The 72089-nt window shown below is 39.4% G+C and overlaps 2 protein-coding genes across 2 annotated transcripts; both read left to right on the forward strand.

The window, feature by feature from the left end:
- The first annotated feature begins 17750 nt into the window (after nucleotides 1-17750).
- Fabp7 (fatty acid binding protein 7) lies at nucleotides 17751-21478 on the forward strand. Its single transcript, XM_032888925.1, has 4 exons — nucleotides 17751-17925; nucleotides 18360-18532; nucleotides 19192-19293; nucleotides 21141-21478. Exons 1-4 carry the CDS (start codon nucleotides 17853-17855, stop codon nucleotides 21189-21191), a joined length of 399 nt encoding a protein of 132 aa, XP_032744816.1. The 5' UTR covers nucleotides 17751-17852; the 3' UTR covers nucleotides 21192-21478.
- A 5554-nt stretch (nucleotides 21479-27032) lies between these two features.
- On the forward strand, nucleotides 27033-44788 carry Smpdl3a (sphingomyelin phosphodiesterase acid like 3A). Its single transcript, XM_032888794.1, has 8 exons — nucleotides 27033-27334; nucleotides 34580-34793; nucleotides 36185-36329; nucleotides 36995-37091; nucleotides 41006-41175; nucleotides 41541-41721; nucleotides 43541-43665; nucleotides 44155-44788. Exons 1-8 carry the CDS (start codon nucleotides 27232-27234, stop codon nucleotides 44455-44457), a joined length of 1338 nt encoding a protein of 445 aa, XP_032744685.1. The 5' UTR covers nucleotides 27033-27231; the 3' UTR covers nucleotides 44458-44788.
- Nucleotides 44789-72089: the final 27301 nt, after the last annotated feature.

Here is a 72089-nt window from a genome sequence, read left to right on the forward strand (position 1 = left end):
CTGGGCTGTATAACAGAAAGCTGAACGTAAGCCTAGAAACAAGCCTTTAATCAATGTTCCTCTGTGGTGGTTTCTGGTCCAGTTCCTTCTTCAAGCTTATTCATTTGCGAATTTCTCATCATGATGAATTATTACTTGAGAGTCTAAGATGAAATAAACTTTTCCTCTCCAAGTTTCTTTTTCTTTTTTCTTTTTTATTAACTTGAGTACTTCTTATATACATTTCGAGTGTTATTCCCTTTCCCGGTTTCCGGGCAAACATCCCCTTCCCTCCCCCCCTTCCTTATGGGCCTCTCCAAGTTTCTTTTGGTTATCATGTTTATCACAGCAACAGAAACCCAAGTAGAACATCCTAGATTGGTTTCACCAGAAAACCAAACAAAAATAAAAATCATGAAAGTCATATGTGAAGGTTGACTGTAGAAATGGGCCAGCTCTTCAATATTACCTTAAAATAAATGCAGTCACTGCTATTTCAGGCCATAAATTCACCCCCTTTTTTAACCCAGATTGCATGAATCCAACTTGCTGCCTGGATACATGCATCTCTTCACAAATGCCCCCAAAAATCTGTACAATCCTCTTGTACAGATTTATAACCTCTGTAAATGTCCCCAAGTTACTAGGTCATAGTTAGCTTCAGTTGTTAACCTGGCATAGCTGGAAAAAAGGAAACTCTTGTACTCTGTGCAATCCTAGACCTATCTGCTTTTATGTTGGTCATCCCAGGGCAGGTAGGGGACGGGACATTCTCATACAATGAGACTGGACTGTTCTGTAACACATATAATAATGTAGCTATTTAGAGAATACTCCTAATAGTACAATGTTTTGACGAACAAGGACCAGACATTCACCAAAGTGATCAAGATGAAGAATACTCCAAAACTTTCCCTCATGCCCTTTCAGAAAGAACAGAGAATAAGGCTTTAGCTTTTTTGTGCCCTGTCATGGTCCCAAAGCCAATCTTGTCTCCTAACAATCTAACCATTGGATCTCTTTTATGATTCTCCTTTGCATGATATTATTTTTACTCTTTACTTGTAAGATGTGTGACATCATATTTAAAGAAAGTTTCTGATGGGCATCATGGGAATGTAACTTAAGGCTCTGTACATTCTACACAAATTCTTTACCACTGAGTAATATCTTAGTCTTCCTTGATTTGAGACTGGATTTCACTGTGGAGTTCAGGTTGACATCAAAGTCCTGCTGCATGGTTCTCAAAGACTGAGATTATAGGCATGTGTCATGCCCAGCTGGCAATAAGTTTCTTTGTTTTTTACTTGCCCCATCCATCTGTTCTTTGTTCCCTTTGTTCCTTTGTTTCTGCTTGTTGTTGCTTTGGTTTGTTTGTTTTTCGAGACAGAGTTTCTCTGTGCAGTCCTGGATGTCCTGGGATTAGCTCTGTAGACCTGTCTGCCCTCAAACTCAGTGATCTGCCTAACTCTGTCGCTGCTTCGAGTGTGCTGATATCAAAGGCATGACCCACCACTGCCCTGGCTCCTGCATCTCCTTTTCTTTAATTAGTTCATTTTCTTGGCTGTTTTGTTTTCTAGTTATTCTTGACTCCTTTAGCTGTATTTTCTTTCATTTTGACTCTGAAAAATAAGATTGAAGACTTTTATATTCATTATCCAATTGACAACTTGCATGTCATATTTTTAATAAGTGTTCTTTTAGCAAAGAGCAAATGTCATATTTTTTCTTACAAAATGTAGACCCTTTTCCATTTACAGGGTTTCTAGGCTAAAGTCAATTTCATTTACCAGAAAATCTCAAACGCTGATCTCAGCTCTCCCAATTCTGCCTTTGAAAACATGAAAGATATTTGTATCCCCACGGGTTATTTGAGTAGAACTGTTTTTTATTTGCCTTGAATCAGAATCGTGAAAACATCTAGTGATTGCCTCATGAGGGTTAGGTAATGTTTTCCTGCAAGCAAACTGTTAACATACACAAAGATCAAAGATCTCTCATCTTGTCAATTAGGATTTCCATGAAATTAAATAGGAAAAATGGCAAAGTAGTGTAGGCATACCAAAGAATTATAGGACACTAAAGAAGAATCAAAAAGATGGGTTGGGTGATATTGTCCTTTCCAAGCGATGAATGACCAATGAGCCTGGTTAAATAATTTGTCTACAGATATACTCTATTCTTTTAACCTGCTCAGTAAATTTTCAAAGTCAAGAAGAAAATCTTTTCATAAGAGGATTCTAATATAGGACATTCAGAGATTAGTATATTAATCTAAGCACTGGATTGAACAGATCTAAGATTAACAAAACAAATCTCTGGGGTGTGGAGCTTTGTTCTATGTTGTGTTTACCATGCTCATTTTTCCAATCCTTGAAGAGAGCAACAGGGCTGAGAACACAAACCTATGAAGAAATGCATAGATTACTGAAAGAAATATCAACTTTTTGAATAAGTGGACTAAAATGTCTTTGGGGCTAAACTGGAAGACTACATGTAATAATGATATGATATTTTAAGAAAGTGTATAAATTTTAATTCAGTTGTGATTTGTTAAACTTTTCGACAAGAAGCTACTCAAAGAAAATCTTGAAGTGAGTCCAGTTGTTTAAAAATCTGTTCCTTTGAAAAAATATGCATGTTTGGCTTTGATGTTGGAAATTCCAACAGTGACAAGCAACACCAAACATAATCTCTTTCCAGCTGAACTGGGTCCTCCCTGGACCCAGGATCCTTCAGTTTGGGAAGGTATTCATAAAGTTATATTTTTCTTTTGTGGTAAAAATCATTACCTTAATACTGCATTGTTCAAATCTGTCATTGTCTAGAGTGATACCTGAGGGGTTTGAAGCATGATTTTATGACAACCCTGGACTTATTTCAGAGAGCAATGGCCTATCTTGCAATAAGACTTTACTAAACTTACAAGAGATCCAATTGCACAGGAAAATGGGCAGTCAAGTTCAATGCCCAGTGAAGTGAATTCCTACAGATAAGTCACATATGTTAAATATTATAAGGAAATAGTCAATAAAATGGGTTTTCAAAAAAAGTTCTGCATTGTACTCTGAGAAAGAAATGTCAGAATATTTACGGTATTGCTCTGTCTCAAACTTACTAGGAAAAACAATGGCAAATTAGTAGTTATTTTTAAAATTTAAGCACTGTTTTCTCAGGATTAATACTTCTCTTATTTTTATATTTATTTAATTTGAATTATATTTGATTCAAAACATTGCTAGGGCTGGAAAATTTGGGACCTCTTTTTTTTTTTTATCCGATATCTCAAGTGGCGGGGCATATTAGTAATATTTATCATAAGGTACAGAAAAGTTCCTTGGAATTTACTCTATATCCTTATTTCAATTGTTTTGATATATTTGATGGTAACCTTAGTATCAAGGTTGCACTTGTCGGGTGTGTGTGTGTGTGTGTGTGTGTGTGTGTGTGTGTGTGTGTGTTTTCTGGAGGACTCTCTATAGTCCTTGTTGTTGTGTAATTCATTCTATAGACCAGTCTGGCCTTGAACTCAGAGATCTGCCTGCCTCTGCCTCCCAAATGCTGGGATTAAAGACGTGTGCCACCACTGCCCATTGTACTTCTCTTATTTTTAATGTTCCTGTTTGTGCCATGCATAGTGCCTCTGCATTTCAGAAAGTCTTCACAGGTAAAACTCTGGTGATTATTGTCTCTCTATTGATCTATTTTCATCTATTTAATTATTATTTCTAAATCTTTTGATTAGCTTACCTTTAAACTTAGTCCTTCCCTGCTGCTCATCTGACTCATCTTCTTACCTCAGTCTGATCTCTCCTGGAAGAGTCTTGCTTCTGTTTTACAGGAATCCTGTACCTGTATAATACACTAATGACATTTGGGTTTTGTTTGTTTGGGGGAAGTTTTTTTGTTGTTGTTTTGTTTTTGTTTTTGTTTTTGTTTTTGCTTTTGCTTTAAGAAGCCATTTACTGGAACATATTTGTATCCTATGTCTTTTATACCATGTTAGATGATAAAAACAAAAACCACAACAAAGCACATGGAATTTGTAAGCATATCATAAGACTGACAAAAAAAATAGCAGTTTATGGTCAATATTTTATATAAAAATATCACCTGTGAGACAGCTAAAAGCAATATAATAAATAGGTTAGTAAGTAATATTTGACTTTGAATTGGAACATTTAGAGCGTGCAATGACATAAGATTTAAATTGAAAAGAAAAACTTAAAGTGCAATTAGGTATATATGCTATGTCTATTTACATTGAAAATTGTCTAATGAATTATTAAGAATTGAAGATATGGGACAGTGAGATGGCTTAGTAGAAAAATGAACCTGCCACCATCTTTATTGATCTGAGTTGGATTTGCCAAAGGGACCATAGCATAGACAAAGAGGACTGACACCTGCAAGTTGTCCTCTAACACATAGAATAACAGAATAATAAATTATTATAAATATAGAATTATTTTATAGCTATATTAAATAATAATGTAGTAATTTTTAAATAATAGGTTGTAGAAGGCTTCAGTTTGTAATAATCTACATATAGAAAGATTGACCTGAAAAAATACCACTGAAGAAATTTTTTGTTACAAAATAACTATTTAAGGAAGTATTGTCCTAGACTCAGCTGCCAAAGCACATAAAAGCCACTACAGCTGTGGCAAAAGGGGACAGACAACATCTCAAACTAGAGACAGATACTGTAAGACTCACACACATGGTTTTGGCTTGGGGGCATTTAACATTCACTGAGGTTGCAGAAAGCTGCCAAGCACTGAATTTCCTATAAGAACTCCCTGAGAGACAAACCCTATATTGTACTGAAGACCACAAGATACTGGAGACGTTGAGACCATACAATATCTTCAAAGGGAAACTTCATGGAGTAGAGCTAGACTGAGCCAGGCTACTGTATCACTGTGACACTGCAAGCAGAACTGGAGAACTGGACCTGCCCAGATCTGTTGGAGCCTAGGCAGTACCACCAAGAGCCTCACGTAGGAGACACGGACCTGCAGGATTTGATGTTAGCTTATTGGATTCCATCTAACTTTGCTCCAATCTTTCCAGTTCCTTCAACAGGAAGATAAGCAACTCAGAAGAGTTTCAGGAAAACCCTGAAACTGAACAGAATCACTAGGCCCTTCCCATCCAGAGTAAGTAAAGAGACTCCCAGACAAGCCACGCTGCAAAAAAGACACTGACTGTTAAAAAGGCCCTGAAACTAGATCAGCTTTCTGGAAGAAGCAGAAAGCAGATGAGCTACCTGTAAGAAGTTTAGACCACATGAGGCACCTCAAAGAGACACTTTCCAACCTGCTCAGCTGCCTGCAGTATCTGTGCAGTGTACTCCAGGTCCCCAGCTTTGTGAGCTTCCCCCAGTGTGGTGTAAGCTTTGGTGATGAAGCTGTCTTTGAATACTTTTGATTCTGTAAGTAGCCTCTCTCATTCATTACTGTGAGTGACCACAAAAAAGCTGTCACCAAGTTAGACTTTGGTGGTATCTGTACTTTGATTTATCATGGATCCCCTATATGTTGCATCTTCATATATGTTGCATCTCCCCAGGAAACATTTTTATCACTAACATTAGGTTTCTTCATAAAAATGAAGGAAAGAAATACATTTTACATCTGTCTGACATGATATAAAACAACTCAAGGGAGCCATAACTTGATTCTGTCCCCAGGCAACAGCAGCAAGAATATGGAAGCTGTACTTGAAACCTTACCTTGTAATTTAATGACATCAAGGTGTTGGCAAGGGCTCCCATTGCAGGTGGAAAGGTTTCACAAACAATGCCACCTAATCATCTCCAATTTCCTCTTATGTGTTATGTATTATACTGTCATAAAACCAACATACACTCACTAAGAGACCATCAGACTAAAATGTCTGACAATTTAAATCTGTAGATTACATATATTGATAAGTTATAGTTTATGGAGTCATGGTTCACTGTAGGTTCATTTCTAGGAATATATAATCATACAAAATTCATTGTCATGTGTGCTTTGCTTAGATGCAATTCCCTTTGATGGTTAGTACCTTCTTGTAGGTACCAGTTGTAGAAGTAAACTTATTCAGCAAATATTTGAGTTCTAGGAATGCCTTTAGTCACTGAGATTTCTCCATAGAATGCCTTATACTAATCTTCAGACAAACCATATTATCAAGATACTAAAATTCCTTAAAATATTTTCAAAACATTAGTCTTTTCCAAATCAATTAAATATTAGTAGCCAGGCAGTGGTAGTGCACAGCTTTGATCCTAGCACTCGGGGGTGGTGTGGGGTAGAGTGGGAGTAGGGCGAAGAATAGGCTACCCTGTTCTACGAATCAGTTCTAGAGAAGCCACAAACAATCAAACAAACAAAAACAAACCCCAGAAAACAGGAATTTTGCAATTTCCTAAATTATACAGTTTAATTATTTGTAAATGAATTCCTGTATGGTTACAAACACCACCAAAACCAAGGTAACTGCAATGTTTCCATTTATCTTGTATAGCAGTGAATTAGGTGATCTACCTTAGGCTCCCCATGAGGCATGCACATGTCCTCTGCACACACTCAACATCTCTGGATTTGAGAATGAAACACACACACACACACACACATACACACACTCACACACACACACACTCACACACACACACACTCACACACACACACACACTCACACACACACACACTCACACACACACACACACTTACACACACACTCACACACACACACTCACACACACTCACACACACTCACACACTCATTCACATACTCACACTCGCACACACTCACACTCACACACTCACACACTCACACACTCACACAATCACACACTCACACCCTCACACAACCAAGCACACACACACACACACACTCACGCACACACACACACTCACACATACACACAAACACACACACACACTCACACACACACACCTGCATTCACAAACAAACCAGTTAATTGTGGTAAGCCTTGACTAGCTCAATATTTGGGCACTTCTAAACGCCCTCACAGCTAGCATAGTATTCCTGAGTCGATATCTTTTTTTTTTTTTTTAATTAACTTGAGTATTTCTTATATACATTTCGAGTGTTATTCCCTTTCCCGGTTTCCGGGCAAACATCCCCCCCCCCCCTCCCCCTCCCTTTGGCGGTTCCCCTCCCAACCCTCCCCCCATTGCCCCCCCCCCAACAATCTAGTTCACTGGGGTTCAGTCTTAGCAGGATCCAGGGCTTCTCCTTCCACTGGTGCTCTTACTAGGATATTCATTGCTACCTATGAGGTCAGAGTCCAGGGTCAGTCCATGTATAGTCTTTAGGTAGTGGCTTAGTCCCTGGAAGCTCTGGTTGCTTGGCATTGTTGTACATATGGGGTCTCAAGCCCCTTCAAGCTCTTCCAGTTCTTTCTCTGATTCCTTCAACGGGGGTCCCGTTCTCAGTTCAGTGGTTTGCTGCTGGCATTCGCCTCTGTATTTGCTGTATTCTGGCTGTGTCTCTCAGGAGCGATCTACATCCGGCTCCTGTCGGTCTGCACTTCTTTGCTTCATCCATCTTGTCTAATTGGGTGGCTGTATATGTATGGGCCACATGTGGGGCAGGCTCTGAATGGATGTTCCTTCAGTCTCTGTTTTAATCTTTGCCTCTCTCTTCCCTACCAAGGGTATTCTTGTTCCCCTTTTAAAGAAGGGTAAAGCATTCACATTTTGATCATCCGTCTTGAGTTTCATTTGTTCTAGGCATCTAGGGTAATTCAAGCATTTGGGCTAATAGCCACTTATCAATGAGTGCATACCATGTATGTCTTTCTGTGATTGGGTTAGCTCACTCAGGATGATATTTTCCAGTTCCAACCATTTGCCTCACAATTTCATAAAGTCATTGTTTTTGATAGCTCAGTAATATTCCATTGTGTAGATGTACCACATTTTCTGTATCCATTCCTCTGTTGAAGGGCATCTGGGTTCTTTCCAGCTTCTGGCTATTATAAATATGGCTCGATGAACATAGTGGGAGCACGTGTCTTTTTTTATATGTTGGGGCATCTTTTGGGTATATGCCCAAGAGAGGTATAGCTGGATCCTCAGGCAGTTCAATGTCCAATTTTCTGAGGAACCTCCAGACTGATTTCCAGAATGGTTGTACCAGTCTGCAATCCCACCAACAATGGAGGAGTGTTCCTCTTTCTCCGCATCCTCGCCAGCATCTGCTGTCACCTGAGTTTTTGATCTTAGCCATTCTCACTGGTGTGAGGTGAAATCTCAGGTTTGTTTTGATTTGCATTTCCCTTATGACTAAAGATGTTGAACATTTCTTTAGGTGTTTCTCAGCCATTCGGCATTCCTCAGCTGTGAATTCTTTGTTTAGCTCTGAACCCCATTTTTTAATAGGGTTATTTGTCTCACTGCGGTCTAACTTCTTGAGTTCTTTGTATATTTTGGATATAAGGCCTCTATCTGTTGTAGGATTGGTAAAGATCTTTTCCCAATCTGTTGGTTGCCATTTTGTCCTAACCACAGTGTCCTTTGCCTTACAGAAGCTTTGCAGTTTTATGAGATCCCATTTGTCGATTCTTGATCTTAGAGCATAAGCCATTGGTGTTTTGTTCAGGAAATTTTTTCCAGTGCCCATGTGTTCCAGATGCTTCCCTAGTTTTTCTTCTATTAGTTTGAGTGTGTCTGGTTTGATGTGGAGGTCCTTGATCCACTTGGACTTAAGCTTTGTACAGGGTGATAAGCATGGATCGATCTGCATTCTTCTACATGTTGACCTCCAGTTGAACCAGCACCATTTGCTGAAAATGCTATCTTTTTCCATTGGATGGTTTTGGCTCCTTTGTCAAAAATCAAGTGACCATAGGTGTGTGGGTTCATTTCTGAGTCTTCAATTCTATTCCATTGGTCTATCTGTCTGTCTCTGTACCAATACCATGCAGTTTTTATCACTATTGCTCTGTAATACTGCTTGAGTTCAGGGATAGTGATTCCCCCTGAAGTCCTTTTATTGTTGAGGACAGTTTTAGCTATCCTGGGTTTTTTGTTATTCCAGATGAATTTGCAAATTGTTCTGTCTAACTCTTTGAAGAATTGGATTGGTATTTTGATGGGGATTGCATTGAATCTGTAGATCGCTTTTGGTAGAATGGCCATTTTACTATATTAATCCTGCCAATCCATGAGCATGGGAGATCTTTCCATCTTCTGAGGTCTTCTTCAATTTCTTTCTTCAGAGTCTTGAAGTTCTTATTGTACAGATCTTTTACTTGCTTGGTTAAAGTCACACCGAGGTACTTTATATTATTTGGGACTATAATAGAGAGTGTCGTTTCCCTAATTTCTTTCTCGGCTTGTTTCTCTTTTGTGTAGAGGAAGGCTACTGATTTATTTGAGTTAATTTTATACCCAGCCACTTTGCTGAAGTTGTTTATCAGCTTTAGTAGTTCTCTGGTGGAACTTTTGGGATCACTTAAATATACTATCATATCATCTGCAAATAGTGATATTTTTGACTTCTTCTTTTCTGATCTGTATACCCTTGACCTCCTTTTGTTGTCTGATTGCTCTGGCTAGAACTTCAAGAACTATATTGAATAAGTAGGGAGAGAGTGGGCAGCCTTGTCTAGTCCCTGATTTTAGTGGGATTGCTTCAAGTTTCTCTCCATTTAGTTTAATGTTAGCAACTGGTTTGCTGTATATGGCTTTTACTATGTTTAGGTATGGGCCTTGAATTCCTATTCTTTCCAGGACTTTTATCATGAAGGGGTGTTGAATTTTGTCAAATGCTTTCTCAGCATCTAATGAAATGATCATGTGGTTTTGTTCTTTCAGTTTGTTTATATAATGGATCACGTTGATGGTTTTCCGTATATTAAACCATCCCTGCATGCCTGGGATGAAGCCTACTTGATCATGGTGGATGATTGTTTTGATGTACTCTTGGATTCAGTTTGCCAGAATTTTATTGAGTATTTTTGCGTCGATATTCATAAGGGAAATTGGTCTGAAGTTCTCTTTCTTTGTTGGGTCTTTGTGTGGTTTAGGTATAAGAGTAATTGTGGCTTCATAGAAGGAATTCGGTAGTGCTCCATCTGTTTCAATTTTGTGGAATAGTTTGGATAATATTGGTATGAGGTCTTCTATGAAGGTCTGATAGAATTCTGCACTAAACCCGTCTGGACCTGGGCTCTTTTTGGTTGGGAGACCTTTAATGACTGCTTCTATTTCCTTAGGAGTTATGGGGTTGTTTAACTGGTTTATCTGTTCCTGATTTAACTTTGGTACCTGGTATCTGTCTAGGAAATTATCCATTTCCTGCAGATTTTCAAGTTTTGTTGAATATAGGCTTTTATAGTAAGATCTGATGATTTTTTGAATTTCCTCTGAATCTGTAGTTATGTCTCCTTTTCATTTCTGATTTTGTTAATTTGGACACACTCTCTGTGTCCTCTCGTTAGTCTGGCTAAGGGTTTATCTATCTTGTTGATTTTCTCAAAGAACCAACTTTTGGTTCTGTTGATTCTTTCTATGGTCCTTTTTTTGTTTCTACTTGGTTGATTTCAGCTCTGAAATCTTATTTGGTTCTAATCCATCCACTTATTCATTTTCTGGTCTTGGGGGTAAGAACCTGAACGCTGGGTACTATATACTGTTGACAGTACAATGCAGGCTAAAAGGCTTCCTTCACAGCTTGCAGTAGGAACTGCAGGCTGACAGGAACCGGATGTTGATCTCTCCTGAGAGACACAGCCAGAATACGGCAAATACATAGGTGAATGCCAGCAGCAAACCACTGAACTGAGAACGGGACCCCCGTTGAAGGAATCAGAGAAAGAACTGGAAGAGCTTGAAGGGGCTCGAGACCCCATATGTACAACAATGCCAAGCAACCAGAGCTTCCAGGGACTAAGCCACTACCTAAAGACTATACATGGAGTGACCCTGGACTCTGACCTTATGGGTAGCAATGAATATCCTAGTAAGAGCACCAGTGGAAGGAGAAGCCCTGGATCCTGCTAAGACTGAACCCCGAGTGAACTAGATTGTTGGGGGGGGCAATGGGGGAGGGTTGGGAGGGAACACCCATAAGGAAGGGGAGGGGAGGGAATGTTTGCCTGAAACCGGGAAAGGGAATAACACTCAAATGTATATAAGAAATACTCAAGTTAATAAAAAAAATTAATAGAGATAATTAATCCTTGTGAAATGTTGGAAATTTGTTTTATGATTAAGGCAAACTTACATTAAAATATAGTTTCACATGATAACCTTAGCTTAACACTTTTTAATCTTTGGGATACTGATAGACTGTGTGGTTTCTACATTGCTAAATATTATGTGGTGCTTTTTCCCAATAAAGAGTCAACTGTGGTATAAGTAATACAACATTTCAGCAGTCCTTGGTAGGCAAGAATGTCGTAGTGTCATTTGTGTTGTAGGCTTACTTTGTACTTATGGAAATAAGAAATCAGTTTTACTGAGATGATACGGACAATGTGCAATGGAATGGCCCATCAAGTATTACTTGACTTATGCATAATTTCACCCTAAGCTTTTGTTTTTCAATAACCTCAGGTCACCTCTATCAAAATCTTTGTGGGAAGCCTTGGGATTGACAGGAGCACATGTGTCCTAAGGCATTTCTACTAATGAGCCAACTTTAAAAATCTACTACTCTCTAACAGTATAGCCAAACACACAAGATCTTTTTCTTTCTTCCTTCCTTTCTTCTTTTTCCTTCCTTCCTTCCTCTCTCTCTCTCTCTCTCTCTCTCTCTCTCTCTCTCTCTCTCTCTCCCTCTCCCTCCCACCCCCCTCTCCTCTCTCTCTCTCTCTCTCTCTCTCTCTCTCTCTCTCTCTCTCTCTCTCTTTTCTAGTTTTTTTTTTAATTTTTATAATTTTTAATTTTTGGACTCTGTCTTGCTGTTTGTGTGAGAGCAGAAGTGTAGTTGATTGACTTGTCTGACATGTGATTTTTCAGGTCCAAAGGAAACTTCATTTCCTTAAATTCTGGCAGTTAGACAAGAACCAGCATTACATAGGAATTTCTGAAGCTGGTTGCTCTCTACCAAAAGGAGCCATTGGCAGAAGAACAAATGACTGTCTGTTGTGCCCATTAGCATGCCAAACCACAGGCTGGCCTTCAGCCTCCCTAAGTATCACGGGTACTTATTACACATTCAAAGTCTTTGCTATCTGGCTCTTATAAGTTCTTCTCCCTCTCTTACCTGCTAAATTTCCTCTAGCTCAAGAGCTTCTCTCCTTGCTGCTTCTCCTTTTCCTTCTAACCCTGCTATTTTGGTTATGTGCTCTCTTGGTCTTTTCTTTTGCCCACTCCATTTTTCTTCATCTCTTCACCTCTTCCTCTCTCCCTTTCCCCCCTCCTTCTCTCTGTTCTGCTTCTGTTTCTCTCATGGCTAGTTCCAGTCTGCTGATTATATTCACTCTACTATGTTCTCTCTTTGCTCCCACCTCTTCCAGATGGCTCTAAGTGTTTTTTCTCTTTCATATCTACAAAAAAAAAAAAAAAAAAAAAAGCCTCCTTAACCATACTGTGGAGTAGTCATGTCGTGAATTTATACATGATCCTACTGCCCTCTGTGGTCCTTCATCTCTTAGAGAAACTATAGGATCTAATGATACCTCAAAGATGCCACCCACATCTTCACTTGAAGTAGGTTCTCTTATGTCCTATGTTCAAAGAGAAAGTACAAAGGAAATTTGGTGCTGAGATTGGGTCCGTATGATGTGGTTTTGAAATCGATATTTGTGAGTTAAAAGTTCTTATTCCTGCATAACAATTAAAGTAGACTAATCACCGAAGTCAGCACTAGGAGACAGAACTTCCTGAATCTACAGAACGCTTTTCCTGAAAGTAGCTGATTTCTTTGGTAGTAAACCAAGAGTGTTCCCACAGTGTAGCTAGCCTGAAATCTCATCCCTCATCTCTTCAGAGAGGTCTTTTAGCATCTAATTCTCTATATTCATCCTGATCTATTAAAAACAAATCTAGTGTTTTCTTCAGTCTTTACTGTATCCTAAATTAATATTCCTTTAACAAGCTACCTGCTTCCTAGCCATTGCTTAATGCTTATTTTGATATTTTATGTAGAAAGAAAACAGAAATCTTCAAAGCCTGTAAGAACAGCAAAAATAAACAAAAGTCCTATCTTTATACAAATGAAAATAACTCATAATACATAGACCTGAGGATACATCAAAAGAGCATTTTCTATGTGTATCTGGTAACATCAGTCTTTCCCACTAGACAAGAAACAAGATTATTTCACACTTGTATTAAAGTATACATCATGCATTTGAGTGCTCTCTTAGACCATTGTGCATGAGTTTTTTTCAAATATTAAAGAAAAACCTAAAACCTTAGTCTTAATGACCAGTTTGTTAGAACATAGTCCATGAATAAAGCTTTGTGAGGAATGTTTTGGGAGCTTGTGAGAAAACTCCAAGCAAACAAGATAAAAGTCTTCTGATTTTCGATTCTCCATAACATGGTTTGTTCTTGGAATGTGCTTACAGCCCATCCCAGATGTAGTAAACAAAAGTGGGTTTACTTCAGACCACTCATCATCTTTTATTATTATTATTATTCAGATGACATTTCCAAGGTTGCCTTTGCTTGGAAAGACAGCCTTGCTAGGAATTCTAAACTCATATGAACTTTGCTCATTAGGCCTTGCTAAATGCCTCAGAATGTCCTCAGAATGAATATATATATATAGTCTGATGCTCTGAATAAAACTGACTATTGCACAAGATCTTCGTTTGTTGCATTTTTAGGTGCCACTCACCTAGGCTCACACTGCCAAGTAGAGTGGTTACACACCTAAATGTTAATGTGATAGGGATAAAGAGGAAGCTTGGTAATCTTGCCTTGGATAACACAGTTTTCAAGGAGAAAACAGTTTGGATAAAGACTCGGCAGTGACCATATGGAGTCCTTTGTTTCTCTGCTCTCACTCTTTGGTGCTTGTGCTCACACTGTGGATGTCATATTAGGACAAACAATGAGCATTAACTATGTCACAGAGTAAAACAGGTGCGTCAAGACCTTGTGCTCCTATGAGGATGAAAGACATTAAACAGTGAATTAGACACAAAATGACAAGATGGCATAACTGTGAATTTCTGGATTGGTCGTCTGTGAGGAAATAATATTTGAGCTAAATGCTGAAATTAATAAGGAATTGACAAATGAGCTGCTTTTTTTTGGGGGGGGGGCTCGCACAGCTATTGCTATTGCTATTGTTCAGGTCCTGAACCTGAAAGTTTTATAATGGTCTTGGCATAAGAGAAACTATCTTCTGAGTCACGTCGTCTCTGGAAGAAATCTAGAGACTTACTTTATATTGTGTTTAAAAAAATAGGGGAAAGAGGCTACTTAGACAAAGTAAGGTAGACAGCACAAAACAGCAGGAAGTAGAGAAGAGAGGAAATGTTGCTTGGTCCAAGCTAGGTATTTTCTGCATGTACCAAATCATAAACGTCTCATCACTATGGGCCCTTGTTCCCCGCTTCACTTCCTCCGTACCTTCTTCGTCAAATGCTGCAAGCAGAACTCAATCAACCTGGGCATGCAGGCTCTGATCTTCCCTCCTCTAAACAACTCAGGCACTGAGCAGTTTTAGCTTCTCGGTTGTGGAGATGGTGCAAGAAAGTGTAGATAAGATAGACAAGTGAGCTCCTAGAAAAGGGGGTGAGGAGGGGGTGTCTAGTCCCCTCTCTCTTGGTGATTACAGGAGCACTGTGCGGCAACAGTAAATTAGCACGGGCCATCCATATTTCATTTCTATCATGCAGAGGTTCCCTTATAATTTTGTATAATTAGGCGACGAAAAGAAATTCAAGCAAATATCTTAAATGTTGATTGTCTCTCTTAGCATCTACCCCTGGGAAAGGGTGTATTGGTCAGGATCTTGGTTGGCCTTTTTTTTTTTTTTTTTTTTTTAAGTGGTGAAAGTGTGTGGCTACTCTCTGTTTTTCTGAAAGGGAGCACTGTTAGAAAGCAAGCTCCCAGAGACTCGGCCGTCTGTGGAGATTTGCCAGGATCTCTCAAAGCCCTTCTCTTCCCTTGTCTTTGATTACTTAAATAAGTAGACCTTTCTAATGGATTTCATTATTTCCCCTTGGCTTGCTGACAAAGGAGCCTTGCCCATACTCTACCACTGAGCCTTGTTACCAGCACTACCGGTCCTGGAAATGTTTAGGGGTCTCATTGTCACCAGCTAACACGTACAGAAATTAACCCTAGGGGAAGGGTCCATCAGTCAGTCTGTCACCTTTCCTTCTTGATTTTATGATGCATATAAATTACACTCTCAGCAGATTGTACATTATCCCAAGGTTTAGGTAATTGGGGAAAAATATTGGCTGAATCTGCCTTAGCGCAGTGAATACAGTTTCTGCTCAAGAACTGTCTCAATAGAGAGTCAAATATTCCTGGTTTAAAGCAGTAAGTATTCTGTGCATGTTTTACTCAGTATGTATTATTTAGTTAAGTTATTTAAATTTGCTCAGATGTGTTGGTTTAAGTAGTCACAAAATAGATTGGATTTTCCAAAAATTCTACTGTACATATCTACATAACAAAATTCTCCTCTGTAAATCAGTATGAAATTTACAAAATGCTTTCTATGAAAGGAATTATAAAACTTATAGAGTTATAATTCTATATAAAAAAGAATTATATGCACCTGCACTTTTAGGTAGAATAAACCCTTTGTGTAGTACTCTTTGTCTGAAAAAGAGAGAGGATAAATGCATAAAGACAAATATTTCAGCAAGCTAAGCTGAGTTATTTAACACATGCTCTGCCTCCTTCAAATATAAGGGACAGGTCTGGCTTAGATGATGCTTTAAGTTTCTGTCTTTAACCCAAGAGCAAAAGGGTCTAAATAAGGGGTTGAATAAGAGGACAAGATCAGATTTAGAAATTTAAAACAACTATACTGTGGTACCACTAACATAAATCCAATTTATACATGCTTAAGATGTATACATAATGAAGTTTGACATATTAGTGAGATTTTTATTTTAACCAAGAAAACAAAGAAAAATAAAAAAGGACTTTTGCAAAAACACACATCCACCATTTGTATTTTGTATATAAATAGCTTATATACAAAAATGGCTACAGCACAGTAGAAAGGGAAAAAAAAAGCCCAACTTTAAAGTAGGAAAATATTTAAATAGTCACTGCATGAACGATATACAAATACAGGAAAGCACATAAAAGTGTTCAGTGTTGTTAGTAGTGAGGGGAATGCAAATTTGTATTTGGAAGGTTGCTTGGTTCCAGGAGATACTTTGAGAACAGTGTGGTAGCAATTGCTAAAGAATCAGGCAGGGTTGGGGATTTAGCTCAGTGGTAGAGAGCTTGCCTAGCAAGCGCAAGGCCCTGGGTTCGGTCCCCAGCCCCAAAAAAAAAAAAAAAAAAAAAAAAAAAAAAAGAATCAGGCAAAGCCAGAAGTTTACATCTACGTGGAGTGCAGACTTGAAGGAAACATGTATGGAAACAGTTCAAGTGTTTATGATAAACAGGAGTACTGCCACCCAGCTAGCAGCAATAGGCTAAAGCTTTCTGAGCCCTTGTCTTCCACATGTGCTGCAGAATGGAGCACATGTATTGTGAGCTGGGCTGACAGGAGAGCAGACTCTCTCTGAGCTTGGGAAAATGCCTTTCTATTGGATCCATACATCTCTAAAGCAGGGAGAATCTCAAGGTGAAGAGGAAATTCACAGACCACTCTAACTCCTCTACCGGAACCTTTCAGCTATTCTGGAAAACTTGTAAACTGAACTGGCACAAACAAGCTCTACAGGGGTGTTTATAGGGATATTTACACCACTCCTCCAGTTCCTGTCTCCCGTGTATGCATGCCTCAGATTCAGGTAGATGTGGCCTTAGGAAACCAAGATGTCCTTTAAGATCTTACTAACTGGTTGTCTCTCCAGCTTTTCCGTATCAATTCTGTAGCCCACTTGAGGAGGTGGAGGAAAAGACTCCCCTCTTCGCTTCGCTAACTCATTAACGAATTCTAACCACACTTTTTAATGTTCCTTTTCCACTCTGGTCTGGTTCTTACATTCTGCGAAAGAACGAAGAGCAAGCCCACTGTGTTTGTGTTGCCTCCTTAGCTAGACTGTCTGTTTCGTTGACAATCTAAGTAGGTTTCAAATAGAGTTCATCTAGGGAATATGTTTTAACTCATGCGCTGTATCTTTCCCATTCGGCATATTCGAGTCTGCATTTTGCTCTCCGTTTAAATATAAGAGCAAACTAAAATAAATCCTTCCAACTCCTTTGTCTGAAAAATCTGGCATTTCGGTGGGTTTTTTCTTTAAGGAGGCCTTCATTTGTAACCAGCAGCGTGCTCTCGTAAAGGAAGTCAATCTGAATGCCCTATTATCCTTCTCTCTTCTTTCCTCCCATTTTGAGAATGCAGTTGCCAATTTTTCCCCCCTGCTGAACCTGAAAAACCCTCTCTCATCTCTGTCTTCGGTTCCCAGGCCCCGCTGACTTCCTATGGAGCATTCTTGGGCACCAGTATTGTGGTGTGTCAACTGGGAGGATCTTGACCTACTCTGCTAACCCAGTGGCCAGAGCAAATCACAAGGAGGATTGGAGTCATTGGCCCAGCCCCTCCCCGTCCCCCCGCCCCCACTCCCCGCAGCAGCCTACTGGAAAGAGACAAGTTAGCCATTCAATTAATTGGCTTTTTGCCCACTTCTTTTCCAAATAAAAAGGCAGGGGCTGCTGCTGAAGTGCAAAGGAGTTTTGTGAATTAGGGTAGTGGGTAAGATCCGAGTTCCTCCAGCTCCTACCTACTTTCAGCTGACTAGGAGGGCAAGGATGGTAGATGCTTTCTGTGCCACCTGGAAGCTGACAGACAGCCAGAATTTTGATGAGTACATGAAGGCTCTGGGTAGGTAAAAATAAGACGCACTGTTCTCATTTTAACTCTGTATTTTGGTTCTTAGAAACCCCCATTTTTTTACTCCCCAGGTTTCTGAGAGACTGGCTGAGCATATTGCATTAATTATACCAGACACTTAAATAAATTCTTACTGTGGCATTTTTTCTGCCTTCTTGCCCAGGATCACATAACGGGACGGTTTGATAGTCTGTGGAAAATGTGAAGCTTCTGTAGCTTTGGGAGAGGGAGGTGAGGGGGTCGTTCAACATTTCTTTATTTGTGCTCAGCTCGTCCAGGGCTCATGGATTAACCATTAATCAGGTTTGAACGAAATCTACAGTTTAGAATCCAATTCTGGATTCTCAGAGTGGCAAGTTGATTTCTGCTATATGAACTGTTTTGGAAGTCACTGTTAACTGTACCGGCTCCTTTTGCTGTTTCAGGCGTGGGCTTTGCCACTAGGCAAGTGGGAAATGTGACCAAACCAACGGTGATTATCAGTCAGGAAGGCGGCAAAGTGGTGATCCGGACACAATGCACATTCAAGAACACAGAGATCAGTTTCCAGCTGGGAGAAGAGTTTGAGGAAACCAGCATAGATGACAGGAACTGTAAGGTAAGAGGCAGCTTTAGCCCGTGGGGATAGGGAGGAGGGATGAAGATTCCCAATCTCTCTGCATCGCAGACACAGAGCAGGGGAATAAGCTTTCAGAATTCCCCTTCAGGGAGAAGGAGCCAGAATTAACACTCTGGGGGTACACTAGTTGTATCCTAGACCCTGAGTAATTTCCATAGCCAGACTTGCAGGCTATTCTTTTGTCTGACATTTTTCACATTCTATAGCAACTTTTACCCAGAGAGTATCGAACAGTGTTTACTTGAAAGAAAAACCCATGCCTTATTTTTTTTTCTGTCTGGTCATGACAGCTTGACCAACTAGTCAGCCTCACAGCAAAGCTTTGCTTAAACAAGAAGAGCGACTAGTTGCGTGTTTTTTATTTCTGATCTATGCCATTTTTGCCCTTTCTGCTGTGCTATAGCCATGATTTGTATATTTTAGATAAGTTATTTGGTGGGTATGTGTTTTTGTGTCGAATTATAAATGGCCACATTTTGGAAAAACTGGGACTCTTGAAAGTAATAGAGGATGAAATGCTACTAGAATATTACAGGCGACGTCCTCAGTTATGGCCGTCTCCAATAGTGCTGCCATTTGACTTCTGTGGGAAGGGGGCTTCTGCCTGTTAGTCACCTGCATTTTGTTCTTGCTCTCAGTCTGTGATTCGGTTGGATGGAGACAAGCTCATTCATGTGCAGAAGTGGGATGGCAAAGAAACAAATTGTGTCAGAGAAATTAAGGATGGCAAAATGGTTGTGGTAAGTCCTAAGGAGTCTGCATTCTCTGTCCCTGCTTCCCTTCTAGCTGCCTCTCTCTCCTTTCTCACTCTCCTCTGGACTCCTCTTCCTTAATTTCTCACTTTCCCTCTCTGTCACCCCCTTATTTACTTCTTAACGACACGTAAAAGACTCAGAACTAGTTGTTGCCTCAAGTTGGCACGAGAAGAGTTTTAAAATCATACATAAATTTATCCCAAAAGTGTGTGCTAAGAATTGTGGTCAATGGGATGGTTGTGAATATACGGCCTTCAACTGGAACTTAAACGTAAGCTATTTATTAGGAAAATATATGTAGGTAACTGATAGGAATACATAAAATAACTGAATATCAGTGAAGTTATTTATTAGCGAATGTAATTGAGGCATTTTAAACATTTTATGTATTTTAGTTTATAAGAGCTCAGTGCAAACAATTTTAAGAAAAGGTGAAACTTTAATTTTTACTAGAACTGCTTGATGTTACTTCCTTATAGTTGTTTTTAATTTTTAATGACTCAGCTGAGTTTTCAACATATGTCCAGTGACAGCTAGGAATATACATATCATAAAATATAAAAATAGTTTGATAAATAATTTCCCTTGTGATAGAAGAAGTTAGGCCTTGATCTAGGCCTGCAGAGACTGCTTTAAAAACAGAAATGTTGGGCTGGAGAGATGACTTAGAAGTTAAAGGCTAGGCTCACAAAAAAAAAACAAACAAAAAACAAAAAACAAAAAACAAAAACCAAAAACCAAAACCAAAACCAAAAAATATTATTTAGATGATAATGATATGGGTAAGTTTACTTATTGCTCTTAGGGATGTTTGGGTTCCTTTACAAACTCCTGCTAAGATTAGAAAGTGACTTTCTTGCTTCTGCTAGTATAGAATAGAGTGCCCACTCCTTTAATATTGTAGTCAGAACTATTCTGAACTGAAATACTTTTCATGTGTAGAACGTTGGAGAGCAGGGAGCAGAGATTTTTTCTTGAATCATCAACAAAGCAAAGAGTTCATTTCTAACAATTATTCTGAAGTTATTTTTTATGGTGTAGGCTTGATTGCTTTCTTGTTTATACGAAGCTAGAGCAAGTTCATCTTTAGAAATCCTGACAGTGGACAGGCAAGACTGAGTTCTGAAATCAAGACTACTGCAAAGACATACCGAATTATGAGGATGACATCAATGCTTGAAACATGACGTATGTTTGGTATCCAATGCTTGGGTACACATCTTAGTACTTTAAGGTGATTTTGTAGTAATTCTTCACCTTCGGATAAGAGAGTCAAAATTCAATGCCACTGCCACCTAATCACCTATATTATGTTCCCATGGGCTAAACACAACAGTCAAAGTAGAGAGAACCTGTACTGACATATCCTTGCTGATCTTAGAATAGGCCATTCTTGATATCATAAGCTCAAAGCTTTGTATTTTATAAAAAAGTCCATCAAAATTATGGATTGAAAACTGTTATGAAAACCTATGAAAAACCTAAGTCCCTTCAAAGGAGATAGTTGAGGCCACAGTGACATCGTGTACCTTTTTTGGGTCCAATTTGTACCAGTTTCCTTAATCGTTTACCGGAAAGGGGATTTTTAAAACTTTAAGTTTCCAACTCAGTTTGTACCTCTTTTTCATTTTCACAAATTTCAATGATGTAAGCATGCTTTTCACTCATTAAACAGGAGCATTCTTTTCTTTGGTTAGGAGAAAAAGAATACACACAATGTTTAATGCTTGTCAATGTCCTCGTCCTTTGCCTTAATGTTTAAGTCACATACGTGACTAAAAACCATGAATGGTCCTAGGTAAAAAGATTCAATTATCTTTGGACTATTTCAGACTCTCACCTTTGGGGATGTCGTTGCTGTTCGCTGTTATGAAAAGGCATAGAAGAAATGCCGGGTCTTTTGAAAACTTGGTTTCCTGAAGTTCCAGAGTTAGCCAGCTACTGAAGCACTGGTCACTAATTATAAGTTTGTCTTTGGTGTGGAGGCAGAAAATTATAATTTAAGATGTGTTAGTCCAACTCGTGGGATTTTGATATGCAAATTTACTGTTTTCAGTTTTTTTTTATAACTTTACAATACTTTTTTTTTTATATAAAGATGGGGATCTACCTTATGATTTCCTTTGGCGTGCAAACCAAATTGGAATAAAGAATATACACTCTGATAAAAGCTGGTTGTCATTTTTAATGCCGTCCATCTATCTTGAAACCATCTACGAGAGTTTTCCGTACAGTAGTCTTTCTTATAGCATAAAGTAAGGCTGGAAAAAGTCTTATATGTGGAGTAAGACACTCATTCATAAAATAACTGGGTGACCCAGAAAAATATGGAAATGCCATATTTCCGAGGTTACAAAGAAGAACCTGAAACTAATAAGTTCATCTGGTCAGGACCTGAGGAAGTTGGTTCTAGAGAGTAGCACTATGAAAATGATCTTTGCTATTAAAAACTGTCTAAAGGGGGTTGGGGATTTAGCTCAGTGGTAGAGCGCTTGCCCAGCAAGCTCAAAGCCCTGGGTTCGGTCCCCAGCTCCAAAGAAAAGAAAAAAAAACTGTATAAAGAAAGGAGGGCTTCAACATGTGACAAAAGGTACATATAATCTAGTGTTATGCAATCACAGTGCCACTTATCAAAGCTTTATAGCAAAGACAGTTAGAGAAAAGAAGTTGATTTTATCCTCCACTCTTGGCAAGCACCTCGATACACAGAATTTTTATGAAGTCAAGAATGGTAAAATGAGGTATAGCGAATCCACAAGGTACCCCAATTCTACTTTTTGGGGGATTGGGTAGGTAGAACAGGTAATTAGGAAAGAGTTGACAAAATGAAAACAAATATCTTTTTTGTAGCTGGTTTGCGTTTGCAATGTACACACACACACAAATGTGATTGCATTTTATTACTTGTAAAATGCTCTTGAGTCATTTTCTCTGCCTGTGATCTAAAGTGAGGCAGGGAATGCTATTATTTATCTACTGACGGAGGAAGCCAAGGATCAAAGTTGTATGGCTATGTTCTCATGACAGGAACTAATGCTGAGAATGGCACCCTTCAGTGTTTCTCTTAATGTACTCTTGGAAATCAGCACTTCACCTCAGTTGTCTTCTAGAAGAAAACTGCAAGATTTTAGTACCCTGATTATTCCTCTGGGAACCTTTTCTCTATTAGTTTCAGCAGTTAACTGTCTGTGAGGGAAGTGTAAAATATCTCTCTCAGGAAAATGTGTAGTGCTCATTTTTATGCAACCTTGGAATATCATTAAGTTTTTATAAGTGAATTCAAGGTCAAAATAAAAAATGTGAGGGCGCATCCTTTAATTATGTGGTTCACTTTAATCATGCCATTACCTGCTTGCTATAGGAGAGGTTCAATATTCCTTACCCAAAGTATTTGGGATGAAAAGTGTACTGGATTTTAGGATATAACTGTGCAACACAAGTTTTCTTAGAAATATGATCTAAACTCAAAACTGATTTGTGTTTTACAAGTTCCTTTCTCACATACTTGAAGGCAACTTTGTGAAATAATTAATTCAATGCACTTGCACTAGAATCTGTCATGTTAAGGTCAGGGATGACATTTCTCCTTGGTGGTGTCGTGACAGCTTAGAATTCTGGAGCATTTTGAATTTCTGATTTCTATACTGGAGATAGATACTCATTGTGCACTTTAAAATGTTTTATAACTGTGTATGGGTGCAGGTTGTCATGTAGCTGCATGTGAACGTCTGCAGAGGTCAGAAGAAGGCCTCGGATCATCTGCAGCTGCAGTTGTAGGTGGGTGTGAGGAACCAGACTTGGTGGTGTGGGAACCATACTCTGGTCCTCCAGAGGAAAGTGAGTGCTTTTCTGCACTGAGCTATCTCTCCAGCCATTCAACATGCACTTTCCTATATAACCAAGAAATGCAAAAATTAGACATTTGGATCTACAATTATTAGTGTCAAAGTAAGGTTATGGAGCAAAGGTTTCTGGTCCTAGAGGGTCTACTCTCTTTAAAGATACAAAGCAGAACTTCGGCAATGTGTTCATTCCATGTCTCTAACAGCCAACATCTCTCCTGTTGGCAAGAGTTCCTGACTCTGGCTTTGAAAGCGTTGACTCTGGCCTGCTGTGTTAAGGGTGCACTGTGAGTAGGTGAAAACACAGCCTGTTGGTACTAATTTCCAAAACATTGAAGAATGGAAAGGTGTGTGGGTGGCTTGAGTAGGAAATAACATCACAGTGGTGTGAAAGATCAGGGGCTGCACTGACAGATCTCATGTATATTTATAGAAATATTAATAGGTATTTCCACTTCTTAAATTTTTAAAAGTAATTGGATCTCATTTTTCTTCAACCTGTCTTAGGCTTTTACATGGTGAAGGGACACCATGACGAAGGAAACTTTTTTTTTTCTCTTTTTTTTTTTTCTTTTTTTCAGATCTGGGGACCAAAACCCAGGGCCTGCGCTTGCTGGGCAAGCACTCTACCACTGAGCTAAATCCCCAACCCCAATGAAGGAGACTCTTATAAGGACAACATTTAATTGGGGCTGGCTCACAGGTTCAGAAGTTCAATCTATTATCACCAAGGTGGGAACATGGCAGTATCCAAGCAGGCCTGGTGCAGGAGGAGCTGAGAGTTCTACATCTTCATCTGAAGGCTGCTAGCAGAACACTGGTTTCCAGGCAGCTAAGAGGAGGGTCTTAAGCTCACACCCACAGTGACACACCCACTCCAACAAGGCCACACCTTCTAATAGTGCTACTTCCTGGGCCATGCATACACAAACCATTACAAAACAAAGGTAATGGCCTGTAGATATAACTCTTCAGCTCACTCCCCTGTCACATTGGTAAAGAAAAGGAGATATTTACCAAGACCAAGGGACAATTGACTAAGACATTGAGATTAGACCACACTGTATTGGTTAGCCTTAACTGTCAATTTGGCATAGCTAAGGTTCACCTGAGAAGACGATTCTAACTGAGAGATTGCCCAAATCAGATTAGCCAATGGACGTGTATGTGCGGGCTCTTGGTTATTAATTGACAGAGGCAGGTGCAGCCAATATGGGTGACCTCATTCCCTGGGTCTGTGAACCTGAGTGCTATAAGAAAGCTAGCTAAGCATGAGTGTGTGCAAAAGCCAGCATCACTCTTTCCGTTTCTGCCTCAAGCTCTATCTTGAGTTCCTGACCTGACTTCTTTTTTTTTTTTTTTTTCTGACTTCTTTTAATGGTGGACAGTAATCTAGAAAAGAAACCTTTACCTTCTGTAGTGCTCTTAATAATACTAGCCCCCATAAGTTCATTACGGAGTGGCACTATTTGAAAGGATTAGGAGGTGTGATCTTGTTGGATGAAGTGTGTCATTAAGGGTGGGCTTTGAGGTTCCAGAAATGCAAGCCGCTCTCTCCGCTCATGTTGCCTGCAGATTCAGATGTAGAATTCCCAGCTACGTCTTTGGTAGCATGTCTGCGTGTATGCTTGATGAGACTAAAAGCAAGCACCAATGAAATGCTTTCTTTTATAAGTGTTGCTGTGGCCTTGATGTCTATTCCCAACAATCAAACACAGAGTAAGACACTTTCCCTGAACATGTTTGGTTTCATTACAACAGAGATGAAACTATATAACAAACCACTGACAGCCATCAGGATTTATTTTATTGTTTCTGCTTTTATCCCTAGTACGTAAGTGCATGGGACCTGGAGACCTACAAGTGTAGGCTTACACTGCAGGTAATCAGTGGGTGGGCCACTGAAGCCTTGAGCTTCTTAGTGAGGCTGTCATTCTCTTAAAACATGAGCAGTTTAGGCTCTCAAGCATTTCAAAGGTTTCACAATGTGTGGGCTGCATTTTGTGTCTCAACCCAAGTTGTTTCACAACCAATTCACTTCCTTTAATATGTCTTAGAAGTTGAAAAATAATGTTTGACAGGGAAAGGAACTGCAGGGGATCCTCCATCTTGTATTCCTGCTGAGGTGACTTCAGGTTTAATGAGAATTTGACTTCTTTAATGGAGAACCCAGCCAGAATACACCCAACTCTATTGTAGGATCCAAGGCTAAGATCTCCCAGCTAACTTATTGTAGCTTCTGTTTAATAACTTGCGGGTGCAAATCTATTTCGGTCGATACCAAGGGAGATACCAGAATGTGGTTTTTCTCTTTAAAATACTTGCTCTCAATAAGCTTAAGTAAGTCCTGAACACTTGAAGATAGTTCCAGCCAGCTAGAATAAAGACTTTCAGTCAGCTCTTAGCTGTGTCTGAATGGTCTCTGGTTGGCTCGACATAATGACGAGCGAAAATTGCTAGCCGGATCGTTAGTTGACTTCCTTCTAAAATGTTCAAACTCATGCTCTCTGGCTGGTCAGTTGCTCTCCATTTCAAGCTCACCCCCATTTTCCAGCTTCACTTTGCCTGTACTCTTTAGATGGTAGACTGAGAAATTACAGAAGTAGCCTTGGCTGCTGCTGGGAAGCACGTGTTTGTTTGTTTGTTTTTCCCCCCCTCGTGGTTCTTGAACTGCTTTGAATCACACCAACGATGTAGCAATACTTGGAGGAGTTCTAGCAGGATCTGAAAGGAAACTTAATGTTCATTAAACAAAAACCTTTTCATAAGATATAATAGTTAAATTATGCAGGTATAACACACATTTTCCCTCTGATGGGGAAATAAATATGTTTGTAAAATATATTGGTAGACTTACCTGAAGAAAATACAAAAATAATGTGTCCTAAACCAAAATATGTGTGATTCTAGGCTGGAAACACAGATTCCAGTTTCTCTAAATGATTATTTTGTCATGGAATGGGTTATAGGAACTTACAGTTTCAGAACAAAGAAAGTAATAATACGTTTGCCAACTATATTCCTGTTAGAAAGAATATAAATCTAAGAAGGTAAAACCATAAGGTTTTAATGTGTAGTATTCTTAACTTTAGGCTTGGAGGAATAGAAAAACAAATAAATCTTACTGCTAGAGATACTTTAATAATCATGAGGATGGTATTCTAGATACACAAATTAAGGCGATTGAGTATTAAAGAGGCCATGGTATCCCAAGACAATGTGGGTCTCCACCTAAAGCATAGTATCTTTGCAGGATCTTTTAACACAGCACAGCTTCTTCAAGACAGTACAGTTCCCACCATTAATGAGGTCAGCATCTTTCAAAGAAACCCCACGTTTTATAAATCAAAATGATTGGCTTTATTTTAAAGAGAGCACATTCTCATAGATGCCAAGAGAAAGAACAAAGAAAGAAAGAATACATATTAAACACAATCTGTGGACTCTGGCTTCTTTTTGCCAATACAGTTTACAAAACTTCCTTTGGAGTACAAAATCAACAGTCTGTATTTACCAGGTATGTTGCATGAGGACGTGCCTTAACTCAGTCATGGAAAGGAAAAAGTTCAGCTTGGGGAATCTGGGACATAGTTTGCCAACTCCACCTATCCATCACCTCTGAGTACTGTGAAGCCACACACTGCCAGCCCAGCTAATCCTTACGTTGATCAGCCCTGGCCTGAGGCTTGGAAGTTTACATTTCTGTCATGAATCCCCTGGTAGTGCAGATAATGGAGGAAATCCAAACTCATTCTGGTACTCAAATGTCTTGACCACACTTCAGGGTTCCCCTGCCCATTCAAGTACCTCTGCTAAATGGCTCTGTCAGGTTGGCGCTCCTGACAGGTATGGGGTTGGAGCAAGAACATTCTTTCCTACTGACCTAAGAAATAAGGAAGCATATTAAAATAAAGTAGAGCCTAGAAGGTCAGGCGAACTCTTGCTCAGGGGAATCTGATATTACACGTGATCTGCTGGGCGGCAACACCAGGAAAGGATCTGGCCTCCTCTCCACCCCCAGGGCCTGCGGGGGCCCAGCAGCACCCTAGCTCGAGCCTAGCCTCCGAGGGCAGTGTCCTCCATGGCGTTGCCGGGCAACTTCCTCTGCTGCCTGCTGGTTGCCTGGCTCTGCGACCGGGGGCTCGGGGTGCCCCTGGCGCCCGCGTATGGCGCCCCAGCTGTGGGTGAGTGGATCGATCGCGACTGCACCGGACGGTGGAGGGGGTCGGCGAAGTCGTGAGGGTGCGTGGGCGGCTGGGCACAGGACGCGGCCACGCTGGTCTCTGTGGCCCAAGGCCAGACAGCAAGGTCACTGGGACTAAGCCACGGTGGGGGTGCACCCTGGGCGCCAGTATCCAGCCGCCTGCTGGGCGTTTGTTTACATCCCGGGTCTGAGTTGCTCAGTTCCCTGGTGGAGGAAAGTCTGAAGTTGTTGTCTGGTGGGAAAGAAAGCTCGGAATTGTCTATGCGCACTTCCCTGGGTCACCTAGTGTGCCCAGAGCAGAGGAGGACCTACGGGTCACCACACCTGAGTGTAGTTTCAGTCCTATTCCGAGCGTCCTGTTCGGTTCTGCTCAGTGACGTCAGAGCCTTTTTCTGCCTCTTCAGGTCTCCGGAGATCTTGTCTCTTCCATACTTCCATACAGCCCGTGAGCCCTTCTCTACCCCTTGGAACACTTGGGTCCTTGCCGTGTGAACAGTTCTGTTGAACACTAAGCCGGCTGCCTATTACTCTGTTTTTGTAATCATGGCCTGCCCCACCCCCACCTCCACTCCACCCCCCGTCCTCTCTTGGTTCCCTCAGTCCCCTTCTTCCCCCAAAACCCCCAGGCAGTAGCAGCTTCCGAACTTGGTTAAAAGACAAAAAAAAAAAAAAAAAAAAAAAAAAAAGGGGGTTGGGGTGGGGGATCCAGACCAGTGGGAATGGGTCCCTGGGGACAGTTTAACACTCTTAATTTCTCTCAAGTTAGAAAACCCCTTTCCAGACTGAATGTTTAGTAAGACTGTACAGTTGTCTTGTGGGTTTTAAAATTTAAAGTGACGCTCCCTCTCCCCCATCTCCCTATATAAAAATAATTGCTCTAGTTGGGGGTTCTGTTTTGATTTGGGGAGATAGTTGTTTTTGAGACTTTAAGCTGAGCTCAGAACTGAAACCCTTCTGCCATCTGTCTCCTTTCGACACCTGCCTCTGATCTGCACAGAACTTCCCTGGATGGGGGTCCAGGGAATCCCTTTTCTTTGCTTATGAGCGAAGTGCACCCGACTTAGCTGTCAAGCTTTTGCAAGCCACAACTGTATGTCTGGTTTGTCAATTCTGGCAAATAACACTTGTACCAGAAATTGCCCCTAGAATGTGTATTTACACTGCTCCCTTGTGTTTTTACATTGCTGGGATTGTGCTCCTTAAATTTGTGACTGCTAGGATTCTGACCTGGAAATGTCTCAGGCTGCATCCCAGGCAAATTCGCCTTTGGTTTTAATGACTTAATTTGTTGATAGAGTTCATGAAACTTTGCCGGGGATCATGTGAATCTCCTGGTATCTTCCTGTTTTGGTAGGGGAAGAGAGAGAGTAATCAGATGTGTGGACTCTGGTTTCACATTGCGTGGACTGTTTTACATGGTTTCCATCTGATGACCTCTCACCCTCTGGCCCCCTTTGCACTTCCCTCCACAACTTCCACCAGGCCTGGCCTATCTGTGTTTAAATTCCCAGTCCTTGTTTTCCCCCAAGCCAAGTAAGTCCTTGTGGCTAGAGGACAACAACCCTGGTGTCCTTCACCTGGGTATGTTTGGCTTCATTTTAAAATGATTTAGTAGGCTGTCACCTGCTGGTGTATTTAGCACATAGCAACCGACAATTATAAACCAATACCTACTTAAACAATTGCATATAAGTGTGGTTCATTGAGTTTGCTGGGACAAATTATTAAACATTCTTTGAAGTTTTTTCCTTAAAATTTTGAGTTTGTCTTTTTATTGGATATTTTTTTATTTACATTTCAAATGTTATCCCCTTTCTTGAGTATCTCTTTAAATAAATTTGAGTACTTCTGTAGACATGTTGGGACACACCTATCTTGAGAAATCTTTGGAAAGTTTATCTGGAGAATAGGAAAGCAATTTTGGTAAAGAACTCTGGGCTTTGAACCAGAAAATTTGGATTTCAGTGTGCTATTGACTGTGTCACAGACCTGATTGGTGACCTTACAACCCACATGTAAACAGACACACACAGACACACACAGACGCACACACACAAACACACTCAAACACACACACACACACACACTCAAACACACACACACTCAAACACACTCAAACACACACACACACTCAAACACACACAATTTTATTAGGATGTACAACCTCCAGAAGTTCTGACTCATTTAGAGTCAGCCTTTAGTGAATCTAATTACCCCCTTATTTGTCTATCCAGCAATGTGGTGTGGTAGAAATAACACTTTGGCATCTGGAAAAACAGGTTCTAGCTCAGCTTTCATTGCTTCGTTGAATGATCTAGAGGGAATCCTGAAACTTGCCTTTGCCTAATTGCCATTAATTATAAAATTCAAGAATCTTTGTTAAGGACCCACTCCGTCAGACATATTCCTGCTCTTGGAGCTCTGTGAACCAGGTACTGAATTATCAGAGGGATGTGCTCTAAATCCATTTCAAGTTTTGGATTATGAAAATTTAATCCATTCATAATCTCATTTACCCTAATCCTCAACGTGTTATTATCTACTTTGGTACAAGGCATTGTACAGTGATTAAAGGCAACAATGGGTTCTGAAGTGTGATCCCTGAACCGGTGTCAGCCCTTTCTTTAAGACACATGACTTGGGTTTAACCTCTGTGTGCTCCATTTTCCTGTTTGTTTTGTTGGACAACAATGAGGAAAAGGTTATGAAATAGTTCTAAATATGTCATAAATACTAGATGAAATAGAACGGTTACATGCAAATGGGAAAGTTCTATGTCAAGTTGCAGGTTTTATAAAATAATGATAGTAAAACTAACATGTAACTTATTCAGTGCCATGTGCTTTCTGAGGGCTTAAAACAATCTTTTAATGGCATCTTAAATGTTGCCACGACTATTCCCATCTGACAGATGAAACAGGCCAAGACATACAGACAAATTAATTACTGGGTACTAGTCATTTATGTTGGAAGTCAGGCTGTCTGATTCTAACACCAATCTGTTGTCTGTATAGTTACTGTATGTTTACAGTCTACAAATAATACAAGCGTAGGTTGACACAAAACCGAAATGTAGTCTATATAACCCGTGGAATAGCAACCTGCATGATAATTCCGATCTAACTGCTTTCTCTGCTTTGGGTGGTAGGTAGAGTGGATCTGAACTCAAGATAAAGTTTAGGGCATTTTCTGCTTTGTAAAATGAAAGAGATTATTCTTGGCTGATATTTTCAAATAGTGATTAAGTACTGATAGTTGACCACATATACAAGTTTACATCAATTTTCATCCGGATTTCATGTCTTCTACATTTTACATGTAAATCTTTGTTATAAAATTATGGTGGTGTTGGAAAGAAATGACCACCAAAATGATAACACATCTTTGCTACTTAGCAAGTTCACTTTAGTTTTAATTTTATTTCTGAGGCTATAATCAAATGTTTATCTCAAACATTTATATATGTTATATCAAATGTTTATTATTGCTGGTGAGAGACCAAATCTTTTGGATTCAGACTCCATCTTAGAGAACTGGATCTAAGATTAAAAACTCAACTAACAGACTAGTACCTAACACTGGTTTCCAGGCTATCCCCCAACAAGACCTGTGTCTAGCACCAGTTTCCAGGTTATTCCCCAACAATTCTATACCTCCAGGTTACAAGTCTGCCCCTGAAACAACCACCAATCAGGAAAGAAGCAAAAGTTAACTTTACGGTTTGGCTCCCAACACCAGCCAATTATTTTAAAGGCCACAATGACTCCTCAATCAGATGTGTACCAGGCTCCTTTCTTGCCTTCAGAAATACTTGCCTAAAACTAGGCTCAGGCTCTAACATCCTGCTGTGTCAGGGTTGTTTGGGAGCCCAGGCTTTTAAGCTTGAATAAAGAGACCCTAAAGTGATTGCATCAGAATTGGCTCCTTGGTGATCTTTTAGGGTTCAGGAACATTTCCTGGCACAAGAGCTGGAAAGTCTGAGCAGGAACGTAAAACAGCTAGTCAGCACCCACAATCTAGAGCACAGAGAGAATAAAGAATGCATGCTTGCTTGCGTTCAGTCCTCTCTAACTGTACACAATCCAGGATCACCTGTCTGGGTGCTCTCCACTGTGGGATGAGTCTTTTGTGAATAGAACAACAATGACTTATGCTTTAAGATCAAGAATTGACAAATGGGACATCATAAAATTGCAAAGCTTCTGTAAGGCTTTGTCATTAGGACAAAATGGCAACCAAAAGATTGGGAAAAGATCTTTACAAATCCTACATAGACTGTGGGCTAATATCTAAAATATACAAAGAACTCAAGAAGTTAGACTCCAGAGAATCAAATAACCCTATTAAAATTGGAGTACAAAGCTAAACAAAGAATTTGCAGCTGAGGACTATTGAATGGATGAGAAGTACCTAAAGAAATGTTCAACATCTTTAATCACCAGGGAAATGCAAATCAAAACAACCCTGAAATTCCACCTCACACCAGTAAGAATGTCTAAGATCAAAAATTCAGGTGACAACCAATGCTGGCGAGGATGTGGATAAAGAGGAACACTCCTCCATTGTTGGTGGGATTGTAAGCTGGTACAACCACTCTGAAAATCAGTCTGTAGATTCCACTCCTAGGCATATACCCAAATGATGCTCCAACATATAACAAGGACACGTGCTCCACTATGTTCATAGCAGCCTTATTTATAATAGCCAGAAGCTGGAAAGAACCCATATGTCCTTCAACAGAAGAATGGATACAGAAAATGTGGTACATTTACACAATGGAGTACTACTTAGCTATCAAAAGCAATGACTTCATGAAATTCATTGACAAATGGATGGAAGTAGAAAATATCATCCTGAGTGAGGCAACCCAGTCACAAAAACAAACAAACAATCAACGACAACAAGAGCAAAAATAACCACACATGGCATGCATTCACTCATAAATGGATATTAGCTCAAAAGCTTGAATTACCCAAGATACAATCCACAGACCACCTGAAACTCAAGAAGAAGGACAACCAAAGTGCAGGTGCTTCAGTCCTTAAAAGGGGGAATAAAAATATTCATAGGAGGAAATATGAAGACAAAGTTTGGAGCAGAGACTGAAGCAATGACCATTCAGAGCCTGGCCCACCTGTGGATCTATCTAGTCCATATATATACAGCTACCAAACCTAGAAAATATTGATAAAATCAAAGAGTGCATGTTGACAGGAGACTGATGAAGCTGTCTGAGCCTGATGTAGCCTCAACCACAGAATGACAAATACAGAGGTGAATGCTACCAGCCAACTGAGAACGGGGTTCCCATTGGAGAAGTTAGAGAAAGGTTTGAAGGAGCGGAAGGGGCTTGCAATCGCATAAGAACAAAAAATACTAACCAACTAAAGCTCCCAGGGATTAAACCACTACTTAGAGTACACATGGAGAGCCCCATGGCTCCAGCATATGTATCAGAGGATGGCCTTGTTGGTCACCAATGGGAGAAGAAGCCCTTGGTCATGCCAAGGCTGGACAACCACCCCCCCCCGCCCCCGCAGTGTAGGGGAATGTCAGGGAGGGAAGGGTGTGTGTGGTTGGGGAGGGGAAACACCTGCATAGAAAAAGGGGGAGGGAGGATGGGATAGGGGGCTTATGTATGGGAAACTGGGAAAGGGAATAATATTTGAAATGTAAATAAAAACGTATCCAATAAAAAATAGAAATATAGCTATAAAAAAGGAAAACTGCATATTCATTTTCTTTATATGCAAATTATGTATGGAAACGAGAGTTCTTCAACACATGGGTTCCCTTATATATAAGATCATATCAGGTGCAAATCTCACCAACTTCCTTACTTGACCCAGTGTATTAGGTGCTGTGACAAAATACCATGACCAAGCTGCCTTCTTGAAGGAAGCGTTTATTTATTTATTTTTATTTGGCCTTATATTTCTGGGAGACGTGGGTGCGGCACAGGGGGCTGCAACAGGAAGCTCAGTGACCACGTTTTCAACCACAAATGCAAGTCAGTGAGAGGATGGGGCTAAGCACTGTCAAAACACTTTATACTGTGACACAGTTCTTGCACCAAGCTCCACCTCCTGAAGGTTTCTTGATTTCCCCACCAACTGGGGAGTAAATATTCAAATACCTGAGCTATGAGGGACATTTTTTCATTCAAATCATATCCAGCATTAGTTTCTCTACTCTAAACTCAAAACAACTATATTATACATAGTGTAAAGAATAATTAATATAATTAAATTACCTATTATATATTAATTTATATATTAAGTTAATGTTAATCATATAACATATAATATAATTATATAATATTAGCATTAATTATAATTGATAGAATTAAATTACTATATATAATATAATTAATATATAATATAAATATAATTAGTTAATGACAGTAATAAATAATATGAATGGAAGTGAAATAAAATATGAAAATATAAAACAAATATATATAAACATATATGAACACATTTATTTATATATATTCAAATATATAAATTTCTGAATAACACACCTATCATAATACACTGACTCATTGTGAAAGAAACAATTTGTTCTAATAATTCTTTCAATGCAGTAATATTTCTTAATGATTCCCAAGTAGAATTGCTGTCAAATAAATTTGACTTTTTCCTGAGCCTAACAGGAAGATTCTCTTTGAAGAACTGCTTCCCACAATATTAACAATGAGTACATGTGTATGATGGTCATACCTCTGATTAATTAGCTTTTAGGAATATCTCAGAGATCCCATGTCTGTCAGGAACATTAAGGATCTATGTTTTTTTCTTTTAATGCTACGAGAAAGCATATAAAAGTTAACCGAGGTAAATATTTTCTGATTCTGTAAGTCACTGTTTTTCTTCAAGAGTAAAACCAATAATTTGCCAAATCTCTAATTGTGCAAGAAGACCTGCTATTGAGATACAATAGTAAATGTCCTCATTGCCCTCTCAGAAAGGTGGCCCCCACCTTCTTGCTATGCAGCCTAATCTTTACTACAGAATTGGTGGAGTAGTCATGTTAACTCTGGGCTTGTTGTTTTCACACATGTAAGTCATATGTTCTTCTGCTATTTGAAATTTCTTCATCCCACAGGAGAGAATCACACTTTACTTCATGGTGCAAGGAACACTGAAATTGTGCCAGGAGGCATGTAGGTGTCTTGGTCTTACTCTAAACACAAATTTATCAGTATTTCTTTTATAACCAACAGGGCAATTTTGGCACGTGACTGACTTACATCTAGACCCTACTTACCACATTACAGATGACCATACCAAAGTCTGTGCTTCATCTAAAGGTGCAAATGTCTCCAATCCCGGCCCCTTTGGAGATGTCCTGTGTGACTCTCCATATCAACTTATTTTATCAGCCTTTGATTTCATTAAGAATTCAGGACAAGAAGCATCTTTCATGATATGGACAGGGTAAGTACATAATAAACTCTTAATTATATAGTACTGACTTACAGTGTGGTAGTCTTCATGAGTGTACTAAATTTCATTATCAATTATGTGTTAAAACATGCTAGGTCTTCTTCACCAGTGTAAGACCCCCTGAATGAGTATTTAGACAGTAAAATTTGGACTCAGTGAGTTAAAAAAGAAAAACAGGGGACATGAAATTGGGGGAACAAGGCAGTAGGTGTGAATCTGGGAGAAGTTAAGAGGGAGAATGAAAAGTGAATATAATCGAAGTAACTTGAATGCATATGTGAAGCTGTCAGAATTAATAAAATGTTTTTTAACACTACTAGGTCACATTAGTCAAAAAAAATTCGTGATTAAAAACAATTTTAGAAATCCTGTGAGGCTTTTTTTGTAGTATAGACTTTATAAATATGTTCATCATCACCAAGAGATGATTCCATAAACAACACACTTGCATCACTATCTTGTAATATTGGTTAATATGACAATAATTTTTGATTAAATAAGTAAGAACAAAATATAATGATGGATGTTAACCTATGATAACCATTTTATGAAGTTTCATTTTATAGATAACTAACTGTGGTAAGGACTATATTTCTCGTTCCTGAAATAATGACTGTTGTTTATCCTTATAAGGTGTTTACTGTGTATGGGAGTACTGTATTAATTTCTATTCTGATACCTATTAATCTTTATATCTCTATATTAATTTATATATAATTATATAATACACATTACACATATAATTATACAATTAATATTACTACTATTAATTATTCATTATACTAATCTTTATATCTCTGAATTATTATTTCCATGTTAGAGGCAAGGAAATGAGTCACAGAGATTCTAAACAACTTGTCTATAGTTACTTGTTGGTAAAACTGATATTTGAATCTATGCTTTTGGTCCTGTAATCTACATTTTGCTGATCATGTGGTGTTTCTCATAACTCTCCAGCCAGGCAGTGAAGTAGGCTGGAATTTCCTGTACTACTCCCTGCCCAACCCCCCTTTTTAATAGAATTGTCACAAGGAGCAGTTTATCTCGTTCTACTCCACTCTCTTTTGAGGTTGTGCTTTGTGACGTAGTTAAAAATGATCTTGAACTGGGGTTGGGGATTTAGTTCAGTGGTAGAGCGCTTGCCTAGCAAGCGCAACGCCCTGGGTTCGGTCCCCAGCTCCGGAAAAAAAAAATGATCTTGAAGTACTGGGCTCATACTATCCCTTGCTTCAGTCTACTGATCAACTGGGAATGTGAGTACAGCATTGCCATTGGCTACTCTGACTCTTTAATTTTAACTTGTGGACATCTACAGCGACACCTACAGCAAGTTATGCATACCTCTGGAGATTTTGTTCTTCCCATTTCTGTCTCCTTTTCAGGGACAGCCCACCTCATGTCCCAGTACGTGAACTCTCTACAGGCTCTGTTATAGAGGTGATCACTAACATGACAGTGACTGTCCAGAACCTGTTTCCAAACCTCCAGGTTTTCCCTGCACTGGGCAATCATGACTACTGGCCACAGGTAAAACTGACCTCAGCTTCCAGAAGTGCTTAGATGATCTCCCTACTAGTAGTGTCAAAGTTATGACAGAGGTCACATATAAGAATGGGTCTCAAGGAAGCACACCTGAATCTTGAAGGAAATGTGCGGCTTTATAATAATATTCTAAATGGCTTTATTAAAATATTGAGTTGCTGAATTTTCTCCAGTCTTTCAGCATGCTACCCAAGTCTTGCCTGCTCAGGCTCAAACTTGCCTTCATTGTCTTTGGAATACAATTATTTTATCTCATTGTACATCTAAACCCTGGCCAGGCCCTAAGCATGAGCTTCTGCCTGCATATAGCACATACCTCTGTACTGCTGTGTTTGTGTCAGACCGATGGTTTTGCTTTAAGGTAGACTTGAAATTGTTGCTCAATCCTTATTTTAAATGCTGTCTTTGTTCCTCTCATGGCATGTTTTTGTTCTGTGCTCCCACCTCTATGGTATCATTTGGCAACATGGCCTAACATTAGACTATCGCCTTTTGTCTTCTTTCCCCCCAGCTAGTTAAGAGTTCATTAAATACTAAATTTACCCTTGTGCCTCCAGAGGACTAACATAGTCAGCACTGAAGCAATATTTGCATTAATGAATCCAAATGTCTTTAGAATTTCAATTTAGGATTGTCTTCTTTGTGGTCAGGACCAGCTGCCAATAGCCACCAGTAAGGTCTACAGTGCTGTCAGTGACCTCTGGAAACCATGGCTTGATGAAGAAGCTATTAGCACTTTAAGGAAAGGTTAGTGAGTAACTTTTGCTTCCCTTTTTATTACTTGTTTAGACTTACATCTTCTCCATTTGTTTGAGGCTTCCAGTTCTAGATAGTTTCTGAACCTACTTTGTATGAATGAAAGTCAATCACAATGTGGTCTTAGGACAAGTGTGAACCTGTTTATCCTGTGAAGTCACTCTTTGTCTTCCTGTTCCATTCTCAACCAAGATATTCCACATGAAGACGAGGCTGAATTTTGGTTGGGAATGTAAATTAAAGTGTATGATTGTAATTGGAAAATAGATTGAGAAGGAAAGCACAATGTTATGAAGGAGCAGCTGGTAAAGTGAGAATGACTAAGGTTTTCATGTGTGCCTTGAAATGTTCTGAAAAGTAACATGAAGAATACAGAGCAAGTTCTTCCCTGGGCAGAATCTCCCTTCCCCTTCCCATGGGCAGCTCCTGAGAGTGAAGCTACAAGGAGAGGGCAGAAATTTAAGATGCCAGGAATGTGGACTATCTCCCTTCCCCTTCCCATGGGCAGCTCCTGAGAGTGAAGCTACAAGGAGAGGGCAGAAATTTAAGATGCCAGGAATGTGGACTATCACCCAAGGGAAGATGCGAATGCAAGCATAGCTAGCCCGGTCCTCATGTGACATGCAATCAGGAAGGCCATAGGGCCACTCAATTGGAGCTGATATCACACTGCCAAGCACAGGAGATGTCAGACATAGAGTTAGGATTTAGTATTTATCCTGCTGGGTATCCATCTTGCTTTTGTCTGAGCCTTTCTTCTTATTTGCCCATTCTTTCCTTTTGGAATAGTAATGCTTAGTAAGCATTCATCACTGTGATAAAATACCTGAGATAAATAACTTAAGGGAGAAAGATTCACTTAAAGAGTTTATACTTTCAAAGGTCCATTGATTCATGGTCTTCTATCCAACATACTTCAGTCCCCTGTTAAAGCCAAAACATCATAGCAGATGTGCAAAAAATGATTATTAATATTCTCTATATAATAATAATGATGGAAATTAATATGGCGGCAGTTATTCCTTAAATAGTTCCTCAAATAGTCACACTGAGACCTTTCAACATTTCAAAGCCTAGGCCTTTGCTAGGCAGACTCTCAACGAGTCCATCTTAGGCTAACCAAACCCCCTAATCCCATCTAACAAGGCTAACTATACCTTACAGGCCCATATGTACACATCACCTCTGATGTCTCCTGAAGAAATATTCTTTCTCTTTCTTCTTTCCAGGGTTTCTTTCTTCTTCCTAGGAAGTCCTGACTATCTCTTTCTACTGCCCAACAACAGGCTTTAGCCTTTCATTGGCCAATTAACTTGAAGACCAAGGTTTGCACAACAATAGCTGGTGTCTGTGGGGGATCTACTTGTCCTGTAGCAACCAGGTCTTGACATACAGTATTTAACATTGGAATACATAGCAGCACCAGACCAGCCCACTAAATAGACAGGTTTGTTAGAGAATATGTTCTTACCACCTGTCAACCATAAAGGGGGGTTAGAGAGGTGTAAGAGAGCTAGAGAAGGAAGAAAGAAGGAAGGGAGGAAGGGAAAAAGAGAGCAAGAAGACAGGAGTCTGTGTGAACAGATATAAGATATTCCATTCGAAGACATTCCTTCTATGTTCTACTGCCTGTAATTGGCTAGTCCCTACCTCCAATGGCTTACTTAATTTATCAATGGGTTAACTTTTATGTTCCCTTATGGTTTAATAGCCTCTGATTATGGGCATCATCTGAGACCAATACTTCAACACATAAGGGTCTTTGGGAACATTTTAAGTGTAAACTATAGCAGAATGTTTTACTTTGTGCCATTGTATGATGCAAATACTTAACTTAAAAATTTGTTTTCACTTCTTGGGAGGTAGATACAGGTGGACCTCTGGGTCTTTGTGATGAGTTAGCCTAGTTTGGTGAGGTCCAGGCCAATGAGAGTCCCTGTCTCAAAAAACAAGATATATAGCATATATAGAGGCCTCTGGCCTCTACATGCACATCCATGTGCACATATGCACATGCACAACTATTACTGTGGGAAAATTATAATATGTTATGACTATGGGGGGGAAAATGGAAGTTAAAGAAGCTGTAATCAGTCATGATTTAAATGATGGAAATAGATCCTTAGTGGGCACAGGACAGAAAAATCAAGCTCAAGATTAGAGTAGCTCACTGTGAATGGGACAAACCTTTTGGTGTTTGTCTCCACTGGTTCATGGGTGGGGTGGATTTGTGCTTTTACTGGGTGTCTGCAGCAAGATCCTGAGTATCTTCTTTCTATAGACTTTATAATCCACAATAACTGTCATCTTAAATTCTATCATTTAAAGCCAGGGCCTATTGCATAAGTTGTTATTTTTTTTAAATATTTTTGAGATTAAAATGTAATTTCATCATTTCTTCTTTCCCTTCTCCCCACCCCCCCAAGTCTCTCATGCATGTCTCCCTTCTGGGTCTTTCAATGTACAGACTCTTTTTTGTTACGTATGTGAGTGGATGGATGAATGGACAGATGAATGGATGGATGGATGGATAGATGGAGATATAGCTCCCTAAAGACATAAATACAAGTTGCTTAGTCTGTATAATGCTACTTGTATATGCATGTTTCCAGAGCTGAGCATTTGATATTGGATGACCAGTTGGTGTGCTCTTGGCCTGGAGAAGACTATTTCTCCTCTTCTCATTATTCCTTAGTTTCCCTGTAGTTCTTTGTCTAAGGTTGATGGCGTGCGAGCTTTTCCCTATCCATGCCCACATGTCTATTTATCTGTCCTTCAGTCAGGTTTAGACAATCATGTTGGTGAGACTTCATGTGTATAGCTTTTCTGATATTTCTCAGAGACACAATCTCCCAGCAAAGTCCCCAACCCCCTGACTCTTACAATACCTTTTCCCTATTTCCCATAATAATCCCTGAGCCTTAGGTACGTGAGTTAGTGCTGTGGCGGAGTTCCATAGCTCTGAATTTTGATCAGTTGAAGTTTTATGTAATATAATCGTTACTTTTAAAAATTCAGTTCCGTTGCCCACTGCCCTAATATTCATATTGCATGCAACTATTCTTTCCTCATAATCTTACATATTGGTCCTGACATGTGATCAGGTTAATGTTAACTTAGATTCATTTTTTTTCATCTTTATTAACTTGGATATTTCTTATTTACATTTTGATTGTTATTCCCTTTCCCGGTTTCTGGGCCAACATCCTCCTAACCCCTCCCCCACCTCTATGGGTGTTCCCTTCCCCATACTCCCCCCATTACCGCCCTCCCCCCAACAATCCTGTTCACTGGGGGTTCAATCTTGGCAGGACCAAGGGCTTCCCCTTCTACTGGTGCTCTTACTAGGCTATTCATTGCTACCTATGAGGTTAGAGCCCAGGGTCAAAACACCAATGGCTTATGCTCTAAGATCAAGAATCAACAAATGGGATCCTTACTTCTGTAAGGCAAAGGACACTGTTGTCAGGACAAAACACCAACCAACAGATTGGGAAAAGATCTTTACCAATCCTACAACTGATAGAGGGCTTATATCCAAAATATACAAAGAACTCAAGAAGTTAGACTGCAGGGAGACAAATAACCCTATTAAAAAATGGGGATTAGAGCTAAACAAAGAATTCACAGCTGAGGAATGCTGAATGGCTGAGAAACACCTAAAGAAATGTTCAACATCTTTAGTCATAAGGGAAATGCAAATCAAAACAACCCTGAGATTTCACCTCACACCAGTGAGAATGGTTAAGATCAAAAACTCAGGTGACAGCAAAAGTTAACTTAGATTCTTCCCCAAGCAACGAGAACACCAGGCTATACTGTTAACATTAAGAATTCACTTTCCCAAGTGTCTGCATATGTGTACGTTTGTGTTCCTAATGTGTATTTTACATTTGTTTTTACAGGTGGTTTTTACTCACAGAAAGTTGCAAGTAATCCAGACTTGAGGATCATTAGCCTAAACACAAACTTGTACTATGGCCCAAATATCATGACCCTGAACAAGACAGACCCAGCAAATCAGTTTGAATGGCTGGAAAATACACTCAACAGCTCTCTGCGAAATAAGGAGAAGGTAGATTCTATAGAACAGAATTCGCAGCGGACTGGTGGAAAGCTAAATTCGTTTCCTTAGCATGGGGCAGTATCAGGAATATAACAAAAGTTGTAAAAATGAAAGGTTTTTAAAACGTTGACCAAAGTCAATATTCTTGTGCCTTCTAAGAGTACAGTATACATGAGACAGGTGTCAAGAGAGATGTCAACCTTCATAGTTGCAGTCACAGCTTTTTCTTTTTCCTCAGAAAAAGGAAAGAGAGAATGTTTGCTTTCTAAATATTAGTTAATATAAGTTCCCTCATGGGTATCCAGCTATCATTTATTAGTAATGATAAATGTGCAAGTAAATTGTCCTGTGTCTCCTCCTATCTCCTTTTTCAGGTATACGTCATAGCACATGTTCCAGTGGGCTATCTCCCTTATGCAACCAAGACCCCAGCAATGAGGCAGTACTATAATGAGAAACTGGTTGATATTTTCAGAAGATACAGCTCCGTTATTGCCGGACAGTTCTATGGCCACACCCATAGAGACAGCCTTATGGTCCTTTCAGATAAAAACGGTAATGAATGTGGCCTGCATGCAGATCTCAGTCCCCCTTTCTGGAGCACAACTGTGACTGCCTAGTGGGTTTACTGACCAAAACATTTAAAGCTTTGTTTAAAAGTGAAATCTGTTACCTTTTCTAATTTATCTTATATGGTCATTTGCTGAGTGCTCAAATCAGAGGATGGGGCATGTGCCTGGATTTCTTCAACATAAGCTTCAGTCAGCGGGGCAGGCACAGAACCCCGATACCCTCAGCTCGCTCCAAGTTCCTGTGAGACACTTGAGTGTGCAGAATTAATGTTTATTATGTACCTGCTAGATTCAAGTTTCCATCCATATGATTTCTTTTTTCTAAGAATTTACAGTACACACTACAATTCGCTCAATGCTATAAAATACATTCAACATATTTGCAATTGCCCTTGATACTCACACTGAAAGGAAGGAAAACCAGAGGAAATGATAGCAAGAAATGAAAAGGGTTTGATTTTGTATAGACAAGAGGGAAACAAGTGTGTGCTCCTCAATATTTTGACAATTTTTTTAAAATAAACTGCCTACCCCAGTGATGGGTTAAAGGCCTGTGCCATGCCCAACCCTAAAATCAGATATGTGTTAGATATGTAAATATTTTTATTTTCACTTTTTGTTTTGAAATAGAGTTTTGCTGTATAACTCTGTCTGTTCTGGAACTAATGATTATAACTATATTATAACTTTAGTATATAAATATATATTTATTATATTTAAACACAGCTTATGTTATATATTATTACAACATAACACTACATATTTATAAATAATATAATTTTAATATTTTTTATTAAATCAACAAAGCATTTATTACAATATAAATTTATATTTAGTAATATAAATATATTTATATGTTTATATATTATATCAGTATAAATTATATAGTATATTTGTGTATTATATAAATATATATTTATAGATATAATGTATAAATATTGTATATAAATATATTATAACTACGACTACTATTGTATAGACCAGGCTGGCCTCAAATTTACATGTACTTGACTCTGTCCTTCACATGCTGACATTAAAGGCTTGTGCCAGTTAAATTATTATATAATGATTGAAAGATTGCTTTGAGTAAGGTTAAAAAACAGACTTAGCTTTTGTGTGTGTGTGTGTGTGTGTGTGTAAGTTATAGTAGACTTGTTTTTTGTGAAAAAATGTTAAATATATATAAAAGTTGAGGTTATAGTCAACAGATCTTGGTTCTCTCATCATGTACATTGAACATTTATCATGATCTTACTGTACTCAGTTTCTTCCATCATGTCATTCTTTTTCAACAATGTATCTCTTTATTATCATCTGTCTACTCTCTATCATTTCCTTTTCACCACTATCATCTATTTGTCTGTCAGTCATCTGTCTGTCTGTCTTCTGTTATCTGTTTTAATGATCTACCTCTCATTTATTGGTTATATAGCTGTCATCTATCATCAAGTATCTAATCTATTTATAACTTATCTGTCATCTATTTGCAATCTATTTATCCGAAGTATTGAAAAGTGACTTTAAATACCACGTCAATAATTTCTCTGTATAACTCTATAGTCATTGTTAGGATTTATAGATAATTTATATAACTATAGTAACATTAATTTGCATAACAAAATCAGTAACAACTCTTTGATTTTGGTATCGAATACCCTTATTTTCTCAAAAGTAACATTATAGCTGCTTTGAGGCATGATTAATCAATGACCATAATATTTGTTTAAACCTAAGCTGTTTATATTTTTATGGTTAAATTAAATGTTATAGTATATACCTGATTTGTTGTTGTTGTTGTTTAGGTAATCCAATAAATTCTGTGTTTGTGGCACCTGCTGTTACACCAGTAAAAGGAGTTTTAGAAAAAGAGACCAACAATCCTGGTGTCCGTCTGTTTCAGTACAAGCCTGGTGATTATACACTGCTGGTAAGATGGGACAGTTTTCGTTGATCCTACATGTGTATAATACACATGTCCTTGAAGTTTTCATTTATTTAGTAGAATGTTTCTCAGAAAGCCATGAGAGATGCACTTGATGTTAATACCTCACAGGGTCCTTATTTAAAGGTGGAGGACAACAGACATGGGTAGGTAGGTAAAGTTTGTGACATGTTACTGTCTCTTTAAGGGCTTTCCGACCTTTCTTGTTTGTTTTAAGACTGGGTCTCATGTAATGCAGTCTGGCCTAAAACTTGATGCATTCTTGAGACCTGTGATCCTCTTGCCTTTTCCTACCAGGTGCTGGGATTGCAGATGCACATTCCTAAACCCAGGTTCATTGTGATTTTCTTTCGAAAGGACTTTAATGGCACTTTGCGTTCAGAATGTCACAGAAAGCTTAATAAGACCTCTTCGTATGGTACCACAGTCTCTGTGTTGAAAAGTGAACTGTGTCTGTCACTGTCTTGACTCTAGGACATGTTGCAGTATTACTTGAACTTGACAGAAGCCAATCTAAAAGGAGAATCCAACTGGACCCTGGAGTACACCTTGACTCAGGCCTATGGTGTCGCAGACCTGCAGCCAAAGAGCTTACATGGATTAGCTCAGCAGCTTGCTACCATAGACAGCAAGCAGTTCCTGAAATACTACCATTATTTTTTTGTGAGTTATGACAGCAGCGCACCTTGTGATCAACGATGTAAGACCTTACAGATATGTGCAATTATGAATCTTGACCTTGTTTCCTATGAGGATTGCCTTAAACGACATTTATAAAGCATAGTCACTGGTATTCCAGTTGTGTTTTTAGGAAAAGCAGTCACATCATTGGTGCTCCTGCGATCAGCTTGTGGAATACTAAGGGCATTGGAAGAACTACTTTCTGTGCTGTGTTACTTGTGAGGTTCAGAGGCGGACACCAGTAACATTCAAAATTAATTTCACACACTGAGTATATTTAAACAGTTCATTAATGGAGTGGCATTTGGACATAAATATCTTGTCTTCTGACTTTATGTAATTATACCTAAAGTATACGCTTGTAAAACTTGCCATCTATGCAATAAAGCAGGTGACTTCTCTGTGGAGGTCACAGAGTTCTGTTTGCTTTTGTTGTTTTTGTTGTTGCTGTCTTGTGTTGTTGGGATTTTTTGAGACAGGATATCACTGTATACCTCACGTATGTATACATTTATGTATACATGCACAGATGCTCACGTAGTTTAGGCCTGGAAGGCTCAGTTATAGTCTTGCCTCATCTTCTTAGCTGTGGCATTATAGTCATGAACTGCTATGCCTGTCAATACTTTAATGCTTCCTTTACTATTGGTATGATAATTTCACCTATGGTGTTTTGTTTGTGTTTTTGTTTTTGAGATAGGGTTTCTTAATGTGGTATTGGCTGTCCTGGAACTTGCTCTGCAGACCACGCTGGCTGGATTCAGACTCAGAGAGATCCTGCCTCTGCCTCTCTGTGTCTGCCTCTGCCCCTGCAGTGCTGGGATTAGAGGAATGCACCACCACTGCCTGGCTACTTTTCACCCTTTTAATTCCCTCTTGATAAAGTCTCATGTGTAAACACAACTTGAAATGTTTTTGTCACACATGTGACCTGAGACTAGCATTGTTTAAATGCACTATCTGCTCTTGGGAAAGCACAAAGGTTTCCCTAGGAACATTATCTGAGTCTCTAAAGCATCATAGACATGTCCTGCCCAGCTTTCTTCCTTCTTTACTACTGATCTGTAAGGATGAGAATCCCATATGGTGTAATCATTACAAACTCATTAAAGATACTCCTCCATGATATTATATTTCAAATAATCCACTGTCAATTGACAACTGTCATGCATTCTTTGGGTGACTCATTTTACTAATGTGTATTTCACAAAAGGCAGAAGCTAGAGCTTCAGTGAATTACAGCAAAGATAAAGCAGCTAAAGCTGGGCCTCCTTGCCGAATAAAATATCAGGCTTGCTAATAGTGAGAACTGCCAATTCCATCCAAAAACAAAATTACGATGGGGGAGGCAACAGCCTCTTGTTCTTTAAGAACTGAGTCATGGTGAGTCACTTCATGGCTCAGTTCTCAATGCCAAGTTGAAGTCACGATTCTATAATACTTGGTAATTTGATTCTAGAGATATACTTAAATGTAAGCTCTCAAAAGTACATACTAAAAGATACACTTAAATTCACAGAGTATCATTATGTAAAAATGTCAATAGTGCCAAAGCTATAAACCATAAATATTGCCTCACACCATTAGTTTTACTAGGGAGATAGAAATCTAGCTGTTAAAGATGAGTGGGTTGTTTTTTCTGTGAAAATGGTTAATGAGAAAGTCACAGAGACATTGGGCAGATTAGAGAACTCTAGCTGAGAGGAGCCTGTCCCTGGGCTGAGGTAGTAGTAACCCAGTGTGGTGCTTTGAGTAGGTTCCCTGTACGCCTCTCCCTGGACTCATGTGTTTGGATGCTTGCCTCAGAGGAATTGGTACTGTTGGGAGGTGTGGCTTGGTTGGAATAGGTGTGGCCTTGTTGGAGGCTGTGTGTCACTGTAAGGGTGGGCTTTGAGGTCTCTTAGTGTTCAATGTCCACCCAGTGTGGAAGAGAATCCCCTTTTGGCTGCTTGCAGAAAACAGTTTCATCCTGGCTGCCTTTGGATTGAGATGTAGAATGCTGGGGGTCCTCTAGTAACATGTCTGCCTGCATACTGACATGCTTCCAAGCATGGTGATAATGAACTGAACCTCTGAAACCGTAAGCCAGCCCCAATTAAATATTTGTCTTCATAAGAGTTGCCATGGCCGTGGTGTCTCTTCATAGCAATGGAAAAACCTAAGACGCCCAGTTCCTCATATATATTGGAAGTCCATTCACTGATAGCCTGTATGTAAACAATAAGAGCTCTGGCTGGCACTCCAATGGATGGTTGTGTGAGAGGGAGTTGGGCTGTTGGGCTAACAGGAAGAAGGAAAGGCTGATGGCAGGATATGCTAGAGCAGCAATTTAAGAGCATTATTGTATATGGTAGCAAGCTTAGAGTATTCAAAAATCCCTCTAATTCTTTAAATGTTCATCCCCACATATGGGTTCTTAAATGAGGATGTTTTCCCATAGCTTCATGTATTTGAACAGTTGGTCCCTAGTTAGTATTGCTGTTAGGGAAGGTTTAGGGGTACTGCATTTTTGGAGGAAGAACATCACTGGAGGTGGCTTTGAGAATTCTAAAGACTCACATCGCTTCTAATGCCCCTTCTCTCTGTTATGCTTGTGGTTGATGATGTGAGGTCCCAGCTTCTGCTCCAGCTGCTGTACCTGCCATGTCTCTGTGATGTTGATGGATGGACTCTTATGCCTTGATAACTGCAAACCTAAATAAACCATTTCTTCTATAAGTCACCTTGGTTATGGTACTTTATCTGAACAGTAAAAGCTAAGACAACAAAACTATCATTAAATATAGGGTATTAAAGCTTACTTTTGAAAAATAATTTTGACTCCTAAGAAAGAAGCCAAGCCATCTATCTCATTCAGATTTTGAGAATAAGATCATTTCTTCAGGAATTTAAATTTGTTAGTATCTTAAGAAATGTGTTGTCTACCCACTTCTTTGCCAGCACAGTTCTTGCTGAATGCAGTTTAGAAAAACCACTGTGGGGCATTTAACTAAGGACAAAATAAATACTGTTGATTTAATTATTGATGAGCCATCCATTCATTTGCTAAAAGTGGACTCCTTCAAACAGGATCTTCGACTTAAATATCTTTCCAATGGAGCAATTATGTGTCGTCCAAGCAAATGTCAGTAAACCATGTCAGAGAACACAGAAAAAGCTAATGAACAAACATAGACTTTATTCATGCTATAAGTTTCACTTTCTCAGACAGACCTATAGATTCCACCATAAAATTATCTTCACTAAATGAACTGTGGCTTGGCATCTTTACACATGAGTGGAATGGGGGGGGTGTTATGATATCTATTTGTTCTTAGAAAAATTTAACTATATATTAAATTTTATATTTTATTATAAGAATTCAGGTCTCCTGAATTCTAATCTATACATAACGCATTCCCCCTTTGAAATCTTTACTTCATTATTTTAAACAACTAGTGATTTAGGAAAATGTTTAGGGATGCACATGACATTTGTCATGTAGCTCTGAGGAACAAGCTCTGTATTGATCTGGCTGTTTGATTTGATAGCCTTTCTCTGACTTAGTGAATCCCTGCATCTGTAGTTACCGCCCATATTCTAATTCAAATGGATGGCTTCTTAACTTTCTGAGTACAAATGAAATGACCCATATCTTCACCTTTATTAACTTTTTTCCTAAGTTTTAAAAAAAAATGATTCGATTTCTTTCTTCTTCTCCCAAACTGTTCCTAACAACATTATACATTGCTTCTGTTATCAAAATTTTCCAAACCCTGAGGTTTCCATGGCAACCTTTTTACTCAGCTTCTTTAGTAGCATTGATCATCTCCTTTCCTTCCATCACCCCTATTAGTCAATAGAGCAAAGCCTCGGTTTTGCTCAAATCTGCATCTTTATTATGTGACAGAGTAGCAAAAAAAAAAAAAAAAAAAAAAAAGCATTTTAGTCTTCCCAGCTGCCATAATAAAATACACAGACTTGGTTTGGTGTACAACACACAAATTTTTTTTCCTCACAACTCTGCTCCTGCAACATGGATTTAGGGTGTCTGACAAGGAAACCCTTTGTTGCTTTCTCTCACATAGTACAGTTTTTCCATTGGTGTGTGTGGAAGGGGAAGGGTAGCGGGCAGAAACAGAAAGAGAAAGAGAAAATTAAGTCTTTTTTCATTCCCTTATAAGGAAAAAGGTCCATGGTTAAAAATTGCAAATGGCTCACATTTGCTTTCTTGAGAACAGACTGATGGGGTTGGCCTGGTGCTGCTATGCATTCAAATGCAAATTACTGGCCCCCAAGTTCCTGTTGCCTTCCAAATCAGAGATCCTCATGTGTATCAAATAATGCTGTATAAACCTTGGTCTTCTAATTAATGGATCAATAAAAGATGAAAGTCTGTGATTGGGCAGTAGAGAAGGAAAGGAGGAGAAAGGAGACCAGGGAGGAGGAGGCTTCTGTGAAAGGACATAGACCATGAGCATGTGGTCAAGAGAAAGAACAAATAACAAGGGATGTAAGTTACAATAGCCCCCAAACCTGCTCAATCTGGGCTTAGAACTTGTAAATAAAATAGTAGGATTGTGTGTTTTTTATTTGGGCTAGCGAGAACAAATAATTCCTAGTACACAGACACTGGAGTTGAAAGGGAGATTAGATTTTTAAAACCATGGAATCCAGAGCACTGAGAAAGATGAATAAAAACCATGAAGCTCGGGTTGAGACAGCTGAGTGAGGCATATAAACATAGGGCCATGACTCTGGGCAGGAAAGGTGAACCACTGGCTCTCGGGAATCTTTGAGGCTGTATTATTTTTCCACATATTCTTGCTTCTAATACAGCTAATTGTAACGGACTGAGTCATAAATAAGAATGACTTCTGGCATGGCTTCATGTACTACAGGAAAGAGACTCCAAATCCCCATAGAGACAAGGAAATAATATGAAAGAACCAAGAAAGACTGTTGCTAGATCCCAGTGTCTGTGTCAGAGTTAACCATCTGCCTGGTAAAGGTATAAGCTGATCTTTGTAAATGTGAGATAAAGTAGAGCTTAGCACAAGCAACAGTTCTTGAGACACCCACAAGGCCAGTGGGTAGTTACCACCAGTCAAATGAGTAACATCTAACAGAAAGTCAAAGACAATAACTAACAAAGATAGAATTGGAGACGTCACAGGGAGCGCCACCCTTCCCCCACACCAGATGTAGGGGATGTAAGAACTTCCATGGACTCAGTTCTTGATAGCCCAAACAATGAACCGATGTCAGTAGAGGTTATCTCTGCCTTTGTCTAGTTACTGCCACTGCCCTGGTAAATTCCTAAATGAAGGAAAATCTGTTCTGTTTTTCTCCCTTGAAATCACCTCCCTCTCATTTTTCTTTAATTTGTCATTTTTTTCTTATTTAACAACTGATACAGACTGAATCGCAGATGGATGGTTAACTTTAGCCAAAGAGGGGAAGGTCCAGCAGCCCCCAAAAGCCCAAGTGGAAAGGCTATTTGTTATCTGTCTCATTGCCTCCTGATGGCATGTGTGTGTGTGTGTGTGTGTGTGTGTGTGTGTGTGTGTGTGTGTGTGTGTGTGTGGGAAAGGGTTTGTGGTGATTTCAGGCCAGCTTAGAAAACAAAGAGCCAAAAGAATGAAGACAGGTACGAACTGAAGATTTAGCTTAGTAGTAAAGTAATTTTCTACCTACCTACCTAATATGCGTGTCGAATATATTTCTGTTGAAATCACACACACACACACACACACACACACACACACACACACACACACACCCCATCATGAGGCAATGAGACAGATAGCAAATAGCCTTTCCACTTGGGCTTTTGGGGGGCTGCTGAGCCTTCACCTTTTTTGCTACCATTAACCATCCATCTGTGATTCAGTCTGTATCATTTGTTAAATAAGAGCTGTATCCCTGGTCTCTAATGTTGTGGATAGACACATCCTAGTTTATGGATACAGTAATCATGAAAAGTTATAAATTTTAGTGACCAAGTAGACTTCACTGCCAGGATGTACAGTTGTTTCAACATATGCAAATCAATAAGTGGAATTTGAGGCACACAAAGACTTGCGCACAGACGTGACATCATCACCTCAGAGGACACTAAAATAACCTGTGACTTGAATTTCAAGATCATTTATGCTAGAAGGCTGGACCACACCAGGATGAGAAGGAGCCTCAACATAATGGCCAAACTCCAGCCAATACATTACTAAGTGGGGAAACACTGAGAAGATTTCTTTTGAAATCTAGAAGGAGACAACCTGAAACTCTACATCTGTATGATTAGAAATAGATCAGTGATCTGAATGTGCAGCTAACCAGGGGGTGGGGGTGGAGGTGGAATCAAGCAAACATGTTAAGACATAGGCTTAGCCAGTAGCATTGCGAATAGTCACTGGACTTGATACATGAGAGCACGTGGAATAAACAACTTCTGCTTAGCAAAAGAAAAAAGGTACCAGAGTGAAAAGAGTCTACAGCATGGTAAAATGTGTTAATGCATATCAGGCAAGGAATTAATATCAAGTATGTATTGCAAAATGCAAAACTTTAAGCAGAAGTCAAATAAAATAGTTTTCCATAGGTGGCTGAGTGAGCAGAACATACATTTCTCAAAAAGAAAAGACACAGGGGCCAATACATATCTTAAAGCGTGTGTGTGGCATCATTAGCCTCGGGGATGCTTAATTAAGACTTTGATGAGACTGCATGCCACTTCAGTTAGAATGGCTTTCATCACCAAATATGACTACAATTGCCAGTAAGGAACCTTCATTCCCTGTTCGTGAGGATGTGTTGTGGCTACCATGGAAGCCAGTGTGGATATTCTCTAAAAACTAAAAACGGAAGTAGTTCTGATACTCTTCAGTACATAGACAAAGGATTCTAAGTCAATATTCCACAGAGATACTTAGTAGTTTATGTTTGTGGCTACACTGTTCAGATGAGTAAATAAAGAAATTGCAGTGCATGAACACAATGGAATTTTACTTAGACATTGAAAAGTGGAAATCACGAGTGGTGCTGGAAAGTGGATGCATTTGGAGATTATGTTTAAGTGAAATAAACCACCTCGGAAAAGCCAAGACCCCATTTTTATCTTATACATGGACACTAAATTTATGTGTGTGTGTGTGTGTGTGTGTGTGTGTGTATTAAAAATAGAAAGGGAACTATGAGAAAGGAGAAAACGATAATACAAATAAGAAGAACAAAACAAAATATGGGAATACATGTGACATAGAAGCACCAGGGGTACTTCGGGGGAGCAAAGAACCCCACAGGGGTTAGGAGGTTGAGACGATGTACTGTGGGAGAGATAAACAAGGACAGTGGACGTTGACATATTCTGTGGTGGTTTTGAATGAGAACTTTCCCCCCATCGCTCAGATACTTGAACATTTGGTCCCAGGAAGTGGACCAAATGGACTGTTGAGGGGCTCAGAAGGCATGAACTTGATGGAGGACACTAGACATGGGCTTTGAGAAATAAAAGATTCACACTCTTTTCTACAAGTTCTCTCAGTTTCCTCTTTGCAGCTGAAGAAGCGAGCTCCCAGCTGCTTCTGCCACCATGCCTTCAGCCTGATGCCATGAGTCCCTGATGTGACAGACTTCCTCTTCCTTCTCTTCCCCTCCTTCTTCTTGTTCTTTAATCATTCAAATCAACTTTATTTTCTTGTCTTACTATGCCATTCACTAATGATTTTGAAGGAAAAATTCACACTTTTGCTTCTTGATCAACGTTCCAGTAGGACCCTTGGCCTCTAGTTTACAGCACCAATAATAATGGCAGTAACAAAACAGTGGTCTGTTCATAAAGTCATTACTCAGTTTCAGTTCATTAATTAAAAATGTCCACTGTCTTTCCAATCATCCAAATAGGTAATTCTAATTTAACTTAAAATATTTTTGACCTATATACATTGAATTGGTGAGAATTTGTAGCTATTGGTAGATGGGACATGATAGCCTTTTCATTGTCAATCAGATTAATATTACTAATCAAGATTTAGGGTACAAGTAGAGAGCAAAAAAACTGTCATAATGGAATCTTAGCCTTCTGGAACCATAATTTCTAACAGCCTTTTTGATTCTAGGAGTCGCCTTGGTCATGCTGTTTTATCACAGCAACCGAAAAAAAAAAAAAAACCCAAAAACCCTGATATGTGTGTATATGAAACTCTCATAAGAAACCTATCCTTTAAAATTCATGAATCTTTGCAGTGAATGAAACAGACAAGTGATAAAGATTGTTCAATAAGTGACTGAAAGTGGAGACTGAAAAGACACGTAAATCTCATACCTCAGTGTTACCCTGGAAAATATGTAGTTTAGGTCCCAATAAACTCATAGCCACCATCTTTTGGCACAACTTTTTGACAAAAGCTAGTTAGTTTTTTTCAAGTTCTAAATCCTGTCCTTTAAGCTCACAGTCCAGTAATAAGCAAAGCAGACATAATTTTCTGCTTTGGTGGGGCTAGCCTGAATGGGCCTCTGCATGAGTATTGACAAACACCTCTCTCTCTCCCTCTCGCTCTCCTCCCCTCCTCTGTTGTTGTGTGTGTGCATGCATGAATATGTGTGCAGGTGCATGCATGTGTGTACAGCATAGTGTACACTGGCATTTTGTCAAGTTATGTATAATGAAGGTTGATATTAATAATTAATGTATTTTCCATTCATTATAATAGATTTAATTTCCTGTGGACTAGGTAGTGGAAGTCATGACTATCCTGCCAAAAACAAATTGCCACAAATATTATCAGCTATATCACAAAGAAATACACATAAGTATTGAATACCCGGGAAGAATGATCAAAAGTTACTGAAATGATTGCTGTTTTCTGAGACCATGCAATTAAACAAATACAGAGATGGCTATTACCATACAGAAGAAAGCCCCATTACCCAGTCAGTCTCTCTGGAAGATTTCATTGTTCATTGATCAAGATGGAAGGATCTGTCTGGGTGTTGCAAAGTTCCCCTTATGGATGTCTCTTGGAAGCATTTCTCTCACATCAACCATGACCACAGTTGGAACTGTGCCTTGAAGAAAAGTTAGTCAGAGCATTTGCTACAGAGCTCATTCTCTTCTTTCTTGGTAAGCTCTCGAATTGCTGCCAAGGGGCGTCAAAGCACCATGGCAACCAAGGTTGTTAAAGCACCCTGGCAACAAATAAAGGCAGCTTCTCTGAGCCTCATCACTCATTAATCACTGCCCGACAGTCTCTCTAGAACATGTAGCTTAAAATCTATGGGGATTCTAACTATGTGTTGTGTGGGAAGAGTTGGTAGCAGTTATGTTAGAAGGTTTGTATCTAAAAATCACTTCAAAATAAAATAAATGAGTTTAAAAACCCGAAGCACAATTATTGATGATTTATATTGCTATGTGTATGCTTTCTGGACTAGAAAGAGCCCAAATCTTTAACTTGAAGTTTTGATGACTTAAGAGCAAAAGAAAATCCTTTATTGGCAAGCATATTTAAGATTCAATTTGTGTTTTTCATTCAAGGGTGATAGGCCACCAAATAGTAAATTAGAGGTTCACTTTAAAAAAAAAAAAGAGTGTGCTGAAATTACCTTTCTGTTCATCATGTCTTTTATGGAAAAGTATTATCTTCAATCCTACTATATGTATGGAAGTTCAAAGGTCATTGAAACAGAAAACAAAAGGGGGTATGCATCTATAAGTAGAGAAATAAAAAAAAATTATAGAAGAAAAATCTTTACTGATTTAGGTGTCAATTTTGCTTACACTTTTAGAACTTTTGAGTTCTTGCTTCTTTAAATCGTGGAGGATTTTGTTTTATTAAGACTTTTATTTTTTTCTATTTACATGTGTATTCACACCTTTGTGTATGTGCTCATGAGTTCTTGTGTCCAGAGATGTGGAAAACTGTGCCACATACCCTGCAGCTGGAGTTATAGGTAACTGTGAGCTTCCAGTTGTGAAACTGTGGGTGCTGGGAACTAAATGCTGGTCTTATACAAGAGGAGGAAGCATATTTAACCACAGAACAATGTTCCTGGCCCTTTAATTGACAATTTTAACACACTTTGAGTTATTTTAATTCTAGTGATGGGTTATTTTAGAAATATCGTATCCATGTGAGTCTGAATAATTTTTCTTTCCCTTAGTTATATATGAATATGTATATATACATATATGCATACATATACATACACAACACACACACACACATACACACACACACACAAACACACACACGTTGTATATAGTATTTATGGTGGACTTTCTGTAAGTCAAGTTCAGGTAAATCATACCAGGCTACCTGACTCTGGATTGCACAAAGAATAAGAATTTCCTTAGTTATAAGAACTTTACACAGAATGGTAAGAAGATTGGCGAAAATGTCAGAAAGTATATAGAACAAAGGCATATAGTACTACAGAAATGAAGAAAATAAAATAAAAATGTGTATGCCATTTTAACCTGCTTGATTATTTTGGAATTTCTGAGTCAATTTATCTTTTGTCCTTTTGTGGCAGAAATACCTGTTTTAAATACTTGGATGTTAAATTAAGTTGAAAATTGCCATCAAAGTATATCACACACACAGATATTGTTTAATTGAAAAAATTTTTTTTCTTATAACATATTATAACAGGCCACAAACATAGCTAAGGACACAATTCACACTCATGTTGAGGAACACTTTATAATTGGCCTGCAATCTTCAAAAATACCTGTGTCACGACAAGAAAAGACACAGGAGAATACAAAGTGAATGAAACTAAAGAAGACTGACTTGCAAATGCAATCCCAGCATGAAATAATATCCATAAAGAATGCTCTTGAGATGACTGATAGATTTTTACATTATTATTTACTTATTGTTTAATGTGTGTGTATATGCAAGTGTGTACGCATGAATATGAGGTTAATGACAGGCCTTATCCTCAATTGATTCTCCACCTTATTATCTTCTGAGACCGAGTCTCTAGTGGAAACTGGAGTTCATCACCTGGCATAGACTGACTGGCCAAAAATTTGTAGAAATCCTGCTGCTTCTACTTCCCCTGTGTTGTTGTAAAAATATAAAAATAAAAAAGTATAGTTGTCTTTTACCCCACTAGGTCCGCGCCTTGGTGCCCAAGATATCGGCTAGATATCTTGGTAGAAACGCATCCCCACTCCTCGGCGACCCAGTGTCCTATACTCAAACCCTCACATAAAAGAACACACAACACAATAATCTTTGACCCAATTGATAAGATATAATTGCCCACTCTAACATACAAAGCCCGGTACCATCCATTCCTTAGGAACATTGATAACAACCTGTAAATACACAGAGCAAAATGTTAACATCACCTGCCATGGCTTCTCACCCTCTCCTCCTCCTCTCTCTCTTAGTCTCCTCCTCCTCCTTCAAGCTTCTCTCCTGCCCATCCTTCCTTCTCCTCCAATGACAGGCCTCCTTCTAGCCTGTCCCTGCCCCTCACCTGTACTTTACAAATTCAATGGGGAGAAGGTTCTGGTGAAGTCACCTGAGTCCTGAGTACTGACTAGGCAGCTGTCCTAGGGGCAGTGGAATTAGCATCAAAATACAGATAGCTTCAGGGCAAACCACAACACCCCTGCACTCAGATTACAGACTGTTCACTGAGGAATCCAAACTCTTGTCTTAATGCTTGCGTGTCAGCAAGCTATCAGCCAAGCCCTGTTCCATAGCACCCTGATATGTATTTGGAATAAACCGCATGTTATGACTTTAGATGAGTATGGATATTTCTAAATTTTATAAATTGCATACGCACAACAGTGCCTATATCTATAAGCATGTACAAATAAAATATTAAGAGTAAAATGGTGAAACGTTAATTTAATAAAAACCTTCCACGTCATAGACAACACCCCTCGAGCAAACCAGAGCCTGGGGACCACAGGTAAGACAAACTTTTCTGCTACAAACGACTTGCCTGGTGATCTCGGGTCACACAGAGGCGGAGTTCCTCTGGGGCCCGACACTTCCGGTGTTTGGCCAGAGTCCCGGACCAGCGGAGGATCCCTGCCCTCAGCAGCTCTCTGCTCCCAGGCCCCCTGGAGGGGAGTTCTCGCCGCCTGGTCGGGCGGGCACTCCTGAGGCAGCAGAGCGGAGGAGACCACCAACGCCGCCCACCTCTGCCCACATCCCTGGCCCAGGAGGGTACTGTATACGGCCTCTGGGTACCCGTAGAGGAGGGCCCAGGAGCAGCAGATTCACTGCGTCTGAGACACCGCACCTGAAGGGACCGACCGGATAAACAGCTCTCTGCACCCAAATCCCGTGGGAGGGAGAGCTAAACCTTCAGAGAGGCGGACACGCCTGGGAAACCAGAAGAGACTGCACGCTGCACACAGTACTGACCCCAGAGGAAAACAAAAGCTATCTGGAACCCTGGTGCACGGAACCTCCCGGAAGGGGCGGCGCAGATCTTCCTGGCCGCTGAGGCCGTGGAGAGCTCATAGACAACACCCCTCGAGCAAACCAGAGCCTGGGGACCACAGGTAAGACAAACTTTTCTGCTACAAACGACTTGCCTGGTGATCTCAAGACACAGGCTCACAGGAACAGCTGAAGACCTGTAGAGAAGAAAAACTACGCGCCCAAAAGCAGAACACTCTGTCCCCATAACTGGCTGAAAGAAAACAGGAAAACAGGTCTACAGCACTCCTGAAACGCAGGCTTATAAGACAGTCTAGCCACTGTCAGAAATAGCAGAACAAAGTAACACTAGAGATAACCTGATGGCGAGAGGCAAGCGCAGGAACCCAAGCAACAGAAACCAAGACTACATGGCATCATCGGAGCCCAATTCTCCCACCAAAGCAAACACGGAATATCCAAACACACCAGAAAAGCAAGATCTAGTTTCAAAATCATATTTGATCATGATGTTGGAGGACTTCAAGAAAGACATGAAGAACTCCCTTAGAGAAACACAGGAAAACATAAATAAACAAGTAGAAGCCTACAGAGAGGAATCGCAAAAATTCCTAAAAGAATTCCAGGAAAATATAAATAATCAAGTAGAAGCCCATAGAGAGGAGTCACAAAAATCCCTGAAAGAATTCCAGGAAATCATAAATAAACAAGTAGAAGCCCATAGAGAGGAGTCACAAAAATCCCTGAAAGAATTCCAGGAAAACACAATCAAACAGTTGAAGGAATTAAAAATGGAAATGGAAGCAATCAAGAAAGAACACATGAAACAACCCTGGATATAGAAAACCAAAAGAAGAGACAAGGAGCTGTAGATACAAGCTTCACCAACAGAATACAAGAGATGGAAGAGAGAATCTCAGGAGCAGAAGATTCCATAGAAATCATTGACTCAACTGTCAAAGATAATGTAAAGCGGAAAAAGCTACTGGTCCAAAACATACAGGAAATCCAGGACTCAATGAGAAGATCAAACCTAAGGATAATAGGTATAGAAGAGAGTGAAGACTCCCAGCTCAAAGGACCAGTAAATATCTTCAACAAAATCATAGAAGAAAACTTCCCTAACCTAAAAAAAGAGATACCCATAGGCATACAAGAAGCCTACAGAACTCCAAATAGATTGGACCAGAAAAGAAACACCTCCCGTCACATAATAGTCAAAACACCAAACGCACAAAATAAAGAAAGAATATTAAAAGCAGTAAGGGAAAAAGGTCAAGTAACATATAAAGGCAGACCTATCAGAATCACACCAGACTTTTTTCATGCCAGAAACTATGAAGGCCAGAAGATCCTGGACTGATGTCATACAGACCCTAAGAGAACACAAATGCCAGCCCAGGTTACTGTATCCTGCAAAACTCTCAATCAACATAGATGGAGAAACCAAGATATTCCATGACAAAACCAAATTTACACAATATCTTTCTACAAATCCAGCACTACAAAGGATAATAAATGGTAAAGCCCAACATAAGGAGGCAAGCTATACCCTAGAAGAAGCAAGAAACTAATCGTCTTGGCAACAAAACAAAAAGAAGAAAAGCACACAAACATAACCTCACTTCCAAATATGAATACAACCGAAGCAATAATCACTATTCCTTAATATCTCTCAACATCAATGGCCTCAACTCCCCAATAAAAAGACATAGATTAACAAACTGGATACAAGAACGAGGACCCTGCATTCTGCTGCCTACAGGAAACACACCTCAGAGACAAAGACAGACACTACCTCAGAGTGAAAGGCTGGAAAACAACTTTCCAAGCAAATGGTCAGAAGAAGCAAGCTGGAGTAGCCATTCTAATATCAGATAAAATCAATTTTCAACTAAAAGTCATCAAAAAAGATAAGGAAGGACACTTCATATTCATCAAAGGAAAAATCCACCAAGATGAACTCTCAATCCTAAATATCTATGCCCCAAACACAAGGGCACCTACATACGTAAAAGAAACCTTACTAAAGCTCAAAACACACATTGCACCTCACACAATAATAGTAGGAGATTTCAACACCCCACTCTCATCAATGGACAGATCATGGAAACAGAAACTAAACAGAGACGTAGACAGACTAAGAGAAGTCATGAGCCAAATGGACTTAACGGATATTTATAGAACGTTCTACCCTAAAGCAAAAGGATATACCTTCTTCTCAGCTCCTCATGGTACTTTCTCCAAAATTGACCATATAATTGGTCAAAAAACGGGCCTCAACAGGTACAGAAAGATAGAAATAATCCCATGCGTGCTATCGGACCACCACGGCCTAAAACTGGTCTTCAATAACAATAAGGGAAGAATGCCCACATATACGTGGAAATTGAACAATGCTCTACTCAATGATAACCTGGTCAAGGAAGAAATAAAGAAAGAAATTAAAGACTTTTTAGAATTTAATGAAAATGAAGATACAACATACCCAATCTTATGGGACACAATGAAAGCTGTGCTAAGAGGAAAACTCATAGCGCTGAGTGCCTGCAGAAAGAAACAGGAAAGAGCATATGTCAGCAGCTTGACAGCACACCTAAAAGCTCTAGAACAAAAAGAAGCAAATACACCCAGGAGGAGTAGAAGGCAGGAAATAATCAAACTCAGAGCTGAAATCAACCAAGTAGAAACAAAAAGGACCATAGAAAGAATCAACAGAACCAAAAGTTGGTTCTTTGAGAAAATCAACAAGATAGATAAACCCTTGGCCAGACTAACGAGAGGACACAGAGAGTGTGTCCAAATTAACAAAATCAGAAATGAAAAGGGAGACATAACTACAAATTCAGAGGAAATTCAAAAAATCATCAGATCTTACTATAAAAGCCTATATTCAACAAAACTTGAAAATCTGCAGGAAATGGACAATTTCCTAGACAGATACCAGGTACCGAAGTTAAATCAGGAACAGATAAACCAGTTAAACAACCCCATAACTCCTAAGGAAATAGAAGAAGTCATTAAAAAAGGTCTCCCAACCAAAAGAGCCAGGTCCAGACGGGTTTAGTGCAGAATTCTATCAGACCTTCATAGAAGACCTCGTGCCAATATTATCCAAACTATTCCACAAAATTGAAACAGATGGAGCACTACAATTCCTTCTATGAAGCCACAATTACTCTTATACCTAAACCACACAAAGACCCAACAAAGAAAGAGAACTTCAGACCAATTTCCCTTATGAATATCGATGCAAAATACTCAATAAAAATTCTGGCAAACCGAATCCAAGAGCACATCAAAACAATCATTCACCATGATCAAGTAGGCTTCATCCCAGGCATGCAGGGATGGTTCAATATACGGAAAACCATCAACGTGATCCATTATATAAACAAACTGAAAGAACAAAACCACATGATCATTTCATTAGATGCTGAGAAAGCATTTGACAAAATTCAACACCCCTTCATGATAAAAGTCCTGGAAAGAATAGGAATTCAAGGCCCATACCTAAACATAGTAAAAGCCATATACAGCAAACCAGTTGCTAACATTAAACTAAATGGAGAGAAACTGGAAGCAATCCCACTAAAATCAGGGACTAGACAAGGCTGCCCACTCTCTCCCTACTTATTCAATATAGTTCTTGAAGTTCTAGCCAGAGCAATCAGACAACAAAAGGAGGTCAAGGGGATACAGATCGGAAAAGAAGAAGTCAAAATATCACTATTTGCAGATGATATGATAGTATATTTAAGTGATCCCAAAAGTTCCACCAGAGAACTACTAAAGCTGATAAACAACTTCAGCAAAGTGGCTGGGTATAAAATTAACTCAAATAAATCAGTAGCCTTCCTCTACACAAAAGAGAAACAGGCGAGAAAGAAATTAGGGAAATGACACCCTTCATAATAGATCCAAATAATATAGCACCTCGGGTGACTTTAACCAAGCAAGGGAAAGATCTGTACAATAAGAACTTCAAGACACTGAAGAAAGAAATTGAAGAAGACCTCAGAAGGTGGAAAGATCTCCCATGCTCATGGATTGGCAGGATTAATATAGTAAAAATGGCCATTTTACCAAAAGCGATCTACAGATTCAATGCAATCCCCATCAAAATACCAATCCAATTCTTCAAAGAGTTAGACAGAACAATTTGCAAATTCATCTGGAATAACAAAAAACCCAGGATAGCTAAAACTATCCTCAACAATAAAAGGACTTCAGGGGAATCACTATCCCTGAACTCAAGCAGTATTACAGAGCAATAGTGATAAAAACTGCATGGTATTGGTACAGAGACAGACAGATAGACCAATGGAATAGAATTGAAGACCCAGAAATGAACCCACACACCTATGGGCACTTGATTTTTGACAAAGGAGCCAAAACCATCCAATGGAAAAAAAGATAGCATTTTCAGCAAATGGTGCTGGTTCAACTGGAGGTCAACATGTAGAAGAATGCAGATCGATCCATGCTTATCACCCTGTACAAAGCTTAAGTCCAAGTGGATCAAGGACCTCCACATCAAACCAGATACACTCAAACTAATAGAAGAAAACTAGGGAAGCATTTGGAACAAATGGGCACTGGAAAAAAATTTCCTGAACAAAACACCCATGGCTTATGCTCTAAGATCAAGAATCGACAAATGGGATCTCATAAAACTGCAAAGCTTCTGTAAGGCAAAGGACACTGTGGTTAGGACAAAACGGCAACCAACAGATTGGGAAAAGATCTTTACCAATCCTACAACAGATAGAGGGCTTATATCCAAAATATACAAAGAACTGAAGAAGTTAGACAGCAGGGAGGCAAATAACCCTATTAAAAAATGGGGTTCAGAGCTAAACAGAGAATTCACAGCTGAGGAATGCCGAATGGCTGAGAAACACCTAAAGAAATGTTCAACATCGTTAGTCATAAGGGAAATGCAAATCAAAACAACCCTGAGATTTCACCTCACACCAGTGAGAATGGCTAAGATCAAAACTCAGGTGACAGCAAATGCTGGCGAGGATGTGGAGAAAGGGAACACTCCTCCATTGTTGGTGGGGTTGCAGACTGCTACAACCATTCTGGAAATCAGTCTGGAGGTTCCTCAGAAAATTGGACATTGAACTGCCTGAGGATCCAGCTATACCTCTCTTGGGCATATACCCAAAAGATGCCCCAACATATAAAAAAGACACGTGCTCCACTATGTTCATCGCAGCCTTTATTTATAATAGCCAGAAGCTGGAAAGAACCCAGATGCCATTCAACAGAGGAATGGATACAGAAAATGTGGTACATCTACACAATGGAATATTACTCAGCTATCAAAAACAATGACTTTGTGAAATTCGTAGGCAAATGGTTGGAACTGGAAACTATCATCCTGAGTGAGCTAACCCAATCACAGAAAGACATACATGGTATGTACTCATTGATAAGTGGCTATTAGCCCAAATGCTTGAATTACCCTAGATGCCTAGAACAAATGAAACTCAAGACGGATGATCAAAATGTGAATGCAGATCGCTCATGAGAGACATAGCCAGAATACAGCAAATACAGAAGCGTATGCCAGCAGGAAACCACTGAACTGAGAACAGGACCCTGTTGAAGGAATCAGAGAAAGAACTGAAGACTTGAAGGAGCTCGAGACCCCATATGTACAGCAATGCCAACCAACAGAGCTTCCAGGGACCAAGCCACTACCCAAAGACTATACATGGACTGACCCTGGACTCTGACCTCATGTAGGTTGCAATGAATATCCTAGTAAGAGCACCAGTGGAAGGGGGAAGCCCTGGGTCCTGCTAAGACTGAACCCCTAGTGAACTAGACTGTTGGGGAGAGGGGCAGCAATGGGGGAGGGGTGGAGGGAACACCCATAAGGAAGGGAGGGGGGGATGATTGCCCGAACCGGGAAAGGGAATAACATTTGAAATGTATATAAGAAATACTCAAGTTAATAATAATAAAAAAAAAAAAAAAAAAACCTTCCACGGTTGGCAGATGGCTCAGTGCCTAAGAATGGCTGCTGCACAAGGATGGGGGTGAGTTTGGATCCTAAGCACCCACATAAAAAATGCCCAGCATGGCAGAGAACATCACAATTCAGTACTGGGTGGGGTGAGGGCAAAACAGGAAGATTGTCAGGTTCTGTGAGAAACCCTGTCTCAAGGATATAAGGTGGACAATAAGAGAAGAGGCACCTCCCTCTCTTCTGTGGTCTCTCTCCTTAAGACATACTCTGATGCACGTACATATAAATTCAACGATATTACATACACACACACACACACACACACACACACGCACACATGCACTCGCACACACACATGCACATGCACATACACATGCATACACACATTCATGCATATACACACAAACTTGCAAACAAAAAAATGTATCCAAAACAAAGAGGATAAAAATTATTAAAATTTTCAATGGTTGTTTTATTCTGGTCTGTGTATTGTTCATTTTGTTTACATTTCTTTCCCATGAGCAGCATTCTTTGAAATGCTCTTGTTTTTGCATTTAGGGAATGGAGTTATTCCATAGGTGCTTTACATGGCCGGAGAAATTTCACATAGACCACAACTGGATTTGAGTTCTTGACAGTTCTTTTTCCCTCTTGCTACCCTCTCTGTTGGAGCAAGTCCTGGGTTTCACACAGCATCATGCCTTTGCCTTTGTGCAGTCTCTATTCTTATTCTGTGATTTTTAGCATTGTTTGAGGCAAGGCTGCTCGAACCATGGAAACCTCTTGTGTATAAACCAGTATACGGGAAATGAGACAGACCATTCTTTCTATGGGTGTGAAGTGAGGTCATCTGCTTTCTTTACCAGCCTTCTTGGAGTTGGTGAGAATTAGCTGCTGTAAGTGCAGTGCAGAAAACATTGGTTCTCTCAGAGGCCAAGTTCAAGATCTGCAGGAATCACTCCAGTAACTTTCCCACAGCCCCTCCTTTTCTCTGTGAGCCTTTACCATGGAAAACTGTGCATAGCAAGGCCCTGTCCCCCTTTCAACATGTCTCAAATGCATTTCGGTTCCTGACTTGAAATGACCTAGAAGAAAAGGTGCCTCTCCCAACATTTTAATTCAGTAATAAGTAATTAGAATTAGTACAACTTCAAATTATACTTTCCTTACAGCTTACCTTTCCCCCTCTTGCTTCTTTTGATTTGTTGATATGGGGTCTCCCAGACTGACCTCCAACGACCTTCCTGATACTCCTGCTCCACTACCTGAAGGCAGGACTTAGATTGCACTCAGTTTACAAAAGATTGTGGATCCAATCTAAGGCATCGTGTGTGGAGGTACAGGGTCCCTGTGCTCACAGATAAGCACAAGGGGAACCAGGAATGCTAAACACATAGGGCTATCCCCTCAAAGGGAGAGGTACATAATCTGTTCTCTGCCTAGAAGGCCAGGAATGGATATCCATTCTAATCTAGTGACCTTTACAGTATCTGTGTAGCCAAAATCACAGTGCATCTTTCTCCAGACACTTATTGTAACGTTTGCAACACATAAAATTCATCTTCATAGAAGATGTCACGTGTACTTTACAAGGATTTTTGACATAGCCATAACCTTTATTGTGCATACAGGATTGAGTTGATGATCACCAGGAAAACTCTCACCAAACTGTGCTGTGCTTAAATATGCCTAAAATAAACTAGTCGGGGGTCAGACTCTTGAAATTTGATCCCTCTTTGGCTACTTAATCATGTTGAACCAAATGCTCCTCTTGGATCATAACTCTGCTGGCTGTGGTAGTCGCAGAAACCACCACATCATGCATGCTAACTGAGCACTCTACCAGCCAAGCTGCATCTTACTTTTGAAGCTTGGGGAAGAAAGAACTGTTAGGCTTTCTTTGATTGTGAGGTTGTTATTTTGCAAACCATCTTAGGCAAAATTAATCACAGTGTTTTCAACATTCTCAGCAGTTCAAAACCTGATTCTAGCTGGGAGACTAGGATAAAATAGAGCATCCACCCAGCACTACTGTAGGTAGTTGTGTGACAAGAATGATTGAGATTTTCAACCTCTTCTAGGGCTTCTTGCTCCTATGAAGTCATTACGAAGAAAAGACATAATCTTTACCATCAGGGGGTTATTATTATTATTAATTATCATTATTATTATTGCACTGCTTTTGCTTGCAGAAATTTAAAGCAGATTTAATCAGGCTTAGTGTGCCTTTTAGTATTTATTTATTTATTTATTTATTTATTTATTTATTTATTTATTTATTTATCTGTTACAGCTACTGTATATATGCTTCCCTTTGGCTGCATTTATTTTTGTACCACCCTGAATTTGTAACTATATACTGGTTTGCCACTACCATATTTAGGTAAAGAAAGGCTCAGACCTTGGGTGTTGTTGAAAACGAAGGAGTTCTTTGAGGTGGGGGGAAATCATTTGAAATTCTCCTTCATGAAACTTGCAGCAAGAGTTTATGAGGGCTGGAGCTGTCCTCAGTGCTTCTGCACCTGTACAGTATAGGCAGACCTGGCTTCTGACTCCAGAAACAAAAACACTGAGCAAGAATCCAGTTGTGCACACAGCTTTCTGCTCTAACCACCCACCACCTCTTCGTTTCTTACTAAGCGTTGGCATTCAGATTTTAATTCTTCTCTCCTGGCTCTAATTCTGAGCTCCACCTCTGACCTCTCTCTATCAGAGCCCATTAGCCTTTACATGGTATTACTGGGTGAGCAACAAATAAGAAAGTTTTTAGAAAAACTAACGTGTGTAAGACAACCAAAAAGTGTTTATGATGGCTGCCTGGTCTTAGTGGTCTTCTGCTGTTCTGCAAAATGACATTAGCTCATCTCAGGGCTGGGTCCACCTGGCACAGGTCACAGCACCCTCTAGTATGCTCAGACACATTGTTCAGAAATGTTGTTAACTTTGCCATATGTAACATTGTTTATTTGCCTACATGTAGGTGAAAGGGCCTCATAGAGCACCCAAATATTTATCCTATGTCTAGAATTATGTGATGACAACATTTAAAAACATGAAGGTAGTATGACTTCATGCCCGGAGAAAGATGAGAAAGATTTTTCTGGGTATGTGCTTTCTCTTGTTTTTACAAAATGTGTCAATCTTCTCAACCATTCAGTATCATTTCAAGTTTTGCTGACCTCACTGGATGTGGTGGTCTGAGTAGGAAAGGCTCCCATAGACTCATTTGGTTGAATGTTTGGACCATAGTGAGTGGCATTATTAAGGGGTATGGCTTTGTTGGAGAAAGTTTATCACTGTGGGGGGGGCTTTAAAGTCTCCTATGCTCAAGCTGTGCCCAGTGTGGCTCACGTTGCTTCGGTTGTCTGCTGATGAAGATACAGAACATACAGAACCCTCAGCTCCTCCCGCACCATGTCTGATACCGTGCTGTAATGCTTCCTACCATGGCAATAATGGACTAAACCTTTGAAACTGATGGCCAGTCCCAGTTAAATATTTTTCTTTGTAAAAGTTGCATGGTCATGGCCTCTCTTCACAGCAATAAAATACTAAGACATGGGTAAAAATGTATTATGTACAAAATTAAAAAAAGAAAGAAAAGAAAAATTAATTTTGAAAACCTAAATACTAGTCAGTGGTCTTGGCATATACTCTTAATCCCAGCAAGAAGGGAAGCAGATTTCTGAGTTTGAGTTTAGCTTGGTCTATAGTTTGAGTTCCAGTACAGCCAGGGCTGCAAAGAGAAAACACAATTCAAAAGAAGCAAAAGAGTAAAAATAAAAGAGAGAATAGAACTGAGTACCTTCATGTCTGGAAATCAAATTGTACAAAAAGCACCTACTTTTATTTTTTTAAACTGATATATTGACTATTAAAAATACTTTCAGTGATAGAACACTGGGGTTTTTGCAATCAGCTTGGAAGGAATTCAAGGGATAGATTAGTGTTTGTAAAATATAATTGCTTTTAATCATCTACTCCTTCTATAAATAGGTTTATATAGGGTTTTTTTTTTTTTTTTTAAGACTCTGCACCCAGGAAAAAGGAAGGGAGAGAAGATTACCTTCTCATTTCGGCTTACTATCTCAATAGGAAGAATTTATAGTATGTGGGATTGACTGAAAGACGCCCCACAGCGCTGCTCTCATGTCCTTAAGAGATGCCACAATAGTTAGACTTGACTCTATCTTCTTTCCTCAGAAACAAAGTAGTTCTTCCTGCCTAAAAGATGAAGTTTGTTGATGAGCTGGAAACATTCACTCTTCATGGGCTAGCAGCACTCTGATCAGTTTACTCCTGAAAACTTCTGTGTGTTTTCTTTCTTCTGCTCCTATCGATTCTTCAGTTGGATGTCCATGATCACCTAAAGGAAGGTGCACCATGAACACATTAGGTACGAGAGGTTAGGGTCTGGGAAACTGCTGCTATTCTTTTTCCTTCTTTTTCCCTTTCCTTGTGATGACAGGGATTGAACCCAGAGCCTCACGTACGCTGGACAAATGCTCAAATACTGAGCTACAATCCCAGCCCCTGCTATTCTTAATTTGAATCTCAGTCCCACATCATCACTTCTAATGGAACAGTGAAAGTTAGGGTTTCTGGTGTGCACATGCATTCGTGCATGTTTGTGTGTGTGTGTGTGTGTGTGTGTGTGTGTGTGTGTGTCTTATACCCACATGTGTGTATGTAGATGCAGTGGATGTCAGTGTGGAGATGAGGCATCAACATTGGTTAACTTCTATCATACTCCATCTTTGTATTTTGAGAGAGGGCCTTTCACTAAGCCTGAGCTCATGCATTGACTTGAATGACTAGGTGGTAAACCCTGTGGAATCTGCCTGGGGTTATAGACACACTTCTATATCTGACATTTATGCATAGGTACTGGGACTCTGAACTCAGGCCTTTGTGCTTATACGGGGTAGCAATTTTCTTACTGAGATATTTACCCAGTGTTGGTGCTATTTTTTGTTTCTTTTCATGAGTTCTTATACCTCTAACCTCCCTTCCAACCCTTAATCCACACTAATTTCTTCCAGACCCCCAACACTAGGTAGGGGAGAAGGAAGGTTAGATTAGAAAGGGGAGCATAGACTTCTATAGATTACTTTCTCCTGATTAGGTGATCAGGTTCTTTAAGGCAAATCCAGTCTTTATAGTCAGAAGATCTGGGAGTATAGCCAACCAGCAGGAAATCAGCAGCCAAACAGCAGTCCACCAGTCTAGCAATCCAGCAATCCAGCAGTAAACCAATCCAGCAATCCAGCAATCCAGCAATCCAGCAATCCAGCAATCTATCAATCCAGCAGTCCAGGAGTCCAGCAGTCCATCAGTCCAGCAATCCATCAGTCCAGCAGTCCAGCAATCTAGCAATCCAGCAGTCCAGCAATCCAGCAGTCCAGCAGTCCAGCAGTCCAGCAGTCCAGCAGTCCAGCAATCCAGCAATCTAGCAATCCATCAGTCCAGCAATCCAGCAGTCCAGGAGTCCAGCAGTCCAGCAATAGCAAATGAAACAGCACTGGGAGCATTAGCAGGGGGATGGAGCAGTCACCACAGGCCTTCTTGGGAGCCTTGAATTTATACCTTCTCCAGAGTTCCCAGAATTAAATTACCTGCAGCTGGCAACAATCATTCTCCCCCCGCCCCCCCCCGAAGCATGAGATAATCATGGTTAATGGTTGTGGACAAAACTGAAGCAGCTCCATATCCCACTGAGCACACCTTGTAACCTTCAGATTTTCGAGATGAACTCCCAGAACTCCAGGAAACAGTTTACTGTCTATGGTGCAGTTACTAATGGTCTCCCTTTAATCAAATTCCATATCCCAAGGCTCCCTACTGATACCTGAAACTGCATATAGTAAAAAGTGCAATATGTTCTCTGTTTATTATTATCCATCTATTCATACAATTAAGCTTGATTTATAAATTAGACAAAACAAAAATTAGCGAGGATGATAATAAACTAGAACAATTGAGATAGAACTATTTATAAGATGATTTTGTAATATAAGTTATATGAATGTGGTCTCAGTTGTCACTCGAAAATACACATTTTATTATGCATACCTTCCCTGGGACAATGTGACATGACTGATATCTCTATGGTCACAACAACAGCTACTTTGAGAGGAAAAGGGAGGTGATGACTGTTTGAAAGAGGGTTTTGAATGGAATCAGGAAAAGTAAACATGGAAAATTTATTTAGCATTTAGTTGCTGCCAAAGAACTTTGATCATCTCTACACCTGGACCACAAGCACTAACACTACAGCCAGGGGCTCAAAATGCTCATCTCTGATAACTCAAGCTTATCAGACTCCTGTTTCATGGACTTTCCCCTCCTTGTTATGCAATTGCTAGTTTTCTACTAGTCCTATTAGTTTTGGTCTTTGTCAACACTTAAAATCCCTCACTGTCATTGTGCCGTCTGAATACTCATTCACAGAGAATTGAACCCACACCTCCCAAATTGAAATGTCTATACTCTTAAATAACATTGCTTTCATTTTGTGCTGTTCCCTACTTTGGATTCACTGACCATAGCTCAGAATGAAAGGGTGAAAACTATAGACAGAGTGTGGAAACTAAATGTATGATTTATATCTTTTGTATGACAGAGCAGACTGACATGAGAGTTCAACATTACTCAGATTGGAATCAAATTTAAACTTTTGTGATTTTTTTGTGGCTTTTAATTTTTGGAATTTTCTGAAATATTAGGAATGTTCCATTTTGTAAATTCATTAGAAGGTTTACTGGAACTGAAAACGTTCGAGAAGGAACTACTAGATCATAAAAACCATATAACCCAGAAACAACCCAGACGGTTAAAAATGCATGGGGTAAGATCTGGAAAGAAGCAACAGAGCCCCTTGAAATGCACCATATCCCTAGCATGTGCTCACCATGGCTTTCTGAACTTCGTCTTCTCCTGTGACTATGGAGACTTTAATATCATGATGACTGTATCAATCTGGGTTCTCTAGGATCACACAACATATTAAATGTCTCTCTGTATTAAAGGAATTTATTGGGATGACATACAGTCCAAATAACCCACCTCTGGGCAGCTGTGAATGGAAAGTCCAAGAATCTAGTAGTTGCTAAGTCCCACAATTCTAGGTGTTGCAGCTGGTCTTCTATATAAGCTGAAATCCTGAAGAAGAAGGTTCTGCCAGATATGCTGGCTAATAAGTGCAAGCAGGTGAAGAAAGATGCCTTGGGATGAATGAGAGGCCTGAAGTTTATAACCCTTAACCAGCTTCTTTCCTTTAAGAGTTGCCAAATGTCACAACATTGACATTACTTCAGCTATACCTGAAAGAAACTTACTTTAACCAAAGATGTTCTTTTCACCTTTATCATCTCATACTGCTTTGGAAATTTTGTGAACTTTAGTTTCACATCAGGAACTGCGATAAAGACCAAATAGATATTCTTTATTATGAATCAGAAATCACAGTTTCTCACCTTATCCTTCCAAGTTTACTTTGTGAGTTAAATTGGCTATGAGACTTAAGTATAAGGGAGACTCTTCCTTAGGTCTTACATCTTCTCACTTGCTTCTGATATATCTACCAGCTTGCAAAGAACAGCAGAACAGGCAGCATTTCTATGATAATAATGTAGACCTATATCAAGCTGACCCCTGGTAAGACTAGACTAGGTAAAGCCTTTAACTCACTGACACATAAGTTACTATAATGAATAATTATCTTACTCTAATAAATTGTGTTTTACCAGCAGGAATTAGTGATCCATATAATAGCTAATAAACAAAAACATATTTCTATCATTTTCATTACTTGTTTATTTTTAAAAATGGTAATTTAAAAATATCCATGTCACAATATTGGATACTTAGAATATTAATGTTGCTGTGGTGGTTTAAATGAGCAGTGTCTCTCAGAGTGCACAGATATGAATGCCTATTACTAAGCAGACAGTACTATTTGGAGAAGTAATGATGAGGTGTGGCCTTGTGGGAAGAAGTGCATCAATGTGAATGGGTTGTGAGAGGTTGTAACTTCACACTTCTGGTTTTCTTTCTGCTTTTAACTGTGGTTGAAGATTTTTGTTTTCAGCTTCCTGATGTCCTGCCTCCCCTCACATCATGGACTCTTCCTCCAGAACTGAAAACAAAATAAACTCTTTCTTTCCTAAGTTACTTTGGGTCATAGTATGTTATCATAGCTATTGAGTAACCGATATACTCTCAGACCATAATAATAAATTATGTACCTATTTTTGTTGAAGAGAAGTTTGGGTGATAATATTTAGTCCTGTACTATGCTTAAGTTAAAACAGAATAAACTCAGAAATTTAGGAAATGAAAATGAAGTGACATCCAGACATTAAAAAAGGAGCACTAAGATAAGACTGGATTGACTGCTAGGGTGGTACAATTCTTTTCCTACAAGCAAGATGGCCTGAATTTGGATTCCTTGCACCCATGTAAAAAGTAGGCAAAACAATGTGTATTTATAATTTCAGCACTGGAGAGGTAGAATGTTGTGGGTTCCTGGATCTTGCTGGTAACTGATAAGTCTCACCAAATTGATAAGCTCCAGGTTCAGTGAGAGGTCCTGTTTCAAAAAATTAATTGAAAAGCAGCACCTGAAAAGGCTTTCTGGCAGGCATGTGTGCATGTACATGCACACACACACACACACACACACACACACACACACACACACACACACTGGTGTATGTATGTACACATACACATGAATGTGTTTACACATAAAATAAATGACATATGTTAACTGTCTTTTTATTACCTTTACAAATAATTGGCTTATAAAAAGGGGAAGTCAACTTTAGTTCATATTGTAGAGATTCCATTGCAATCCATGGGTTAGCCCTATAGGTTTTGGGCCAGTGGAAAGAAAGTATATTTGAGTAGGGGCAAATACTACAGCAAGCTGTTCACATGATGCCTGGGAAGCAAAACAGAGAGTTTTGGTATCATGCTTCTAATAACACACAGGCCTCCCACCAAGCTCTGCCTCCTAATGTTTTACTACTTAACCAATTGCACTGATCTAGAAACCAAGGTCTTGGGCCTTCAGAAATCATTCTACCATTCTATAAAAATGTCATTTCAAAAATCAATAATGATATCAATTTATTATGGTCTTCACAGTTCCATCAAAAATGTAGAAGGCATTACGTCTCACCTATCCCTACCTCTATCTCTATATCTGCCTGTACCTATTTTTGTAAATCAAAGGGACTATAATGTTTTGATTTTCAGAATTCTGTTCAGCAATCTCCATGTGAGGTGGATGCTTCTGAGTTTGATGCTGATATCCACAAGTAAATATAGAATTAGAAATGCTAGAAAAT

This window comes from Rattus rattus, chromosome 18 (genome assembly GCF_011064425.1).
Source record: "Rattus rattus isolate New Zealand chromosome 18, Rrattus_CSIRO_v1, whole genome shotgun sequence".
Lineage (NCBI taxonomy): Eukaryota > Metazoa > Chordata > Mammalia > Rodentia > Muridae > Rattus > Rattus rattus.

What these genes read in the sequence shown, in the direction of transcription:
- Fabp7 (XM_032888925.1), top strand. Translation starts at nt 17,853, where the DNA reads ATGGTAGATGCTTTCTGTGCCACCTGGAAGCTGACAGACAGCCAGAAT. An exon ending in TGAGTACATGAAGGCTCTGG is followed by an intron (nt 17,926 to 18,359) that starts GTAGGTAAAAAT and finishes TTGCTGTTTCAG; the next exon opens with GCGTGGGCTTTGCCACTAGG. An exon ending in AGGATGGCAAAATGGTTGTG is followed by an intron (nt 19,294 to 21,140) that starts GTAAGTCCTAAG and finishes GGACTATTTCAG; the next exon opens with ACTCTCACCTTTGGGGATGT.
- Smpdl3a (XM_032888794.1), top strand. Translation starts at nt 27,232, where the DNA reads ATGGCGTTGCCGGGCAACTTCCTCTGCTGCCTGCTGGTTGCCTGGCTC. An exon ending in TCTTTCATGATATGGACAGG is followed by an intron (nt 34,794 to 36,184) that starts GTAAGTACATAA and finishes TCTCCTTTTCAG; the next exon opens with GGACAGCCCACCTCATGTCC. An exon ending in CTGGTGATTATACACTGCTG is followed by an intron (nt 43,666 to 44,154) that starts GTAAGATGGGAC and finishes TCTTGACTCTAG; the next exon opens with GACATGTTGCAGTATTACTT.